The sequence below is a fragment of the Perissodus microlepis genome, chromosome 18, assembly GCF_051167445.1.
Source record: "Perissodus microlepis isolate ML-2025 ecotype Zambia chromosome 18, ASM5116744v1, whole genome shotgun sequence".
NCBI classification, from domain to species: Eukaryota; Metazoa; Chordata; class Actinopteri; order Cichliformes; family Cichlidae; genus Perissodus; species Perissodus microlepis.
This window is the reverse complement of record NC_140478.1, coordinates 3,102,173-3,174,261: the sequence shown is the minus strand read 5'-3', so window position 1 is coordinate 3,174,261 and position 72,089 is coordinate 3,102,173. Positions and strand designations below refer to the sequence as shown.

The window sequence follows — 72,089 nt, the reverse complement described above, 5'->3', positions numbered from 1 at the left end:
GATGTTCACATCCTGGACAGGGAGGAACGCTGGTTTGAGTGCGGAGTCAAGGAGGCCTTTTACGTGAAGAGGGAAAGACCATCTCTGAATCGAGGAGGGGGCCTAAGGGTACATCTTTCGCCATCTTACAATGCTGTGATTGCAGCCATTCCCCAACTCTCTGTGAATGGTACTCATGGCCAATGTTCCCTCTAAGCTGCGCGCGTGCGCAATTGCGCACTGCTGGCACGGTCTCTGCGCACAGAAAATTTGCGCTGCGCACAAAAAAAAATCTAACCTGAATTGAAATTAAAATGAAAGCTTTAACAATTCTGTTTTGCAGTGTTAGTCAGTAAGTGACTGGCTGCTATGGGATTCGAACGATGCCACCTTATCCCATAGTCCAGCCAATGATGCGATTCACATTCGTATATACGCAGCTAATCAACGTCGTTGACAGGTTATGACAGCGTCCTTATGTGCCAACACCGGTGTTTTAGCGAGCAAAGCGGCGTGGCTGATGTGGAGTGAAGCCACGTTAATGACAACGTGTACAACCATTGGAGATGTGAGCAGGACAGACGGAACAACTGATGGAAAAACGTGTGGACTTTATACCAGTTTTTAAATTGTGTTGATCGGCCACGTAAAACCAGAGTTATGATAAAAATATCTGCACTGTTTGGTTTTCATCCTGAATGCTATCGTTGTTTATATTTACTGCGGGAAGAAACGGTAAAAATGGGTTTTTTATAAGGAAAATGCTCGAAAGCACTCTCCGCCTGTGAGCAAACCCCTGCCCCCAGCCTTTTCCTATTGGTGGAAAAATTTACCATGTGGACCAATCAAAAAATGATATGGCAACATGGCATTTAGTTGTTTAGGAAGGGGGAAGTTTTAGGTGACGGCGGTGTTTTGAGATGTGAGAGATTTGCACGTTTAGTGCAAATCTTGTGTAGTTAGTGTGTAGTGTAGTCAATAGTTTTGTTGTGTGTGTCAGAACAATGAGGAGACTGCTGAATGTGACAGGTGATACAGCAGTGATACATCTCCTGTTGTCAGGCCTGCAGGTATCAGGCTGTTGTTCTCCTTTATCTCATAGTGGACAGAAAAACATTTTAAGGATTGTACATTAACATAAAACTGTTGTCGGAACAATACACCAGAGAAACACACACACACATGAAGAGAGAGAGAGTATGCATAGTATGCAAACAGCTACCAAACAGCCATCATAATTTGTCATACTATGAGAACAGGACAAATCAACAATTGACACTGACTAATTAATATTAAAATCTGTAACATAATGTATTGTTTGGAGTTTAGTCTGTTACTGTTACTATTTTTACCATTTCTTTTTGGAGCAACTGTAACCCACATTATTTCCTTAAGGATTAATAAAGTATTCTGATTCTGATAGTTTCAGGATGAGCTGCCATTATCCAATGACACATCTGCTTACCTGTATCTTTTGCTCGTTTCTCCTCCTCTTCTTTTCTCTTTTTATCTAAGCTGAGCACCTGATGGCTTTGAACTTTTTGTGTCCATCTTCCATTGGTTTTAATTTTGCACTCCAGTATGAACACCCATTCCCCAACACGAGGATCACCACAACATAACCTAATAGACCAACACCTTAGTTCACAGATTCACTTTGTCTAAGGTGTATTTCTGGGATTTCACACAACCCAGGATTCAAATCATGAATACATGATGGACTTGGATTTACATCATTATGAATGAAATGTGCTCTATTTGGAAGCAGCCGGCCCCTCCCCTTTCGACGGGTTGTGTGTGAGACTTTAAATCATCAAACTGTAATTTATAAATTTTAAATTGTCTGAGTCCTAAAGTGTATATTTATTTTCTTACTCTTCTTATATTTATTGTTTGTTTACTTGCACTGCTGTAACTGGAGCCTCCTCGTCTCGTCTCTCTATATACTGGACTGTATGTAGCGGAGATGACAATAAAGTTTACTTTGACTTCAGCAGCGAGCAAGCGCACCGAGGGCTCTCGTATAGAATTTCGAGAAAACATTGGTGCAAATTATAAGTCTGCACCATGATGTCTGGTGTTTTCGTGTTTGTTGGTTTGTTTTTGTTTGCGAGTTGGTTATTGGATGCTGCTCCATCCGGTCAGAGAATCCCCCGCCGCCCCGCCCTCTCCTCCCTGTGCCGCAAGCAGCAGGCGCACCTCGCAAACGGAGGGCGCCCTTACTCCCAGCAAATGGGCGATAGAAAACCGATCGGTGCCTGTGCCATTCCCACTATGTGCTGGCATGATGTCGGGGCAGCATGAGTACGAGCAAAATTTTTTTTTTTGCCCATGCCCGTGATACCGCCCCCACCACGATGCACGATGCGTATCAAAAACCGCCACTGGCTAAAGCAGTTAATTAAAAGTAGTCTAACATAAATGTAAATGCTGTAATTTGATTATTTTAATAAACCATGTAACTTGGATGGATTCGATGCCGGCGTGACCACAGTGCACACGTCTGCTGTCGCTCACAGTGGTCCAAGGGACCGCTCAGGTAGTTTGTGTGTTCGCTCAGACACATGAAAAATTTGAGGGAACATTGCTCATGGCCCATGATCAGTGGTTGTTGACCAATGGTCATGAGAATTTGCATAGTCATGATGAAGGAACTGACCTCCCAGCCCATTGTTCCTTCAGTGGGCTGGTTTCAGTCATTATGCAAATGTACTGTTTATAAGATTGGGGAAACCTGCAGTCAGCTGAGACTGAAGAAGTCACTTGGGTGAGTGACGAAACGTTTCTCCCACTGAAAATGTCCAGATGAACAGAATCAACTTTTGGAGAGTTAGCAAATTTAGCATATTTAAATTTAAAAACTGACATTCTCTTCCTCGCTGTGTGTGCTTAAAGGCTTATACACCGGGGAACAGGGAGACAGACGTGAGGCACATTCAAAAGGTCACGTGATTAACCGTGGACATGGCTTCCATGTAAAACATGGCTTCCTTGTAAACGTTATGGATCCTGTAAACCTATGTAATACATCGGAAGAGCCGTTTTGTCGGCTATCCAAACGTTCAGCAGTAGTACACCCTCAGCAGCTGCAGTCTCCACTTCACAATCGCCGCAGCACTTGGTGAGTTTATTGTATAGCATGTTGGACGGCTTGATAGCAGTGTTAGCTAAACTAGCATAACTAAATTACTTAGCTAGTCCTCACTTGTTCTTTTTAAATTTGGTAGGCAGCAGACAGACATCGAACAAAATACAACTTAATTTATTTATTTGGTAGGCAACAGTCATTCTTGATGTAAATATTTCCTTAGGAATCCAGCAATGCATCTGGACCAACAACACCTGCCGTCTCCACTGGGATATCATACCGCTTGGTAGGCTTTCTTACACATGTAATTTCACTGACTGTTTTTTGTAAATTGTAACTGACAAATAAAGGCTTCATACATCAGAAAGGCTTTGTACATTAACCCACTGATGTGGGTTGTACAAAATGATTGCATAAAAATGTGACAAAATAAAGTATTTTTAGCGCATTCCCTTCATCTCAGAGGCTCAAAAAATCCAAAACTGAAGTAACTGAAAATAAAATGATCATTTCTATGACTTTATTCAAAACCCTTTGCAATGGCAGCCTCAAGTCTTGAACTGACGGCCATTATCAGATGCTGGGTTTCCTCCTTTAAATGCTGTGCCAGGCCTTTATTGCACTGGCTTTCTGTTGCTGTTTGTCTGTGGACCTCAGAGGTTGTCTAAGGGAATATTGGGAGCAACAACACCATGAAGTCCAAAGAACACACCAGACAGGTCAGGGATAAAGTTATTGAGAAATTTAAAGCAGGCTTAGGCTACAAAAAGATTTCCCAAGCCTTGAACATCCCACGGAGCACTGTTCAAGCCATCATTCAGAAATGGAAGGAGTATGGCACAACTGTAAACCTACCAAGACAAGGCCGTCCACCTAAACTCACAGGCCGAACAAGGAGAGCGCTGATCAGAAATGCAGCCAAGAGGCCCATGGTGACTCTGGACGAGCTGCAGAGATCTACAGCTCAGGTGGGGGAATCTGTCCATAGGACAACTATTAGTCGTGCACTGCACAAAGTTGGCCTTTATGGAAGAGTGGCAAGAAGAAAGCCATTGTTAACAGAAAACCATAAGAAGTCCCGTTTGCAGTTTGCCACAAGCCATGTGGGGACACAGCAAACATGTGGAAGAAGCTGCTCTGGTCAGATGAGACCAAAATGGAACTTTTTGGCCAAAATGCAAAACGCTATGTGTGGTGGAAAACTAACACTGCACATCACTCTGAACACACCATCCCCACTGTCAAATATGGTGGTGGCAGCATCATGCTCTGGGGATGCTTCTCTTCAGCAGGGACAGGGAAGCTGGTCAGAGTTGATGGGAAGATGGATGGAGCCAAATACAGGGCAGTCTTGGAAGAAAACCTCTTGGAGTCTGCAAAAGACTTGAGACTGGGGCGGAGGTTCACCTTCCAGCAGGACAACAACCCTGAACATAAAGCCAGGGCAACAATGGAACGGTTTAAAACAAAACATATCCATGTGTTAGAATGGCCCAGTCAAAGTCCAGATCTAAATCCAATCGAGAATCTGTGGCAAGATCTGAAAACTGCTGTTCACAAACGCTGCCCATCTAATCTGACTGAGCTGGAGCTGTTTCAAAGAAGAATGGGCAAAGATTTCAGTCTGTAGATGTGCAAAGCTGGTAGAGACAGACCCTAAAAGACTGGCAGCTGGAACTGCAGCAAAAGGTGGTTCTACAAAGTACTGACTCAGGGGGCTGAATAATTACGCACACCCCACTTTTCAGTTATTTATTTGTAACAAATGTTTGGAATCATGTATGATTTTCGTTCCACTTCTCACGTGTACATCACTTTGTTTTGGTCTTTCACGTGGAATTCCAATAAAATTGATTCATGTTTGTGGCTGTAATGTGACAAAATGTGGAAAAGTTCAAGGGGGGCAAATACCTTTGCAAGCCACTGTGTATATATATATATATATATATATATATACAATATATATACAATATATGAATTCAGCTAACTGCAATAATTTCATGAGTAAAGCTGCTGAGATGATTTAATTGCACTTTTAGTAAGTGTTGAACTTTCTTTGCAATTTCTGTTTTTAGAATCAATAGCCCACATTCAGATTTATTTTTGCAAGTTGCTGATTTCACACAGATCCACTGCTGAAATGTGCCTTTGAGTTTTTCATCATTTAACAAGAATAGTCTCAGGCAATAATTAGGCTTAATGTATGCGACAGTACATAAATGCAAGCGACAGCACAAAATTACTTTCATGTATCTAAATCCAACCCGTTCTCACTCCCGACGCGTAAAATACTGACGATTTGTCACATCCCTTAACTTCCCATGCTGACGGTAAAGGTACCCTTCCAAGTTTTTATGAGACGCTGTGGGTTGTCAATTCATTCCAATATGAACTCGCTCGCGGCGATAGGAGACGCTTCGAGCAGAGGCTCCAGCCATCCATTTACTCCAATAATAACCCCGTCAACGTGAAACATGATGCTGTGAAGTACAATCTAACTGGAGAACCGGGGACCCTCTCCCCCGACGTGTTTTTCTCCCTAATTTAAAGCTTTCTTTTAATGACATCGTTAACATTTCTCAACAAAAACACATGAAAGTATCACTGATAATTCAACAATAAAATCGCTTCATGTTGTGGCCATCACACAGTGTTTTCCAAAGTGATTCATGATCTGAAAGTGCGCAGATTTAACGTACATAATCCTTTGTTAGGTTTATTATTTTTATTTCACACGCAAAACACATTTATAGTTTTATTCACCACTCCTGTTAGTTTTGGATGCGCTCAGCTCTAACCAGTGTTGCCAACTCCTCAGTAAGGAAAATCGCTATTGGTTGTCCTAAAAGTCGCTAGAAGTTGCTACATGACGTCATCACCTAATTTGCATAATTGGTCATGCTAATCTAATTGTAACCTATGTTGTTGGAGAGAGAAATAACATCGTGGAAGAGACATAAAGTGAGTAAAAAACGTCCTAAATGCATTTAGAGTTTATTTAGAACTACAAATTAAATTTCTTTTAGCAATTATTGTTTTTTTTAATGTCACAATTCCAACCCTGCTCCTCCTTTTTAGCGACTTTTTTTAGAAAAAAAAGTCTGAAAACTCGCTAAATATAGCGACAAAGTCGCTAAGTTGGCAACACTGGCTCTAACCAATCAGACGCAACATGTGTAAGCAAAGGATGATGGGAGAACGGAGAGACCCGTTTATATGTCGTGTCCAAATTCATGGGCTGCATCCTCCTGAGGCCGCATTTGTAGACCGATTACGTCACAGCGACGCGCCGAAGGCTGTCTCCTCCGAATGCAGCCGACAAATGCGTCTTCCTTTTCCCCGAATTTGAAGGATGGGTCGGGTGTGTCCTTCGTGGCCTACTATATCCCAGAATTCATAGCGCGGCCCAGCCAGATGTCGTGTCCAAATTCATGGGCTGTATCCTCCTGAGGACCCAGCCTTCGCGGTCAGCAGAAGCAGCGGTACTTGCAGAAATAGCGTGCATTGGAAATGTGGACCCGTATGACATACGGCCGTGGAGTAGAAACCCCGAACACCTAGCGCTATTGACGTAGCCTGATATATTTTCGTACCTTGTCTGTGGAGTCAGCGCGTACAAGTCGTCATTCAAACAAAGGTAAGTCAGCTCGAGTACTGCATGAGAAATGCGTTTGATTTCCCTCCAAACATTCAGATTAGTGCAGCATAAATTCATTCATGAGGGGAAATTACAGTGAGAACATGTGAAGGCTGTTAGAGGGATAACAGTGAGTTCAGTGCATTGATGTGACATTGCCTGAAGGATTTAGTTATTCTTTATGGTTAAAGAAATTGCAATAATTTATTCAGATTTATTATAAATAATTCTAATTATACATCTTGCTTCAATATTTGTATCTTGTGTCACTAAAAATACATTTTATTTTAATTGTATATGTAACCCAACCAGTGCAGGGGCCTCCCTACACCCCGGACTCTGCGTTGTGTAAGTTTGTGTTGGATTTGGGTCATCCTTGAAATGCTCCCTAGATAGGCAGTTGGCAGGATTGAATGATGCTCTGCCTCTGTGGTCAAGTACAGACATAGGCCTTAAGCAACCATGAGCCACTGATGAGCGTGACAGATTAGGAAGCATGCATAAAGTTAGACACCTATGAGCCAGTAATAGGAGAAAATGAGCACGCAATAAAGTGGACTTGTTAGGCAGATTTTGTGAATGTAATTAAAACACTCAACTCAATTTTTGATGATAGACACAACTAAAATAATTCTGATCAGATACAGACACATGTACACAATACACACTACTGCTCAAAAGTTTGTGGTCAGATTGAAACATTCTTGATTTAATTATAAATTTACATTTGCTTTAATGTAATATTAGATGAAGTTTGCCAGTAATGTTTTCACAGATGTGTTTTTAATGAATCAAACATGTATAATCACTCATGATGTGTTAGGAAATGTCTTCACAGTTATACATGGGCCCATTTTTAGTATCAATCACTCCTGTATGGACAGATCACATGGTTATAAACCAGGTGCAAATTTGATTTAAGGCGATTATAAAGCAAAAATGGGATGATCCATTACAAACCTCGCAAATTTACTGTTGTTAATCTACACAATGATTTTGGTTTGTGCTGATGTCTTTGGAAAAAGGTTTTGGTCACTAATAAGTTGAGATTTAACAGGATAAACTGAGGCTGGGTAATATAATGTACACAGTAGCTATAATGACTATAAATGGGCATCTGTACACCTGTAGATATTTTATCCAACATCAATCACAATTTGTGATCAATGTGAGTTTTAAACATTGAAATTTCTTCATATTTCTGACTAATTTACAAAAAATGAAAAAGAATTGAGTATTTTTTCAAAATAAGATGTTTTTAATGGACTTCAAACTTCTGAGCTGTAGTGTAGATTACAATGATAGTTATCTATTATAGAAGATGATATAGAAGTATGAGGACAGGGAGACACTGTTAAAACGTTATGAGCTGTCTTGCTGCAGAGAAAGTGGAGTCTGTCATCCTTGAAATGCTCCCTAGATAGGCAGTTGGCAGGATTGAATGATGCTCTGCCTCTGTGGTCAAGTACAGACATGGGCCTTAAGCAACCATGAGCCACTGATGAGCGTGACAGATTAGGAAGCATGCATAAAGTTAGACACCTATGAGCCAGTAGTAGGAGAAAATGAGCACGCAATAAAGTGGACTTGTTAGGCAGATTTTGTGAATGTAATTAAAACACTCAACTCAATTTTTGATGATAGACACAACTAAAACAATCCTGATCAGATACAGACACATGTACACAATACACGCTACTGCTCAAAAGTTTGTGGTCAGATTGAAACATTCTTGTTTTAATTATAAATTTACATTTGCTTTAATGTAATATTAGATGAAGTTTGCCAGTAATGTTTTCACGGATGTGTTTTTAATGAATCAAACATGTATAATCACTCATGATGTGTTAGGAAATGTCTTCACAGTTATACATGGGCCCATTTTTAGTATCAATCACTCCTGTATGGACAGATCACATGGTTATAAACCAGGTGCAAATTTGATTTAAGGCGATTATAAAGCAAAAATGGGATGATCCATTACAAACCGTGCAAATTTACTGTTGTTAATCTGCACAATGATTTTGGTTTGTGCTGATGTCTTTGGAAAAAGGTTTTGGTCACTAATAAGTTGAGATTTAACAGGATAAACTGAGGCTGGGTAATATAATGTACACAGTAGCTATAATGACTATAAATGGGCATCTGTACACCTGTAGATATTTTATCCAACATCAATCACAATTTGTGATCAATGTGAGTTTTAAACATTGAAATTTCTTTATATTTCTGACTAATTTACAAAAAATGAAAAAGAATTTGAGTATTTTTTCAAAATAAGATGTTTCTAATTGACTTCAAACTTCTGAGCTGTAGTGTAGATTACAATGATAGTTATCTATTATAGAAGATGATATAGAAGTATGAGGACAGGGAGACACTGTTAAAACGTTATGAGCTGTCTTGCTGCAGCAGAGACCAGTCGGACACAGGCGTTCAATTTGTGGCTCGGACTGCGCCGTTTATTCAGATGCTGGGGCAAACACCACTCCAACTCTGCTGCTGGCCCTTTGCAAATCACAGTAAACACTGAACCAAGATGGCGCCCGCGCGAACGAGAAATCTGAACTACGGTGTCCTGCAGAGGACAAATAGTCAAAATTGCTTAGATCTACCATACATATGCAGCTCAACAGCGACACCTTGTGACTTATTCCAGTCACTGCCTTACATATACATTGATTAATGACCTGCAGAATCTCCTTATCATATTAAGTGATTCATAATGGTCACTTTATGCTTTCTCCATTTTGAAAGTGAAGACATCCTTGCATTACATACTTTAGGTTTATTTTCTGCAGGCAGGTTTCTGAGAGAGAACAGGCAGATTTACACTATAACATGCAGCGTTCTATAGATGGATGCATAATAAAATGAAAAATTACATGTGCTAACTGTCTAAACACTTTGTTACATTTATGATAAAGTAGATAAAACACATTTATGTCGGCCTTGGCTCATAGTTCTTGTCTTTAAATGAAGTTTGTGTGCGTTTCAGGTACTGCACTCTCAAAGACTGAATGAACCAGCATTGCAGCCATGGGTCACTGTGAGCATCACAGGGAAGGTTGAAGCCGCCCACTGCACCTGTATGGCCGGAGTCACGGAGACCTGCACCCATGTCCCTGCTCTTCTGTTTAATGTAGAAGCAACAGTGTTGATCTGTGGCACAAGGACTGTTACAGATGAACCTGCATACTGGGTTTTGCTGGGTAATATGACCAAGATACAGCCAGAGGTTGGCCATAAGATAGACTTCTACTCTGCAGCTGCCCAAAAAAAGGCTCTTGATCAAAACATAAACAGACCATCCGTATTGAAAGGTAAAAGGAGCCGTCCTCAAAAAAGAAAAATCCCACCTGCTACTATGGAGGAGTTGTCACTGCTATAATGCCATAATGTTTTATCTAGGGGTCTAGATTTATGCCTGTAGTGCACTGCCATGTAAATAATTTGCATTTACTGAATATGTACTGACTGAGTACCACTGTTCAAAAGTTGAATAAAGAAACAAACTCATTTTTGCCTCTTTTTTTTATTTCATTAAAACCACTTTATAGAACACCACATCAGTAACAGTGTAGAATCCATGTCATTTATAGTTTACAAATGACAAAATGTTTACACCAAATCATGACAGTGTTTACATGATATCACCCACTACTAACATTACTTTATTTACTGTATCTTTTGAAAAAAAAAAAATACCGCTATTTATACAGCAAAAGACTTAAGAATATTTAACAGGAGCAAGTTTAATTTTTCCCTGGTGTTACTACTACAAACAAACGCAGCAAACCTTCACCATCTTATCCAGAAGGGTCACCTCTTCACCCTCACATGGAAGAAGTAATCTGATTGGCATGGTGGTATGTTTGAAGCAGGTCCCTTGTGTAGCGCTGGAACCCAGTCATGATGTTTCATCCATTTCATAGGCTGGTTTGCTGCAATAATGCCAAATAATTAGCAACTCTAGAAATAGAAGGTAGTTCTGCAAAATCACTCAGTAGGATGTTTGTTCTAATTTGCTATGACCTCGGAGTGCATCGAAAATGAAACTAATAGGCTATAAAGAGTGATATGAACTAGAACAGGGCGATATGGCCAAAAATATTTATCACGATATATATTTGAAAATTTGCGATAACGATATAACTGACGATATAATTGATGCGAGACAAAATACAACTCCACAACTTTACTAGCGCAAAAAAACACCATCCATTTATTTTCACTTAAGCAAGAAGCTGGTTTTATGGGGGAGGCTAGTGGATGAACAGAGGTTGGCGAGTCTAATGGCTGAGCTAAGGCTGGCGGAGCTACGGGCAGAGCTAAAGATGGTGACAACGCTGCAGCCTGGGCTAGTAAAGCTGGTGCCTGAGCAGGGGACAGGTCAGCTAGCCTAACTAGGGATAGTCCTAGTGCATGAAAGGCAGGATCAGGAGGTGGATGAAGTGGTGGAGTGACAGGTGGAGAGGCTAGCTCTTCCGAGCCTCTAGCGAGGTCAGGCTGGGTTCTGGCTGCCCTCAGCCTGGGCGCTGGGACAGGCACGGGAGGTGGCTGGACACCAGTCACCCCCACCCGAGAAACAGGAACGGGTGTGGAGACAGACTGGGTCACAGCTGCTCTCGTCCTGGGAGCTGGCACAGGTGGGGGTGCTACAGGGACAGGCTGAGCCTTAGCTGCCTTCACCTGAGAAGGTGAAACAGGTGAAGGGGAAGGCCGAATCTGGGCCACCGTGCTGGCAGGAAGTGGCTGAGTGATGGGTGAGGAAATAATGAGGGAATGGGAGAAACTATCAGGTTTAGCGGGGATAATGCCTTTAGCAGTGGCTTGTGATGGTGGAATAGTCTCTTTGGAGGCAGGATGGTGAGTATTAATTGGGTAGTCCAGAATATAATCATAGTACACAGTCTTTGGCTTAGGTGGGTGGTGAACAGTCTCTGGATTATGGCGAGGTGAAAGAAAAAAGTCAGTTTCGCTCACCACCGGATGCTGCTGCTCCGAACAGGAAACGCGGTGGCGGCGTGAACCTCGCCTACGCTTAGATGTAGTAGCAGGCGCGGCGAGCGACGGAGCCTCCATCGAGGCGAGATGGGAGGCAGAGTTGCGGCGCCCTGGCGAGGTGGAAGGTGCGATGAATGAGGCGGGCGGTGGGTGAGCGAGGAGCGGAGCGGCGAGAGAGGGAGCGGCCGAAGCGCGGCGAGAGACGCCCACTCTCTGAGGCGAATACTCCGGTGCAGGTGAGGCAGCAGATGGGAAAACGCGGCGTCTCCGAGGCCCGCCCAGAGCCAAGCGAGTCCCCTCGAAGACGTGCTCTCTTTCGGCGAAGAGCTGCTGTTTCCCCCTGAGTTCCTCCGCCCAGCAGGAGAGCGCTGCCTCCTGCCGCTCGAACAGGTCCGAGTCCGCTGAGTCCCAAGCGCGTCTTTGTAACACGGGTCGTGTCATTCTGTCAGGAGTCGTGGTGTGGAGCGAGGGAAAAAAGGACTCAAACGCAGGACTCGTTGAGGAGTGACAAACTGAAAGCCGTGTTTATTATAAAAAGTGGACAAACCCAACATGAGATGAAGGGCTGGCTGGCTGAATGACTGGCACAGGAATGACGGCAAGACAACATCACATCAATGACACGACAAAGACCTGGTGAAACCGAGGAACTTAAATACACAGGTTGAATGATGACAATGATTGGAAACAGGTGAGTACAGGGCTGAACATAATCTGACTAAGTCTGTGAAGGTTCTCAGTCATCCAGGTCATCGTAGTCAAAGGAGCTTGCAAAGAAAAGCGTCTGGACTTCTTTAAGTTACTTGAAGACGTTTCACCTCTCATCCGAGAAGCTTCTTCAGTTCTAAGGTCAAATGGTGGAGAGTCCCAGATTTAAACCTAGTGGGAGTATCCCCCACAGAGGGACAAAAGGACCCCCCTGATGATACTCAAATGGTGGGGAGTCCCAGATTTAATGTCCACTGTGAGCGACCATCTTTGAACAGAGGCGGGGGTTTACGACACCAACTGTCTGCCATCTATAATCCAGTTTTGAGTTCCCTCCCCAGATGCCTTAACGCCCACTCACATCCTGGGCCATCTGACCTCAGGAATTCGCATGATAAGGTGTGGCCAGGTTTCACAATGAGCTCACCCGAAACGCAGGGTGATTGGGACCCACACCCAGTTTCACACCTTGGCTCAGGTGATTAGAGGATCATCAGGGGGTCCTTTTGTCCCTCTGTGGGGGGAAACTCCCACTAGGTTTAAATCTGGGACTCTCGGCCTCCTTTAGCAGTAATGATATCTGTAACAAATGTAGCATATTTGCAGCTCTGGAGGCCAGGATTACGGAATTGGAGACTCGGCTTCGCACCCTTCATTCACCCGTAGCTAGCCAGGCCCCTGTAGCTGGTGCAGCCAAAGATAGCGTAGGCCCCGCTAGCTGTTCCCCGGCAGACCCCAAGCAGCTGGGGAAAAAGGGCGGCTGGGTCACGGTGAGGAGGAAGCATAGTCCTAAACAGAAGCCCCAGGTACACCACCAACCCGTTCATGTGTCTAACCGTTTTTCCCCACTCGGTGACACACCCGCCGGGGGTCAAACTCTGGTAATTGGTGATTCTGTTCTCAGACATGTGAAGCTAGAGACACCGGCAACCATAGTCAATTGTCTTCCAGGGGCCAGAGCAGGCGACATTGAAGGAAATTTAAAACTGCTGGCTAAGGGTAAACGTAAATTCAGTAAAATCATAATTCACGTCGGCAGTAATGACACCCGGTTACGCCAATCGGAGGTCACTAAAATCAATATTGAATCGATGTGCAACTTTGCTAAAACAATGTCGGACTCTGTAGTTTTCTCTGGTCCCCTCCCCAATCAGACCAGGAGTGACATGTTTAGCCGCATGTTCTCCTTAAATTGCTGGCTGTCTGAGTGGTGTCCCAGAAACGATGTGGGCTTCATAGATAATTGGCAAACCTTCTGGAGGAAACCTGGTCTTGTTAGGAGAGACGGCATCCATCCCACTTTGGATGGAGCAGCTCTCATTTCTAGAAATATGGACAAATTTATTAAACCCCCCAAAATATGACTATCCAGAGTTGGGACCAGGAAGCAGAGTTGCAGTCTTACACGCCTCTCTGCAGCTTCTCTCCTCCTGCTACCCCCCCAAAAACCCATCTCCATAGAGACTGTGTCAGCTTCCAAAAAGACAAAAAACAAACTAAAAACCAGCAACAAACAACTTAAACATAAACAATTACAAAGAAAGAACAATACAGTATCCACATCTGAACCAAAGAGTAAAACAGTGAAATGTGGATTATTAAATATTAGGTCTCTCTCCTCCAAGTCTCTGTTAGTACATGACTTAATAATTGATCAACAAATTGATTTACTCTGCCTTACAGAAACCTGGTTGCAGCAGGATGATTATGTTAGTTTAAATGAATCAACACCCCCGAGTCATTCTAACTACCAGAAACCTCGAAGCACAGGCCGAGGGGGCGGTGTGGCAGCAATTTTTCACACCAGCCTATTAATTAATGAAAGACCAAGACAGACTTTTAATTCATTTGAAAGCCTGATGCTTAACATTGTCCACCCCAGCTGTGAAACTCAGAAACCAGTCTTACTTGTTATCATCTATCGTCCACCTGGGCCTTACACAGAGTTTCTGTCTGATTTCTCAGACTTTATATCTAATTTAGTTCTGAGCTCAAATAAAATAATTATTGTGGGTGATTTTAACATCCATGTAGATGCTAAAAATGACAGCCTCAACATGGCATTTAATCTGTTATTAGACTCAATTGGCTTCTCTCAAGATGTAAAAGAACCCACCCACCACTTTAATCACACTCTAGATCTTGTTTTAACATATGGCATAGAAACTGAACATTTAACAGTGTTTCCTGAAAACCCTCTCCTGTCTGATCATTTCCTGATAACATTTACATTCACAATAATTGATTACACAGCAGTGGAGAGTAGATTTTATCACAGTAGATGTCTTCCTGAAACCACTGTAACTAAGTTTAAGAATATAATCCACCCACTGTTATCATCTTCAATGCCCTGTACCAACATAGAGCAGAGCAGCTACCTGAACACTACACCAACAGAGGTCGATCATCTTGTTAATAATTTTACCTCCTCACTACGTACGACTCTGGATGCTGTAGCTCCAGTGAAAACTAAGGCCTTAAATCAGAAGTACCTGACTCTGTGGTATAATTCTCAAACGCATAGCCTAAAGCAGATAACTCGTAAGCTGGAGAGGAAATGGCGTGTCACAAATTTAGAGGATCATCATTTAGCCTGGAGAAATAGTTTGCTGCTTTATAAGAAAGCCCTCCGCGAAGCAAGAACATCTTACTATTCGTCACTGATTGCAGAAAATAAGAACAACCCCAGGTTTCTCTTCAGCACTGTAGCCAGGCTGACAAACAGTCAGAGCTCTGTTGAGCCAACCATCCCTTTAACGTTAACTAGTAATGACTTCATGAACTTCTTCACAAATAAAATTTTTATCATTAGAGAAAAAATTACCAATAATCATCCCACAGATGTAATATTATCTACAGCTACTCTTAGTACCATTGATGTTAAGTTAGACTCTTTTTCTCCAATTGATCTTTCTGAGTTAACTTCAATAATTATAGTGTATATGGCCTCAACCAGCAGCACAGGCGCTACTGTGCTTTAAATGGCCGAAACCAGAAGCAGAGGCCCTGATAAGGCTCAGTTTTCTTTTTACTAGCAGCATGGGCACTGGTGTAATGTAGGTGGCGTCAGCAGGTAACACAGCCCCTTGTGTGGTATAGAAGAAGGACAGGCCTGGTGTGATGTAGATTGCCTCATCCAGCAACAGTCCCTGGTGTAATGAAGATGGACTCAGCCAGCAGCAGAGGCCCTGATGAGGCTCAGTTTACCTTTTGCTGGCGGCACACGCCCTGTTGTGCTGTAGATGGCTTCAGCAAGCAGTACAGATGCTGGTGAGGTGAAGAGGGCCTAAGCCAGCAGCACAGGCCATGGTGTACTATAGATGTCCTCATCCAGTAGCACAGGCCATGGTGTAATGTAGGTGGCCTCTGTCAGCAAGACAGGCCATGGTGTCGTGAAGATGGTATCAGCCAGCATCACAGGCCCTGGTGTAATGTAGATGGCGTCAACCAGCAGCACAGGCCCTTGTATGGTGAAGCTGGACTCAGTCAGCAGCTCAGCCCCTGGTGTATTGTAAATGACCTCAGCAAGCAGCAAAGGCCCTGGTGTGGTGTAGATGGCCTAAGCACGCAGCACAAGTACCTGTGTAATGTAGATGGCCTAAACCAGCAGCACAGACCCTGATGTTGTCAAGATTGGCTCAGACAGCAGCACAGGCCTGGGGGTGGTGTAGATGGCCTCAGACAGCAGCACAGGCCCTTGTGTGCTTCACATGGGCTCAGCCAGAAGCACAGGCCCTGGTGAAATATAGATGGACTAAGCTGGCAGCACAGGCCCTGGTGAAATGCTGATGTCCTCAGCATCAAGCAGCATAGGCACTGGTGTGGCGAAGTTGGTGTAATTTACATGGCCTCAGCCATCAGCACAGGCCATGGTGTACTATAGGTGGCCTCATCCAGTAGCACAGGCCCTGGTGTAATGCAGATAGCCTAAACCAGCAGCACAGACCCTGGTGTAATGTACATGGCCTCAGGCAGTAGCACAGGGCCAGGTGTGGTGCCCATTGCCTCATCCAGCAGCACAGGCCCTTGTGTGGTGAAGATGGCCACAGTCACCAGCAAAGGCGCTGGTGTGCTTTAGTTGGCCTCAGCCAGCAGCACAAGCACTAGAGTGCTTTAGATGCCCACATTCAGTACCACAGGCCATGGTATGATGTAGGTGGCCCCTGTCAGCAGAACAGGCCCTGGTGTAATGTAGATGGCCTCAGTAACCAGCAGCATAGGCCCTGGTGTGGTGAAGATGGCCTCAGTTTGCAGCTCAGCCCCTGGTGTAATGTAGATGGCTGAAGCACGTAGCACAAGCACCTGTGTAATGTAAATGGCCTCAACCAGCTGCACAGACAATGTTGAGGGGTAAATGGCATCAGGCAGCAGCCCATGCCATGGTGTAATGTAGATGGCCTCAGCCAGCAACACAGGGCGAGGTGTGGTGTCCATGCCCTCAGCCAGAAGCGCAGAGCCAGGTGTGATGCCCATGGCCTCATCCAACAGCACAGACCCTTGTGAGGTGTAGATGGCCTCAGCCAGCAGCACAGGTCCTGGTGTAATGAAGATGGCCTCAGCCACAGCAGCAAAGGCTCTGGTATACTGTAGATGGCCTCATCCAGCAGCACAGGCCCCGGTGTGGTGAAGATGGCCACAGTCAGCAGCACAGGCCCTGGTGTGGTGAAGATGGCCACAGTCAGCAGCACAGGCCCTGGTGTGGTGAAGATGGCCACAGTCAGCAGCACAGGCCCTGGTGTGCTTTAGATGGCTCAGTCAGAAGCACAGGCCTTGGTGAAATGTACATGGCCTCATCCGGCAGCACGGGCCCTGGTGTAACGTTGGTGGCCTCTGTCAGCAGGACAGACCCTGGTGTCGTGAAGATGGCCTCACCCAGCAGCACAGACCCTGGTGAGGGGTAGATGGCTCAGCCAGCAGTACAGGTCCTGATGAGGCTCTGTTTACTATTCGCTGGAAGCCCAGGTCCTGGTGTAATTAAAATGGCCTCAGCAAGCAGCAAAGTCCCTGGTGTGAAGTAAATTGCTTCAGCCAGAGGCACAGGCTCTGATGTTTTGAAGATTGGCTCAGCCAGCAGCACAGCCCTTATTGTAATGTAGATTGCCTCAGCAAGAAGCAGAGGCCATAGAGTGCTATAGATGGCCTTAGCCAGCAGCAAAGGACCTGGTGTGGTGTAGATGGCCACAGTCAAGATCACATTCCCTGGTGTAATGTAGATGGCCTCAGCAGGCAGCACAGTCCCTGGTGTGGTGTATATGGCCTCAGTCAGCAGCCCATGCCTGGTGTAATGTAGATAACCTCAACCAGGAGCACAGACAGTGGTTAGCTTTAGATGACCTCATCCAGCAGCACAGGAACTGGTGTATACAGATGGCCTGAGTAAGCAGCACAGGCCCTGGTTAAATGTGGATGGCCTCATCCAGCGTGCAGTAAAGGCTCTGGTGTGGTGTAGATGGCCTCAGGCAGTAGCACAGGGCCACGTGTTGTACCCATGGCCTCATCCAGCAGCACGGCCCTTGGTGAGGTGTAGATTACCTCAGCCAGCAGCCCAGGTCCTGGTGTACTGAAGATGGCCTCATCCAGCAGCACAGGAAACTGGTGAAATGTGGATGGCCTCAGCCAGGAGGCAGCAAAGGCCCTGGTGTAGTATAGATGGCCTAAGCATGCAGCACAAGCCCCCTTGTAAAGTAGCCCCCATCACTGTGTAGTGTAGAGGAGAGTATTGCGGATTGCTGACATAATCAGACAGGGCAGCGGTGTGCAGCTTGCTTACATCACCATTAAGGGCACAGGAGATCGGCTTGCTGGCATCATCATTAAGGTCAGAACTGAAAACACCATAAAGGGCAGTGGATAGCGGCTAGCTGATCCCACCAGCGAGAGCAGAGGACAGCAGCTTGCTGACATCACCAGCCAGGGCACATGAGAGCAGCTTGCTGAAATCACCAGCCAGTGGAGTGCAGCGCTTCTTGACATCACTAAGCAGGGCGGAGGAGAGGAGGCCTGTTGACATCACCAGCCAGAGTAGAGGACAGGGGCTTGCTGACATCACTAAGCAGGGCAGAGGAGAGGAGGCTTGACGACATCACCAGCCAGGGCAGAGGAGAGTGGTTTCCTGACATCAGGGTAAAGGAAATTCGCTTGCTGAACTCATCAGCCAGGCCAGAACCGAAATCACCAGCCAGGGCAGAGGAGAGTGAATTACTGACATCACAAGCCACGACAGGGTAGAGTTGCTTGCTTACATCTCTAACCAGGGCAGAGAGGAGGAGGCTTGCTGACATCACCACCCACGGCAGAGGAGAGTGGATTGCTGACATCACCAGTCAGGGCAGAGAAGAGGAGGCTTTCTAACATAACCAGCCAGAGTAAACGAGAGTGGCTTGCTGACATCACCAGTCAGGGCAGAGGAGAGGAGACTTGCTGACGTCACCAGCCAGGGCACAGAAGAGCGGTTTGCTGACATCTCTAACCAGGGCAGAGGAGAGGCGGCTTGCTGACATCACCAGACAGGCCAGAACTGAAATCACCAGAAAGGGCAGAGGAGAGTTGCTTGCTTAAATCTCCAACCAGGGCAGAGGAGAGCGGCTTTCTAACATCACCAGCCAGGGCAGAGGAGAGCGGCTTTCTAACATCACCAGCCAGGGCAGAGGAGAGGAGGCTTGCTGACATCACCAGTGAGGGCAGAGGAGAGGAGGCTTGCTGACATCACCAGTGAGGGCAGAGGAGAGGAGGCTTGCTGACATCACCAGTGAGGGCAGAGGAGAGGAGGCTTGCTGACATCATCAGTGAGGGCAGAGGAGAGGAGGCTTGCTGACATCACCAGTGAGGGCAGAGGAGAGGAGGCTTGCTGACATCCCCATCCATAGCAGAGGAGAGGCGGCTTGCTGACATCACCAAACAGGGCAGAAGAGAGTGGCTTGCTGACATCACCAGCCAGGGAAGAGGAGAGTGGCTTGCTGACCAGTCAGGAGGAACTGAAAACATCAGAAAGGGCAGAGGAAAGTGGCTTGCTTACATTACCTGTCAGGCTAGCGCTGAAATCACCGGCTAAACATGCCTCTACTGCTCTGATTGCGTAGGGGCTCAGAGAAAACTATAGATGGTAACAGATGACTAATATGTGACATCGTCTACCAGCATCACTTTGCAGTCATGCTATAGACTACCATCTTAGTAGCTTAGAGACATTCCCTCGTACCACCATTCTGCAATTCAATTCAGTTTAATTCAGTTCAGTTTAGTTCAGTTCAATTTTATTTCTATTTCTCCATATCACTACCACAGTTGCCTCAAGATTCTTTATTTTGTAAGGTAAAGACTCTACAACAATCTGCAGGCTCCTCTTTACTTCACATTCCACCTCTATAGGACTACGAACGTGTGTAAATGTTGGATAGATAGCACTTACTTAGAAAAAACATTTTTAAAAAGTGCTTGGGCAGATTGTATAAAGTGCTTTGTGAAGAGAAAAGGGTTTACAAGAGCCAGTACATTAATCACCTGAGTGCACAGTGAATCTACCTCCGGTGCTCCTGGCCTTACTTCTCTTCAACCTGGTTTCATCCACATACATTATATCTACCTTCCTTCTCTCCTTCATATCAACCAGCTCTCATAGTCTCCACTTTTAAAATCCCTAGTCTCACCTCCAAAGTCCATGTCTCACTGCTTCTGAACCACCTTTCCCTTCTTTGTTTTATTTTGGCCAGCAGTAGCACAGTTTCCTCCAGGACATTTTTGGCCAGCAGCACTGGAGGGCAGCCATTGTTAACCCATGCCCTGAACTATCTGCTATGGACATGTCATTCTAGATAATTCATGTTTAATATAGCAAAGATTTTATGCCAGATACTCTTCCTGATGCAACACCCGTGGCTTGGTTAAATGTGAATCAGAAATTGCATACACCTAATGATAATCAAATGTGCATCACAAATACTAAAAATCTGCTCATTCAAGTTTCAAGCAAATATTTATCCAAGCCTTTTTATGTTTTATAATCAAAACCACACGCAGGTGTGCTTGTTTGAAACTATTTACTCACACTCATAGTAGCATTGTGTGGGCCACACCTTATTTTGCCTGCAGCCCTTTAAATGCAGTACACTGACTAGCACAGTGTTTGTATGTCTTAGGTTGTATGAACTTAGAACTAAGTAACCGTATTGTTTGTTTATCCAGTTTATATTCTCGCTAAGAAAAAGTGAAGCTGGAAATATGTTTCTGAGGATGTCTCATCTGACTGCTTTTTAATTTATAGTGGGATGCAACAAAGTTACTTTGAAACATATTTCAGCAGTTGACTCTGATTTGTATGGATATGAATTTCCTAAAGCTGTCAGGTAAGAGAAATTGCTTTCCAAATACATGTTTATTAGATATGTTGGACTTTAAGATTTTTGTTTTTGAAATATGCCGTTTCACTTGAAGAGTTTGTCATGTTAGCTGCAGAGATATACACTGTGTTCAGAAAGTATTTTTAGTGAAAATACCATGTGTAGCTGTCATATACATACATATACATGTCTCTCTCTCTCTCACTCTCTCTCTCTCTCTCTCTCTCTCTATATATATATATATATATATATATATATTAGGGGTGCAACGATATTCGTATCGATATTGAACCGTTCGATACAGTGCTTTCGGTTCGGTACGCATATGTATCGAACAATACAAAATTTGTAATTTATTTTATCAACTTTCCTTCTGACGATGCTGTCTGTGTTGAGCGCTCAGTGAATCTGCGTTCGACTACTCCGCCTAGACTGCACTGTCGAGCGCAGATCCACTGAGCGCTCAACACAGACAGCATCGTCAGAAGGAAGAGCGCAGGGCAAGCTAGCGAGACAGAAGTTAAGCTCTCCTTGCAACATGGCAAATTGAACCTCCCCCACCCTCATTCAGATCTGGCGTTTGGAATTATTTTGGTTTTCATGTGACGTATGACCCTGAAGGTAAGCGCGTCACGGACTAAAGTAAAACAGTATGTTGGATGTGCCACGCAATGCTCAATTACATGGGTGGGAACTAGTGTGTTAGCGCAGTTAGCTCGTTAACGTGTTGGCCGTCTAGCCCCATGCACGGGCGATCAGGGGTAGCTCGTTAACGGAGATTTGCCGTGTTGTGGCGTTAAGGTCATTTCAACGAGATTAACCTGAAAGCACTAGTGGGAACACAACGAATATGACTGCACATTTACGCCGACATCATCCTAGTGCAAAGACAAGTGGAAGCAGACAAAAACAACAAGCATGCATGCTACAAACTTTACCCGAGTCATTTAGACAGCCGTTAGCACAGGATTCTCCTTATGGGGACCTGATATGTTTAATATGCTGCTGAGAATATAGCCCAGAAGAAGCGTATAGTATAGCTTTTATTTTGGAAAGAGCCATTTCTCTGTAATAAACTCTCTTTTCCAAAGATGAGTGATTCCTCAATCAGATACAGGGCTCGCAATATCGCTAGCCCGACGTCCCGGGGCTAGCGATTTTTCCAGTCGGGCTACCAAAATCTATCTCTGCCCTGCCCGTCGGGCTATTGTAGGAAGGAAAAATATATGTCAATGCTTTTGCATTCTTTCGGAAATGTAGCTGGGTAATTATGTCATTGGCATCGGTGAGCCACTGTCAATATGTGACATATTTAAATCGCGTTTGAATTTGCGCTTGTTTTTTTGCTTTCACTTTGCAATCGCGCAAACTGTGTATAGAGAGCGACAGTACTGATTGGTGAGTGACGATAATTTGTGCACCAATTCCTCTGACATCCCTAATATATATATATATTAGGGGTGCAACGATACACAAAATTCACGGTTCGGTTCGGTTCGATACTTTGGTGTCACGGTTCGATATTTTTTCGATACAAAAAAAAATGTTCATGCCTTTTTAATTTGTCATTTGTTAAAATTATAAATATATATTTTAACTCAAAAGTACAGTTTTTAAATTTAATGTTGCTGAAACAACAAAATAATAAATCTAAGATCGAGAAATCACTCATCTTTGGAAAAGAGAGTTTATTACAGAGAAATGGCTCTTTCCAAAATAAAAGCTATACTATACGCTTCTTCTGGGCTATATTCTCAGCAGCATATTAAACATATCAGGTCCCATAAGGAGAATCATGTGCTAACGGCTGTCTAAATGACTCGGGTAAAGTTTGTAGCATGCGTGCTTGTTGTTTTTGTCTGCTTCCACTTGTCTTTGCACTAGGATGCTGTCGGAGTAAATGTGCAGTCATATTCGTTGTGTTCCCACTAGTTCTGTCAGCGTTAATCTCGTTAAAATGACATTAACGCCATAACGCGGCAAATCTCCGTTAACGAGTTGCCGCGGATCGCCCCGTGCGTGGGGCTGGACGGCGTCAACACGTTAACAAGCTAACTGCGCTAACGCACTAGTTCCCACCAATTGAGCATTGCGTGGCACATCCGACATACTGTTTTACTTTAGTCCATGACGCGCTTACCTTCAGGGTCATACTTCACATGAACACCAAGATAGTTCCAAACGCCAGATCTGAATGAGGGTGGGGGAGGTTCAATTTCGGGTAGCGTTGAGGCAGTAGCCATGTTGGTTGCAACGAGCTTAGCTTCTGTCTTGCTAGCTTGCGCTGCACTCAGTGGATCTGCGCTCGACAGTGCAGCCTAGGCGGAGTAGTCGAACGCAGATCCACTGAGCGCTCAACACAAAATTTTGTATTGTTCGATACATATGTGTACCGAACCGAAAGCACTGTATCGAACGGTTCAATATCGATACGAGTATTGTTGCACCCCTAATGTATATATATATATATATATATATATATATATATACATACATACACAGTTTCAGTCAGTTATATGTACAATCTTTACTTGTTTTAAAGTTTAAAGTTGAAGCTTTGTGGAGGGAATGGAGAAAGGAAAGCCCTCCAGGGATCATCTTCCATATTGTGATTTCAGACAGGGACTTTGGTGAAACAGCTAGCACGGACAAACCAAAGCGGAGCTCAGAATTTAGTGAAAGAAAACTGGCACCAGCTGACTTCAGTGGCATCTACAGCAATGGTGAGAACACAGATTCGTACAGGTCTGGTCTTTATCATCACAGGAAGAGCAAGTGAAGATTCCAGTTAGCAACATTTTAATAAATAAATGATGGGTGGTGCTGTCACTTGGTGTTGGCTCTCTCTGCTGTACAGTCTCACTTACTCTTTCTGTTACATCTCACAGTGGTGTATTGTGCAGCCCATTTAATAAAAAATGTTTAGATAATGTCCTATTACACAAATCTGGCCAAATTTATTAAATCCCCTGCAAAATAATTGTCCAGGGTTGAGACCAGAAGGCAGAGTTGCAGTCTTACACGCCTCTCTGCAGCTTCTCTCCTCCTGTTATACTTCCTAAACCCCATTCCTATAAAGACTGTGTTTGACCACTTAAAAACAAACCAAATATCATCAAACGTTTATTTCAACATTAAAGAAATAACAAAGAAAGTAGAATATGATTTAATAATTCATCAATATATTGATTTATTCTGCATTACAGAAACCTGGTTACAGCAGAATGATTATATTATTTGACATGAATCAACACCCCAAGTCATACTAATTGCTGGACTCCTCGAAGTGCAGGCAGAGGAGGAAAAGTGTAAACAACTTTATTAATCAATCGTAAAGACCCAGACATATGGAGAGAAATTTACCTCAAAAGTGTTATGAATTCATACAATATGACCATAAACAAAGATTTATCAATCTGTACTGTGATTTGTGTGTAATTTTTGAGGACTTGCATATGGATGCTCAAATCCACGCACAAATACACAGATATGTGACAACATGTTTGACCACAACTATAATAAATAGTGATCATTTACACACAAATGATTAAGTTCTGCTTTACTTCAGGAGGTCCAGATACCCCAGGTTTACATTGGGACAGGAACACGGCTTACATTTGTGGATCTGTGTGAAGTTGACAGTGTGATATTTCTCTCAAAACCCCACATGGACATTCGATGTGATCTGTGTGTTCTGTGAAGTTTTTATTTATCATTCACCTGGTCCTTATACAGAGTTTCTGTCTAATTTCTCAAACTTATATTGTACTGATGTAGTGCATTCAGTGATTTAGTACATCTATGTAGATACTGAAAATGACATCCTCAACATGGCATTTAATCTATTACTACTCAACTGGCTCTCTTAAAATGTTAAAGAACCCACTTACTACTTTAATCATACTCTGGATCTTATTCTCACATATGGCATAGAAAGTGAACATTTCTAAGCATTTACTGCTTTGTCTGATGATTTCTTTGGTTTTCATTGGAAGGTTGGTGGTTTGATCTTTGGCTGGTGCAGTCATCATGCCAAATATCCTTGGGCAAGATAGTAACCCAAGTTGCATCCACCAAAGTGTGAATGTGTGTTAATGTTAGATAGAAAGCACTTAAAAGCACTGAAAAAAGTGTTTGAATGAATAGGTGAGTGAGGCCAGTTATGTAAAGCGAATTGTGTAAAGTAGGTAAAATACTCCATTTAACACAGTGCAGAGCAGCTACTTGAACCCTGCTCGGACAGAGGCCAATTATCTTTTTTTAACAGTATTACATCTTCACATCATACAACTCTGGATACTGTGGCTCCTCTGATAAAGAAAGCATCAATTCAGATGCTTTCTTCCCTGGTAAAACTCTCAAATGCACATGCAGTCTTGTTAGTAAGATGGCACCAGTGGAATGGCTGCCATCACTCGGTGTTCTCCTCAGTTTTGCATTTTTCTCGTGTAGCGCTATTTTTTTAGCATGCAATGCACTGGTCACCTATGACAGATAGTCTTTTAGATGTCCTCAAATATTCACAATCAGGAACCACACCAATTGACTGTACCTGGGTATGGAAAAACCGCCGGAGGAAAGGGTTGAAAAGACCTCGAGTCCTGTTCAAACTGAGGAACAGACAACACCGTTCCCCACTTCCCAGCATTCTTCTAGCTAACACCAAGCTAGACGAACTACGTCCTGTTAAGGACTGTAATGTCTTTCATTTTACAGAGACATGGGTGGATTCCACAGTCTCTGACTTGACCATTGTTCCAATGGACCTTTCTGTTCTTTCAATAACCGTTAGGACTGTACAAAGAAGTTGGGTAAGTGCAGGGGAATTGATGTGTGCATAAAACAGTGGTGTGTGGATGTACAAGCAGTTTCATAAGGGTTCTCTCCTGATCGTGAACACCTCATCTCGCCATTTTATCTGCCCAGAGAGTTTACAGCGGTGTTCTGCACCACTGCTTGCATTGCCCCTCCACACCATGATACCATGCTGCTGACGTAGTGGCAGATGTCTTCACAGACATCTTTAACCTCTCCCTGCTGGTGTCTGTAGTCCCCTCATGATTCAAGAATAACACTATCATTCCTGTTCTGAAGAAACCCAGTGTGAGCTCCCTCAATGATGATTGCCCAGTAGCACTCACCTCCATGGTTATAAGCATACAGTCAAAGCTCATATCACATATTCACTGCCTGCTACACTTGACCCTTTTTAGGTTGCCTACAGGCCAGATAGATCCACAGATTATACAACAGTGCTGGCTCTGCACACCATTTCCTACCTGGACCATAAGAACAGTGGACTCATCTCTGTGCTTGTCCTGCTAGACCTCAGCGCAGCGTTCGATACTGTCGACCATAATATCCGATTAGAGCGATTAGAACATGCTGTAGGTATTACAGGTACTGTGCTGCAGTGGTTTGTATCATATCTATCTAATAGACTCCAATTTGTTAATGTAAATGGAGAATCCTCTTCACACACTAAGATTAATGGTTGGACCAGTTCTGTTTAATGCTCGTTTTGCACTAGAGGTGTCAAACTAATTTTACATCACAGGCCACATACTGCCCACTTTGATCTTTAGTGGCCTGAACCAGGGAAACTCCTCTTTCTGTCAGTGTAAAGAAGTTACATTTGAACTGTTTTTCCTGCATAATAAAAAAAAGTTGCTGTGACAAAGAAGAAATCTGTCAGCAAGACTTTGAACTTCAATAAATAAATCTGTAAAATTACAGAAAAGGTTCTGGTAGCTCATTGCCCAGACTGCCCTTTTCTTAACTGTAGTCATAAAAAAAGGAAATTTCTATAATAGAAAGTGAAACATTTCTGCCATTTCATTGTTTATGGCTTAGTTACTTAGTGTTTTATGAACGGCCATAAGGGAGGTTTTTATCATTAGGAAAAGCTGTAAAACTTGTAAAAATACAGTCAAAAGTCCAAAGTTTCTGTTGGTGCTTATTTGTGGTGAGCAGCAGATCAAACAAGTTAACAATTATAAATGGCTTCAAACACACATTCAGGCCTGTGAGACTCATTTAGACACTCAGACAATGAGCCATGGCTCAGTCTGAAACCTGAAACCTTTTGTCCTCCACGGTGGAAAATGGCTGAAGATAAAAATGGGTATCACTTTAGCCAGCTCCTAATTTTATAAATTCTGCACTTAGGTTTGCAGTCTCCAACGTCATTGAAATTCAGCCAGATGTTGCTCATTTTACATTTTTCCTTGTTTCTTTACTTTTTCCCAACACGCTTGCATTTAAATCTGACTCCCTCGTCTCTCTGTGTAGCTGTCTTCAAAATGTCTGCCCCCCTTTCTTTTACATAATGGTATGATCCCATCTATATTTGTATTGGCCACATGGTGTGCCCATCAAAATAAAGTCCGGCTCCTGTCTGCATGAATATGGCTCCCAAATACCAATAAAAATCATATTTTGCATGGTTGGTTACAAGTATAGAGCTTCAACATGCAACAAGTAGAAATGGGAGTGAGACAAAATATTTTCTGAGCATGCAATTTATTGAAAACAACATTTATACTTAAACTACAGCTTTTTGTTTATGATTTGTTGTTCAGTTATTAACTCATGTGCTGTAACAGTCTACGCTACCTTCGACTGCACCGGCTACAGGGCCTGTCTAGCTACAGATATTTCAAGGGTACAAAGCTGGGTCTCCAATTCAGTGATCCTGGCCTCCAGAGCTGCCATCTTGTCTCAGAGTGATGCTAAAAAAAATATGTTGTGCATTTATTATGTCTAAGCTGGAAGATTGTAATTCATTATCAGCATGTCCTAGTAACTCCCTGAAAAAAGCCTTCAATTTAACCAAACTGCTTCAGCGAGAGTACTGACAGGGACTAGAAGGAGGAAGCATATATTATTTCCATATTAACTTTACAAGGTATTGAATAATCAAACCCCTTCTTATCTTAAAGGCCTCACAGTACCATATCACCCTAATAGAGCACTTGCTTTTTAGACTGCTGGTTTACTTGTTGTTTCTAGGATATTTGAAAGTGTAATGGGAGGCAGATCCTTCGGCTTTCAAGCCCCACTTCTGTGGAATCAGTTCCTAATTTGGATTCGTGAGACAGACACCCTCTCTACTTTAAGATTAGGATTAAATTATTAGGTTTTCCCTTTTCAGGCAGCCCTGGGCCAGCGCTTAGTTATGCTGGGATAGGCCTAATTTCCTGGGGGCTTCCCACAACTTGTCCACAAAGATGGACTGTTGTTGTGATTGGGAGTTATATAAATAAAATTGAATTAAACTGAATTTAATTGATGTCTGACTATTTTCTATAGAATATTTAATCAATTTCTTTTTCTAATGACCCACATTCCATTAACCAATACTTTTCATACCTATAGTGGTGCTTTTAAGGCATCAAATTGTTTGATTGGAAACACTGGCTTTGGTGCATGCTTCATCTTACAAGTAACAAATAGTATTTAGGCACCTGACATTTATGAAAGGATTGTGTGTGTGTGTGTGTGTGTGTGTGTGTGTGTGTGTGTGTGTGTGTGTGTGTGTGTGTCTGTGCGCAGACCTGCTCCCAGCTTCAGGTGGTGAGGAGATGACCAGAGGATTTCTGCAGGAACTGGTCGGCATCTTGTTGGGTTTTATCTGCAAGTCTAATCAGAGGAGCTCTAAGGTACTGTTTCTATTATTACTTTAAACAGTTGTACTTTGATCAAAGTAGCTTTCTCTGTACATGATTCAGAATACAGCAGTACCCCTATTCACAAGTGCTTGCCAGATCAGGCACATGGTTAATTTGCCAAACTTTTTTTTTGTTTCTTTTGTCAAATACTCTTCCTGGTGCAACCCTAAAGGGATTGTGTCTTCTCCTGGAATACAACTAGTGATCTTTCCCTTGATAGACTAATATGTAAACTAGGGCTGAACAATTTTAGAAATGATCTAATTATGATTTCAATTCAATTCATGATATACTTCAAATTAAGCTTCAGCACAAAATTCACAATGTACAGTAAGATTTACAAACATCACAGAAGATGACATCATACCATCAGAGCATTAAAAGCTATTAATATGACGTAAGGATGAAAACTAAAGGTAAGAAGTGCTTTCAAATGTATTTATTAACAAGAAACATGCATGTGCATTCTTACTCTAAATTTTTCAGTTCTGTTACCACTTTTTCTTTACACTCTGCATATAGCTGTGGGATGGCAACCTGGCTGAAGTAGATGTGGGAGGGTATCACATATCTTCTGTCCAGCATGCAAAGGAGGTTTTTAAATCTGTATTTAGTGACCGTGTTAACAAACACCATGTCCCTGGCAATGTAATATGTTATGGCATTTGTTATCACCTGATATCTTTTGCTGCTCTCATCAAACAGAGTTCAGCTATCAAAAGATGCAGTAATTATAGACTGTTTGCTACAATGAACCTGAGCGCCACTTTCACTAGACTTTTCAGCAGACTTTTTTGTCATGCACTCCTCATGCAAATGCCTGTGGTGATTTTTCAAGTGTCAGTATAAGTTGGTTATGTTTCCGCTACATGTTGCAACTTTAATGCGACAGGTGTTGCACAGTACCTGTTTCTGGTGCACGTCTGCAGCCTCAAACCCGCAATACTCCCAAATGACCAACGTGCTGGTTTTTGAGAGGCCAAACGGACTGCAACTTAAGAAAACACCAGCAATAAGAAAAACGCTGAAAAAGCACACAGAACACAATGGAAATGGGAAAAATTACAACAGAAATAAGAAAAAACAAAACAAAAATGGGAAAAACAAAAACAGAAATAGGAAAAAACTGATTTCCAAAAGCACAAGGGAAGTGTTTCTGGGAGACAATAACCTGATGGACCTGTTCCAGGAACCCAAAACATGATAGGTGTGTTTTATCATGATTCATATAATACTGATGACCAAAATATGCTAAGAATTGCGCTGGGAGACACTTAAGAGAAGTGGAGGATCTATCGGTTTTGTGAGGAAAGAAAAGATGAGAGGTAAGTGTGTTAGCCTAACTATTAGCCTAAAAATCTGTCATCAGTATTATATGAATCATTATAAAGCACACCTACCATGTTTTGGGTTCCTGCAACTGGTCCGCCGGGTTATTGTCTCCCAGAAACACTTCCCTTGTGCTTTTGTAAATCTGCTTGTTCCTATTCCTATTTCCGTTGTTGTTTTTCCTATTTCCATTGTGTTCTGTGTGCTTTTGCAGCGTTTTTCTTATTGCTGGTGTTTTCTTAAGTTGCAGTCCATTTGGCCTCTCAGGGCCACCGTAGAAATCTCCTAACTGCGCTTCTGGTTCGGCTGAAGCCATCATGACATGCCACTTCTGATTGGTGAGCTTGGCAGGATGGTAGAGAGATGACATGTGTGTGTTAAAAAAAAACCCAAAACACATCAAAAAACTACAGATCCTGGGTCAGTTAGGAGTGCTACAAAAAACACAGCTTTGGCGATCACGTGATCACTTTGTCTGAAATCGCAATTTTGATCAGAAAACGATAAATCGTTCAGCCTTAGTGTAAACCATTAGTGTCCTAATATTCTTCTTAGTAGTGTAATGCCAGTCTGGAGTCCACTGTGACAACTTTCCAGCAGTGTGTTTGACTGTAAAACATGGACTTTCTGTTTTGCACACTCCTGTTGTCACCAAGTCTGTGAGGAGGTGGAGTCAGGAAACCAGCAAGGCTCTGCATAACTCCTGACTGGGACACGCTCTGTGATCCAAATGGTGAATATGTCAACAGCATCACAGACTGCATAATTAACCTATATGCATTTCTGTGGGGATCTTCCCAACTAGAACTGTACACTGTTTTCCCAGTAACAAGCACTAGATCAACATTACTTAATTGCCTTTTTCTCACCATTTTTGTAGCAACACACTACAACTACACTACACACTACAACAAACCTGTAGGAATTAGTAGAACCAGCTTTCAAGGCTTAATCAACCTCCACTACTGCAGAACAGCTTTAAATTGTTGACTCATGTTGTGTTCACTGAAAAAGGCTTTTTTGTATAATTCTGAAATGTACATTCTTTTTCGGTTTTGGGTAACCTTACCTTTTCTTTTAAACCTCTGGCAGTTCATCACTTACCTTTGTACCATTTCAAGCTATTCATTGGACTTGAACGACTTGAATTGCAATAAATAACTCGAAAAATTGGGGTGTTCTAAAAACCTTTGGACAGTAGTGTATATACAGTAATTTTACAGATTATTCTGTGTTTATAGAATTACTTTAATATCTAAAAAACTAAAATAATAGTCATTCATTTCAAATCACTTTGTCTATTTGTAATATATGTAAAGCACATGTATGATGTTAATCCTGTTTTTCACTTTTCACTTCTACCTACTGGCAAAAAATGTAATTCTTAATAAAATGATAGAGGAATGAGTCCCCATATTAAATCCCAGCGAAACTGACATGATTGAAAATGTTTTTATGTATGTGTAGGATTTAAAATGTGTATGATTTTAAAATGTAAAAAATAGTATCTACCATGTAGGTGCTGGACTTCCATCATCCTCATCAGCTAAAGGAGGGACTGGAGGGCTTCAGTCTTGACCTGCCAGTACAACCAGAAACTCTGGAGCAGTTACTAGTGGACTGTAGAGACACCCTCAAATATGGTGTTAGTACAGGTATGGGAAGTACTAAAATATGTTTATCGTGTCAGGTCTGAGTTCTTACCTACAGATGTGTGTTTCTTTTGCAACTTAAAAAACAAAGAAGTTCTGTTCCACTCAACAATGGAGGATTTGTCTCTATGCAAATTACGTTACCTGGATCACTTGAGATTCAGATGTGCTCAGTGTGCCATGCAATCTGCTGAAGTGCTTTTGCAGGTCCTTGTTATTAATACTTAATTATTTATGTATTTATTTTGAAAAATATAATTGGTTTTTAGCACACTAAACAGCAATGAATAAGCCTAGTTTTGTCCAAGTGCTCCTGAACTTTAGTTCAGTATTAGAACTCATATACAGTACATTTACTGAAAGAGAAAAAATAGTATTTCCACCCCCAAGGCACCAACCACCCTGTTTGGAACAAGCTGGGAGGTCTCCCATGGCTCAGAAGTCAAGAAACACCCAATTGACATCACTGTCAGATTGGTTTCTCTCCATATTATATAGCATGCAAATATATGCTTTGTTTCTATACAGTTGGATTCCAATGTAGAACCAAGTCATGGTTCTACATTGTGACTCAAAACCTAACTTCTTTATGCAGTCTACATTTTCCTAATGAACCTTGGCTGCAAATATTTACTTTCCCCACTGATTAGTACAAAGAACTTTTTCTAAAACATTTGATGGCAGGAAGTGCATTGGAAAATATATTACTTGTACTTTCTGACCTTGTTCTCTGTCATTTGTGGAAAATGCAAGGTACAATTTGTTTTTCAGTGTCTTATGGAGTAGTTTGTGGCATAGCAGCATTATAAATTAACCACAAGCTAAAAAAAAAAAAAAACATTTATAAAAAAAACTTTCATATTTTCCAACACTGCCCTTACCTTTAATATCTCAGCTGCCATCACTTTATCAGTGTAAACAGAAGGAGTAATAAAATACTTGGAAAATAATATTCACCACTGATGCTGCTTCTATGGCTAAGGAAAATTTCACCATGAGATTTCCTCTTCCAATCAGCACCGTTATCCTCAGTCCTGTGCATGATAGTGACATTGAGTTTTTTAAGATCTCACCAGACTAGACTGAAAATGTTTTTGCTTGACTGAAACTCTCTTTATTAGCGAACCGTTCCTGGTCCAAGTTCTCCCGTGTTTTTCGTATACAGCAGATAAAGTAATTATTGAGCATGTCACAAGTTTTCTAAGAAAATATATTCCCACTGCCCTGAAATTCTGACCAGATGTGGGTAACGAGCCAGGGGGGCACGGTCGTCAACAACAAAGTCGTCAATCCTAAATTTGAAATCCAGGTTCAATTTTTCTTCTAATGGAGATGATATGTTTTAACTGAAGAGACTTGCAAGGAGACATGAGTGGAGAAGGTCCAGTAAAAGAAAATTGTGTCTGTAACCCTTGTGGTGTCCTTGGATCAAAAATGGTCCCTAGGTGAATGGCAAACAAGCATATGGGAATCCCGAGGACACCACTACACCACTCTAATCAACCTTATGCATTTTATCTATGCTGTCTAAAAAATTGCCACTGCATTATTCATCGGGAAACTGAATTTACTTTACCCAACCCACTCACCAAGAGCCAAACATTTAAAAGTCAGAGGCACCTTCGTGGCATGCTGGCAAGTCAGCCACTCCAAACCCAATGCACTCAAGCACACACGCACGCACGCATGCACACACCCAAGCACAGCTGCCGAAATACTGTAAAATGATGCATGCACCAAAGTTACTCTTTTTATGCCAGTGTTTCCAAACAAACAATCTGATGCCTTAAGAGCACCACTATAGGTATGAAAAGTATTGGTTAACGGAATGTGGGTTGTTAGAAAGAAATTGATTAAATATTCTTTAGACAATAGTCAGACATCAAATAAATTCAGTTTCATTCAGTTTTTTTTATATAGCCCCAAACAAGGGCGTAGATTTGGCATGGACGGAAGGGACATGTCCCCACCAATATCCAGCGATTATTGAATTGTCCCCACCAACAATTTGATCTCTTCGAGTAAAGAAAAACAAAACCGATAGAAATTAAAAAAAAACAACAACAACCCAATCTGTCAACGTCTCATTCACCCAGCGGTGCAGAAAGAGTTAAATTACGTTCTCTACTGGAGCCCTATATCATGTGACAAATATGGCCAATGTGATTGGCTGTGCCTTTCAGGGAGCTCTGTTTAGTTTTAGCAGCGGCAAGCCTGCGCTGCCAGGACCTGCAAGGAGGAGAGGAGGATGGTAGCAAAAAGAACCTGGATGTAAGAAAGTATTTTTCAAAGAAACCTGTAAGTCACTTAAAGTCAAGTTCACTCATAAAATCTGTCCATCATAATAACGTTACAGGCTATGCAAGGCAATACATGCCAACCCTCCCGTTTTTCTCGGACAATCCCGAATTTCAGTGCCCCTCTTATTACTCTTTCTGGGTTGCAAAATAAACTTTTAAAAATTTTTCAGGCGAGAATGTAGTCGTGCAAACTTCAAATATCTGAACCGGGGAGAACAGCAAACTCCCGGCACATCGTTTTAGGCTTTGGCCCACATCAGTCTAAAATTGTATGTAACATGAATAACCATGTCCACCAGGAGAGACTGAACAGTATAGATGTAAAACAAGTATGCCAGCAGTTTATCTCAGTTAATGAGAGGAGAAGGCATGTGTTTGGCTCCTTCACATAGTGGACATTGAGTTGTTGTGTGGGACACCAGTAGTCCATGTCTGTTGCTGTAACAGTTCATGTTTAGAGTAAAACATCCCAGCTCACTGATTTGATCGGCGCAATAGTGCCTAAAATGTTGTATAATTTTGCTAAGAGATCTGTTACTTTGTGGTAATCTTAGATGAGTAGTTTTATGGACAAAACCCACCAGCTCATTCAGTGTTCCCTTAGTGCTAATGTGTCAGAGATGTTGGTGTACTATAACTGAAGTAATGTTGTTAAGTCCTTAAAGTCATATTCTTTTATTCTCATGACTGTATTTTAAGCTATTTTTATGTTTTCTATTTGTGTGCAAAACAGAAAGCCCATTTTCATTTGTTTAATAGTAACTTAACATTATATAATTCACATATAAAACTATGAATTTTAATTTTAAATGGTTTAAAAGCATGTAGAATAGCATATGTAGGCAAGTATATTTCTTCTTTTTTTTTTTTATCAAGAAGCAAAGACAAAAAGGGGAAAAAAAAGAAACAGGGCAGGGTTCGGTGGTTGAATCATCCGTCCCCACCAATGCCAAAACCAAATCTACGCCCTTGGCCCCAAATCACAACAACACTTGCCTCAAGGTGCGTTATACTGTAAGGTAAAGAGCCTAAAAGAATACAGGGAAAACCTCAACAATCATGTGACCCCTCTGACAGTGGGAAGGAAAAAAAACCTTTTAACTGGTACACAGCAAAATCTCCAGTGTTAAATTAACACTAGAGAGTGTCTATATGGGTCCACACCTCTGAGTGTTAAATACAACAGTGTTGAGTGTTAAATTAACACTTTTGACGGTGTTATATGTTTAAAAGTAACCTAGTCAGTTTTGAAGATTAACAATGGCTAACACTGAGCAGTGCTGATTTTCTAACACTGGAATATTTTTCCAGTATAACACTGTCAAAAGTGTTAATTTAACACTCAACAGTGTTGTATTTAACACTCAGAGGTGTGGACCCATATAGACACTCTCTAGTGTTAATTTAACACTGGAGATTTTGCTGTGTAGAACAAGGCTTCCCTGTTACAGGGAATAATGAAGGACATTTCTGTTACTGTACATCTTTAATCACATTCTTTGTTGTCTTTATTTTATTGGAGATGTATAAATGCACACAAGAAATGTCAAACCTTAGTAGTAAAGTATTATGTATTATTTTATAACACACACAAACACACACACACACATGCACTCATAAGCATAAAAACACATATATAAACCCCAAACAGAAAAAAACCACACTATAAAACTATATATACACTAATTCTTCTTTACTTATGTTTTTCAGGTCATCCACGTTTTTTCAATCAGCTCTCTTCAGGTTTGGATGTGATTGGTGTGGCTGGCGAGTGGTTGACCTCAACAGCCAACACGAACATGTAAGATCTCAAAAAAGTCACATTACACAAAAGTTATACATTGATTTGCATGTCATTGAGAAAAAATATTGAGGGAAATAAGTATTTGATCTCCAATCAAAACATGACTTAGTACTTGGTGGAGAAACCCTTGTTGGGAAGCACAGTAGAATACATCTCAGAAAATCCTTTAGGCTTCTTGGCTGCCTAATGGACAGATTTTCTATAGAACTAAGGTGTGTTGTGCGAGTGTTTTAGTGTGAGTGGGTTTATCTATTGCTTTGTTCTTGTACAACGCTTTGGGAAAACTTTTTAAAGTTTTTAAATGTGCTATATAAATAAATTGGATTTGGATTTGGAACTTGTTAAATGTAGAAAGCTGTCTATAAAATCAGTTTGTTCCATTCCAACCTGGGCAATTCTACAAAATTGTGAAGGAACATCAGTGACAAGCTTAAAAACCTGCACAAGGCTGGAATTTGTTATAAGACCATCAGTGAAAAGCTTGGTGAGAAGGTGGAAATGGAGGAAATATAAAATTACCTTTGACCTTTGCTTGTTAATGATCTGAAGGCAGCTGGAACCACACTCACCAAGAACACTATTGGTGACACACTAAGCTGTAATGGATTGAAATCTTGCTGCAACTGCAAGGTCCTCCTGCTCTTGAATAATCAAGACCCTTCTTATCTTAAAGACCTCATAGTACCATATCACCCTAATAAAGCACTTGTACAATAGGAGCCAGAGCCTCCAGCTTTCAGGCCCCTCCTCTGTGATTTGAATTTTTAATTCATTAAATAAATATGGACAATCATTTCAACCAGGAAAAAGAACTGTTTAAAGAAATAATTGAAATTACCATTACACCGATGCCGATGAGTGTGTGTAAACCAGGGGTAGGCAACTTTTCTGATGACGAGTGCCATTTAGAATTTCCTCAGTCAGTGTGCCATATGACTGCATTAGCAATAAATTTTATAACGCTCTATAGTAACAGTTACACACTATATAGAACTCCTTTATAGAATTATATTTGTTCGCAGATGTTGGCAGCTATCAGCGAATAGTTATCAGCTATTTTGAAACAAAAAAAGACTTTTTATCCATAACAGCAAATGAACTGAACAACAGAAAATACAAATGCTATTTATGGTCTCCTCACAACAATAATAAGAAAAATAAACTGGGCCAATATGGCATGTTTGTTAATACAGAGACACACATGTTAATGTGATCTCTGGTTTCCCACTCAGAGACACAGGTCTCCGAGTGTCCAGCATTCAGAGGCTACCTGAGGACTCATGTGAGAGAAAATCTGCTCACACAGACATGTAGAGCCAAATACTGTCAATAAGGCCTCTGCAATCTTCTGAAGACAGTTAAACTTGTCAGGTAGTGATGTCCAGCAGGTGAAAATGCAGCTCCATGAACACGCACAGCTATGGATTCCAGCTGCTTCGATGTTATATGTATGATTTCTATACATTTTACGTCAGATAAAAACTTTGGTTGTAAGCTTCAGATAATTATTTAATAAAAGCTAGACATTTTAAATGAGAATAAGAAAGTATTTCTTTGTGCCCCCCTTTCCCTGTTAATGCCCTACCTGGCCCCCCTGGCAAAACTTTGCTACACCCGCCCCTGCACAGTTACCAGCTGTCAGCTACATAGAAAAGGATCCTGGTGTTATTTCTCAGAAACAGTTCATAACTTCCCTTCAACTCATTCATGTCACCTAAAAGGTAAACCTGTTTCTCCATCACCTGTTCAGCTCTGATGATTCAGTAAGGACATCTCCTGGTTTCATCTGCATGTTTCCCTCTCACCACATATCCAAACCGACATCATGACCACCAGCTTTACAGCTGTAGCTCCAGCAAACATCAGCTGATACTAGAAGTTAATATTAAATACATTCTAACAACAGCTGATCAAGCTTAAACGTGCTGCTGTTGTTTAGCGCGACATCTGCTGGTTTCCTCTTTCTGGTGCAAATTGGGCGATAAACCACTTGCTAATGAATCTGAATCTGAATCTGAGGAAGCACCACCATAGCCACCACCACACAACTGAGTTATGTTTACACACTGACCAGCATCTGGCCAATCCACCACCTTTCATTGTTTATACCGTTACAAAGAAAAAAAAAGTCACCGGGCCATCGAGCAAATGCCCGGTATGCCCGATGGCCAGTCCAGCTATGGTCGTGCCATCAGTTAACCCTTCGTGTGCCAACTGTGGCATGCGTGCCTAGGGTTGCCGACCCCTGGTGTAAACTTACATACTAATGTATGTATAGTCCAAAAAAATGGATGAACACTTTTAAAAATGCATACTCTTGCCACAGAAGGAATATGAGGCACTGTTGTGCACCATGAGGAACCCAGGACCCACTGCACCAGCGTAGGCTCTGACAATCCAAGGATTTCTTTCTGATACCTAATGGCAGTCAGGGTGCTGTTGTATTCGTGTATCCACCTTGAGGAATCACCAGTAAAACACTTCTTTCTTCAATTATTATTTATTAAAGCAGACATAGAATGATTAAATATTATCATGTTCAGAAAACCACAGGCTGTAAACCAGTTAGTGGAGTTCACAGAGTTTTATATGAGAATGTGCAGCTATCTAACTGGTTAAAACTGGCTGGGAGATGCTGCTTGTTTTACAGGCTTTATTTGTAATAGAATTACATTTCTATGTAATTCTAGAATGTACATTTCTTTACCAGGTTCACATATGAAGTTTCGCCTGTTTTCCTCCTCATTGAGGAGGCTCTGCTGAAAAAAATGCGAAGCATTGTGGGGTGGGCTGATGATGAGGGTGACGGACTCTTCTGTCCAGGTAAAAAAAAGATATGACAAAAATCTGCTTCAAGAAGTTAAAAGTAAACACCTTTAGATATGGATAAGTGACTAATTAAAGAAAAAACCTGAACCTTTGACCTCTATGAATGATAAAGCTATTTTTTTAATATATTATGGTCATTTTATGCACTAAGGGGAATTTTTACTGCCATGGATTTTGTCAAAATGCATGCACACCATGATTTACACTCTTTACAAATCAATGCAAAATTGATTTGACTGATTACTGTTATTGTATGATGAGACATTTCTGCTCTAATAAAGGGATGGAAATCCACAAACAGCAAAGGAAAAGTCATGGTTTGGGTAAAAATCTGGTTGAGATTATAGGACATATTCATTATGATTGCTAATTAGCACTAACCCTAAATTTGATTTAAACCTAAATAAAATGAAATTAGATTTTCTGTTATTAGAATAGTAATACACATACATTGAAGGCTATAGAATGTTAATTCAAATTAACATTTTGATTAAAAGGAAGAAATAAATGACAGGCTGTCAAAGTCCAGTGGTTTTATGTTGTTTTTTTGTTTTGTTTTTTTTTTACCACCCACCCATGTATTTGAGCCTTCTTTCTGTGCTGACTTTGTGACTCCAAAACTACATTGCCACAATGGTGGTACAATATATGCAGTTTAGAGTATCAGTAGTTAAAGAAAGGTATACAATGGACTAACTTTCTACTTGCATTCTGTTTTCTGTAGGAGGCACGATATCCAATCTGTACAGCATCCTCTTGGCCAGGTATCACTTCTACCCAGAGGTGAAGACCAGAGGGATGGGAGCTCTGCCTCGGCTGGCCATGTTCACGTCAGAACATGTAATCATAACTCGCACACTTTTTCAATCTATGGGCGTAAGCCCTGCAGGTCCACATGAAAGTGGCATTATTTTGACTTCTTGCATTGTTTCTGGTCTAACATGTCTGATGTTCATTTTTGCGTTTAATAAGACCTCCAAAAAAAGTTACAGTACTTCAGTCCACTTACAATCCAAGTTCCAAGCCACCCCCCATTTCTTTGTATTTTGCTAGGAAAGTTGGAAATAGGTTCAGTGAAGCATGTGCAAACATAAAGGGAAATATATTTGCAAAATGATATAAGAAAAACCAGAGTTTCTACAATTCTAAAAACTAAAAATGAATATCACTATTTTGTATGAGTACCTTTATTCTTCAGCACAGCCTGAACAGGAAGGCATTCTTCAGATGTCTTTAAGTAGTCTTCAGAAATCCATCTTAATGTTCTCCGTCTTTTGTTCTGTTCTCTGTCAAGATGATCCCAAACTGCTTCAAAAATAAGATCGGGTTATTGGGAAGCCTGCTCATCACTGATAGTCTTCCCATTGTGTGTTTCCAGATATGCTGTTACCATTTGAGATTATTGTTATGTTAAACATGCAGAGTGGCTGTCAAGAAGGTGGCTTCTTGGTTCATCTGCTGAACTAGGTGCCCTGTTTGGGCTTGAATGGTACATATGCCAGCATCAAGTGGTGTGATGAACTAACTAAAACTTTGAAAGACTCTCAGAAAGCTGAGCTGCTCAAGATGAGCTCTTATAAGAATTTCAGGAAAGTTTGGTTCTTTGGAAGCAAAGTGAAAATACATAACTAGACCAATGAAAAAGAAATGAAGGGTGGCCCTGGCTCAAAACCTTTGCACTGTGCTGTTTATGGTTGGCTGTTTTTGTCAGTGCAATATCCTAAAATGGCTTGTGTGCAGCACGAGTGAAACACAATTACAGAATAATAAATATAAACGAGCACCTGCAAATGCTTTAATGGAATCACTATGAGCACTTCTTTCAGTTGAATCAAAGGGTTAAGTCTTTTTCTTGATATTGTAGTGAGACAAATACAGATGAAAAGCTGTCTCTCCTTCTATTCAGAGTCATTATTCAATAAAGAAATCTGCAGCTGTGCTGGGCATAGGCACTGAGAATGTGGTTGTGGTGAAATGTGATGAAAGGTGAGTAAGGTGCATGCTAACCACACCTGACATTAACCGGCCCAATCAAACATGTTTGCTCACCTGTCCCAGTTTGTCTGTATTCATTTATATGTTTTGCTAAAATTGTTCCAATAGGAGAAGATATTTGATATTATGTTTCATAGATATTAAAAAACAAAAGACAATAAAAATATTTTTATAGTGATGTGTGTCTTACATTATATTACATAATTTCCTCTGATTCTGATACACTATATTACAATATATTGCATATATTTGGCATAAATAGATTTGATTTTCGTGTGTTATAGATTAATGAAAGGGAATAGCACATTTCTATTTACTGAACATGTATACACTTTTTGTTTAAGAGGGAAAATTATTCCTGCAGCACTTGAGACTTCCATTGCCACAGCTAAAGAAAAGGTATGAATGAAAGGTTTTTTAAAAAATACATCAGTAAAAACAATCCTTGTCAGTACAAATCCCTGCCTCTCTCTAGGGTTTGGTTCCTTTCTATGTGAACGCCACAGCAGGAACTACTGTGTATGGAGCCTTTGATCCCCTTAATGCCATTGCAGACATCTGCCACACACACACACTCTGGATGCATGTTGATGTAAGTGCTCTCTACACCTCTCCCTGCTTTCACACAGAGGACATTATTTACAGTGTAACCTTGACCTACACCAAAATGTTTTCCTAAAATCAAATGGATTACAGTGCGCATACTTGCTTTTTGTCTTCAGTATCATGGTTGGACTATGTAAATAATTTATGCACCTACTTCAGGAGTAATACAATATACACTCAAACCAGTCTCTCTTTGTGCATAATTGTATATTATTACATTTGAGTTGAGTCTTTCATGCACCAGTTTTATTTGCCATTTTGTGTGTTTGAGAAAAGACAATCTGAAATCTAAAATCAGGAAGTACAGATTGCCGAGTGTTGTGTGGACACCACTAGCATCATGCAAATAAATTTGATGTTGTGCAAGTTTTCAAATTACTGCTACTTATAACATTTAAAGTACTTTTTGAGACAGTTTAATTAAATTTTATTTACATAGCGCCAATTCACAACAACATTTATCTGATAAAGCATTCAAATGCGACTTAGAGTCACATTTGACTCATATTCATCTTGCCATAACCAATTTTGTAAGGAAGACTGAATCAATATGTTGATCATTTACTAACAAGGACCTAATATTTGGTAGTCCACAGTCCAGTAATTTACTCTTCCTGCTCCCAAATCTAAATAGTCAAGTTTTAAGGGGTGTGTAATAAATTCTAGAAACACATTTGTAGAAACATAGATGGTCTATCTAAAGTGCCTGTGTTCTTTGATTCTGTCCCTCCAGGCAGCTTGGGGTGGAGGCCTGCTGATGTCAGACAGACACAGAATGAAATTGGAGGGCATTGAACGGTAACTATCCAAATAGTCCCAGTCAGTTCACACAGCATATTTCCACTGGAACTATTAAGCACTATTAAGAGCCAAAAAGCAATTTGAGAGCCAGCTCAACAATAAAGCAAAGCAAGGTTTCAAATGACACTGAACATAATGATTAGTTGAACTGAAAAGAAAATAACATACCCACCATCCAGCTTGACCACAGGAAGCATTTATGTTATATTGCATCGTGTTAGTACAGAACGTTTGAAGTGCATCATTTTTTTTATTATCTAGCACACAATGAAACCCCTCCTTTATTAAATGTCCTGCCATCTGTGTTTATCACTGAGCCTCTCTTTGAGGCCCTCCCAAAATTTCATTGAAGGTAAACTCAGTGTGTGTGCATTGCACAAACTGAGAAAAGAAATTTACTGGTAAAGGTAATGTTGTGTATCTAATGTCAAACTTCAAAATGAAAAAAAAAAAAAAATTAGCAGATTCAACAAACTTGTGACAATTTACATCCTATTGCAAGATCTTCTTCATATGTTTTTCACATGTGTCCACAAGCAAACACATCTTTTCCAATGGCTCCCGGGGCCGGGGGTGAAAGGGAGAACATCTGGTTTAACTGGCTGTACCGCCAAATCTGTTATTTAAATATAGACATGTGTGGTATCCATAGAAACGTCAAAATCTCTGTGCAGGAAGTGTACTTCGATACCAGTTTACAAAAACTCTTTATTTTCTCTCTCTATTGTAAGGTAGACCCACTATTCTATATTTTGTTTGCTTGTTACACACCAGTCTACCGTTGTGTATAGTATTTTTGCCCACTGTTTCCTCTGACAAGAAAGCCTAATTTTTGCTATTCAATACCAGATTGCTTCACCGCAGCAGCATTAATCTTTGCACAGGTAATGTCCATATGTTGATTCATTGTTTTCTTCAGTTTTTGATCTACTGTAGCATATTTTCAAGGGAGCTATTTGCTATAAAAAGACCAGGCCAAGAAAAATTCCTATATATTTTTGTGTTTTGTCCAGTGGCATCTGCTTTGTCACAAGTACCAAGATGGTTTTGGTACCAAGATGGTTTACACACAGTTTGTGTGTAGAGAACTAGTCAGTTATTTTTGGGCAGTTGCAGCTGTGGGGAAAAGATCTCAGAAGAAAAAACAACAACAAACAAACAAAAACAACATCAAATTACAGTAACAACAACCTTGAGTAGAGGCCTAAGAGACATTTGCAACACAAACTCTAAGTTGATTAACTCATAGATCGGCAACTCTGAGTTTTCTGTTCCAGAAGACCTGATCAGAACTCAGTCAACTCATTGAATTAGTTCAATGAGTTTGTCCATGCAGAGCACATGTGCGATACAGAAAGAAAGCCATCATCAGTGGAGCTCACATACCATGGGTATGGGACAAATAAGCCATTCTAAATGGATCCAGAACAGATCTGGATTGGATGATGGAATGAAATGACAGAGTTGAATTAGAGTCAGCTTAGCCTCATCCAGAATCGGTTTTAGATCTGTCCTGATGTGCAAGTGGACCCCAACATAGACCCAGTTTGCTGATCCATTATGGAGTCTGATACGTTCGGGTAGTTCTGGTCCTGAGTTACTGGTACCTGGGTAGATTCACTGAAACTGCTTTACGTTACCTCATTTACTGGTTAATTAACCATTTTTCTGGAACAGAAAACCAGTTGTTAGTTTAACCTGCTTGGAATACACCTCAGGTTGGTTGGGCCACTAAGTCCTGATCAAGAATGCACACCTCCACCTGCTGCATAGTACATGGGAACAGACATGACGGAGAGGAAAAATAAAAACTACTAATATGAACCATACACATTGCAGTATAATACTAAAAATTACTACCCTTGTGAGTTTTTTTTTTTATATCTACCACAACTATGTGCCACATATTTTTGTTTTCTTTTGTGTTTGTTTTTTGTTTCATTTTCAGAGCATGTTCAGTGACATGGAATCCACACAAGATGATGGGTGTCCCTCTGCAGTGCTCTGCCATACTGGTCAAGAAAAGAGTAAGAGATTTTCTTTAATCTGGAGTCAAGACTGCTATTGTCAGTCTGTATTTTCCTCTGTTTACCACTTTAATGAAGCAGATGTGTGGGCTTCAGTTTTTCCGAGACGGTTTGATTAATTGCTATAAAATGTTGTTAGAACATTAAGAAATAGGTATGTTTGTGGTGTTTTATACAATTTTTAGTTTTTTGTTGTAGCATATTGTAAATAATTTTTGAAACTATTTGAAAACTGTTTCAAAATAAATTATGCATCAGATTAAGTACTTTGTATTTTACAGTACTGATTTAGGAAGAAATTTAGTACACACACATGATTTATGTGTATGGTTATGTAAAATTAGGTGTCCACTTTCTGTTTTTGAGCTTTTGACGATTTTTCCCTAACCTTAAAATTTGAGGAGGTTCAGTTTTTGCTGCAACACTATACTTGTCTTGTTAATTGTCTTATAACAAGTGCGCATGACATGGGCTATAATATATTGGATTGTGACTCAAGAACAAAGAACCGCTCTGCTGTTAATATCTTTGAGCCTACAGGGGCCTATTAGATTTCTAACCCTGCCTACCTAGAATGCCGAGTATATTCCTAAACTTTGAATAACATGGCGAATTCCCTGGTCCTCCAGGCAGGTCAAAAATCTGGCCACTTGTAGACTGAAAAATTGTTTCAGTAGATGTTGGTACATTTGATAACAGGTGCAGCTCAGGTTCACAGTAAAACAGAGCTACACTAGAGCATAAACTCAGCTTCAGGACCAATATCTCTTCCTTTGTGTATAAGGAGGAATTTATTTAGTTAGATCTGCAAGCTTGGGAGAAACATTAATACCTAAATATTTTATATTTCCCAATTGCAGTGGTGTAGAAGAAGAATTATGGAAGGAGCAATTAATCGGAAGGACTGTAGATTTTGACCAGTTAATTGAGTAATCTGATATTCTTGCAAAAAAGTTTATCAATTCAATCACCCCAGAGAGATTGGTTTGTGAGTTTTGGAGAAAAAGTAACACATCATCCGCATAAAGGATGATTTTATGTTCCACGTTCTTGCATTTTATGCCCTTAATTACTGAATTCTGTCTAATTGCTGCTGCTAGTGGTTCAATAAAAATTGCAAACAGTGAGGGGGAGAGTGGGCATCCCTGCCTGGTGCCCCTCAGGAGACAGAAGCTGGAGGATGTCTGGTCATTTGTTCTGACACAAGCTGTTGGGGAATTATATAATATTTTTAACCAGTTTATGAAAGAGGATCCAAAACCAAATTTGTGTAAAGTTGCAAACAGAAATTCCCAGTTAACTCTGTCAAATGCTTTTTCTGCATCTAAAGAAAATATTGTAGTTTCTAGGTTTTTACTGTATGAGTAGTCTATCAAATTAAGTAATCTACGTGTATTTGTTGTTTGAGTGCCTACCTTTTATGAAACCAGTTTGGTCAGGATGAATTAAGAGGGGGGTTATTTTCTCCAGTCTCTTTGAGAGAGCTTTGCAGATTATTTTAAGGTCTACATTTATAAGGGATATTGGACGATAGCTTGAGGGATATACAGGGTCTTTGCCTGGTTTTAGCAGGAGATTAATGTTTTCAGAATTCATATTTGATGAAAGTCTGCCATTTTCTTTGATTTCCAACAACGTTCTGTAAAAAACTGGTGCTAGAATCGTCCAGAATTCTTTGTAGAATTCTGCAGGAAAGCCGTCTGGACCTGGAGCCTTATTATTGGGCATACTTATCAGGGCTTCCTGGAGTTCACCTGGTGTCAGTGGTGAATCCAGTGCCATTGCTTGAGTGTCTAATAATTTTGGAAGAGTTGTGTTGTCCAAAAACTGATCAATTTCATTTTTAGATGGGTTTATTTGTGGTGTATATAAAGTTTTATAGAAATCCCTGAAAATGTTGTTTATTTGTATCGGGTCATATATTGTGTTCCCAGATGAATCTTGAACAGCACATATAGTTGTTTTTTCTTTCTTTATTTTTAGCTGGTTTGCTAGAAATTGACCGGATTTATTACCATGTTCATAATTTTGTAAGCGTAGTCTTTGTACTAAGAATTTTGTTTTTTTATCAATTATCTCATTTAATTCTAGTTTTGTTTTGCGTATTTTGCTCAATGTTTCCTGATCTTGGTGGGACACGTAGGCTTCTTCTAGTGATTTGATGTTTTTTTCTAATTCCTGAATATTTTTGTTTTCTTCTTTCTTGTTATGTGATGAGAAAGAAATTATTTTACCTCTCATCACAGCTTTCGGTGCTTCCCAGAGGACAGAAGCTGATGTTTCGGGAGTGTCATTATAGTCTAAATATGAAGTCCATTCTTTTTTAAAATATTTAATAAAGTCTTCATCTTTAAGCAGTGATGTATTAAATGTCCAGTTTTTACTTGGCGTAGTATTATTCTTGTGCATTAGTGTTAAAGATACAGGAGCATGATCGCTGACAGCTATAGGGTGAATCTCAGTGTCTGAAATATCACTCAGCAGTGAGCTGCTGACCAAAAAATAATCCAGACGAGAGTAGGAGTGATGAACGTGAGAAAAAAGTATATTCCTTACTGTTGGGGTGAAGGGAGCGCCATGCATCGCAAAGACCAAAGTCGCTCATATACTGTTTGATTACATTTGTGGACTGCCAATTACGCTGAGTTCCTGCTGTGCTGAGCCTATCCATTTCTTCATTTAGTCCAAGGTTGAGGTCGCCTCCAAGAACAAGTGTGCCATCTAAGTGTTCAGAAGGTGCACTGAAAAAACCGTGAAAGAATGAGGGTTCATCAACATTTGGACCATATACACTTACAATACATAGCTTTTTATCACGTATAGATAGTTTAATGATTAAGAATCTGCCCTCTGGATCTATAACTGTATCGAGTACTGTGAAATTAATATTTTTATGTATTAAAATTGCTACTCCCCTTTGTCTAGAATTATAACAAGCTGAGAACACATTAGGAAACTCAGGTGTTTTAAGTTCATTCGAACCTCTAAGAGGTCTGTGGGTCTCTTGTAAAAGGACAACATCTGCCTGTAGTTTTTTGAGTTGGTTAAATATTTTTAACCTATTTTCTCTAGAGCCAGCTCCATTTACAGGGAGTGCAGAATTATTAGGCAAATGAGTATTTTGTCCACATCATCCTCTTCATGCATGTTGTCTTACTCCAAGCTGTATAGGCTCGAAAGCCTACTACCAATTAAGCATATTAGGTGATGTGCATCTCTGTAATGAGAAGGGGTGTGGTCTAATGACATCAACACCCTATATCAGGTGTGCATAATTATTAGGCAACGTGCTTTCCTTTGGCAAAATGGGTCAAAAGAAGGACTTGACAGGCTCAGAAAAGTCAAAAATAGTGAGATATCTTGCAGAGGGATGCAGCAGTCTCAAAATTGCAAAGCTTCTGAAGCGTGATCATCGAACAATCAAGCGTTTCATTCAAAATAGTCAACAGGGTCGCAAGAAGCGTGTGGAAAAACCAAGGCGCAAAATAACTGCCCATGAGCTGAGAAAAGTCAAGCGTGCAGCTGCCAAGATGCCACTTGCCACCAGTTTGGCCATATTTCAGAGCTGCAACATCACTGGAGTGCCCAAAAGCACAAGGTGTGCAATACTCAGAGACATGGCCAAGGTAAGAAAGGCTGAAAGACGACCACCACTGAACAAGACACACAAGCTGAAACGTCAAGGCTGGGCCAAGAAATATCTCAAGACTGGTTTTTCTAAGGTTTTATGGACTGATGAAATGAGAGTGAGTCTTGATGGGCCAGATGGATGGGCCCGTGGCTGGATTGGTAAAGGGCAGAGAGCTCCAGTCCGACTCAGACGCCAGCAAGGTGGAGGTGGAGTACTGGTTTGGGCTGGTATCATCAAAGATGAGCTTGTGGGGCCTTTTCGGGTTGAGGATGGAGTCAAGCTCAACTCCCAGTCCTACTGCCAGTTTCTGGAAGACACCTTCTTCAAGCAGTGGTACAGGAAGAAGTCTGCATCCTTCAAGAAAAACATGATTTTCATGCAGGACAATGCTCCATCACACGCGTCCAAGTACTCCACAGCGTGGCTGGCAAGAAAGGGTATAAAAGAAGAAAAACTAATGACATGGCCTCCTTGTTCACCTGATCTGAACCCCATTGAGAACCTGTGGTCCATCATCAAATGTGAGATTTACAAGGAGGGAAAACAGTACACCTCTCTGAACAGTGTCTGGGAGGCTGTGGTTGCTGCTGCATGCAATGTTGATGGTGAACAGATCAAAACACTGACAGAATCCATGGATGGCAGGCTTTTGAGTGTCCTTGCAAAGAAAGGTGGCTATATTGGTCGCTGATTTGTTTTTGTTTTGTTTTTGAATGTCAGAAATGTATATTTGTGAATGTGGAGATGTTATATTGGTTTCACTGGTAAAACTAAATAATTGAAATGGGTATATATTTGTTTTTTGTTAAGTTGCCTAATAATTATGCACAGTAATAGTCACCTGCACAAACAGATATCCCCCTAAAATAGCTAAAACTAAAAACAAATTACAAACTACTTCCAAAAACATTCAGCTTTGATATTAATGAGTTTTTTGGGTTCATTGAGAACATGGTTGTTGTTCAATAATAAAATTATTCCTCAAAAATACAACTTGCCTAATAATTCTGCACTCCCTGTATATTCCATGTAACAAACTTTAGTGTGCCCATAGATGTCTGTGTATAACTAGGGGTGTACGCTGTGTGTGTCGCTTAGACAAGTGGAGAGAATACATCACCTGTTCATAAATAAAGAGAGGGGGAGAGAGAAAGAATGTGTGGCGAGATGCTGACTATGTGTGTGCATATTTACTAATATGAGTATGCTTGACTTAAGTGTGTGTATCCTATATGTCTGTGTGCGCTCTGATTGATGTAAATGTGCTGCCGTTGAGCGCATGACTATGCGTGATCGTGCTGTGCATATGTATCGAAGTAAAGGATGTTGTTTGTGGATGAGTGTGGAAGCAGGTGATCGAAGCAGTGAAAGAAAATAAAAAGAAAGAAACCAAGAACAAAGGTGAGCAGCATAAAAAAGAGGTGGGGGGAAAGAAAAAACTAGAAGAAAAAACCCCGGAAACATTCCAATCAAACCATTGACGGAGAGTGACGGTGTTCATTCTGCTATGATATTACACTTAAGATGCGATTTGATACCGGTAAGTTAAACAGATGTTAATGCAAGTTATGCTGGGCAGACACTGTGCGATTTTTTCAGTCGCGCGATTCAGCTCCTGCTCAAACTGTACGGTTGACTCGCAGGGGTTAGAAGTTCATAGGTCACGATGCAGGGTCTCACACTATAGGGCCCGATGCTCTGATGCGACCTGAGTGCTCAAACTGTGCGTCCATAAAATGAAGGTTATAACAGAAATCCTGTCGCTCGCTCTCCCTCTCTATCTTTAACTCACACAGACACACCACCACCATCAACTTTGCTAAATTGCTAATGAAAAACATTGATCAGGCAGCTGTGATTGAGCAGCAGTGTAAATCCAACTATTTTCACGGTTGTTGTGGTCGTGATAATTTTGTGAGGCCACATCGAAAAGGCTCGGATGAGCTTTCCAAAGTTCTACAAGTTGTGCCTCCATCGCTTGTGTCCAGATCACACGCTGCACTGCCGTGCTGCGCCGTCTTTTTCGCTGACATTTGTGTTTGCGCGTGCGCAGTGTGACAAACTGCGGTGACACCCTCACGACCAAGCGATTGATGATCGGGAGCTGGTCGTGAGGTGTTAATCGCTTCTCGTTACCCCACGTATACTACACGATGCACGACGCACGATGAAGGCCAAACTCGGGCCGCTCGCCAAAACGGTCGCACGACTCAAAAATCGGCTCAAAATGGGCCAAAAATCGCACAGTGTAAGCCCAGCATTAGTGTGAGTGGATAGGGAAAGGGTGTAGCGGATTCTTATCTGGTGTGAAGTTAATACAGCCATGGAGTGACGCCGGGGTCGCTGGCTCTACGTGTCCATCCACGTAGAGCCAGTCCACGGCAATGACAGCACGGGAGCCCTTCTGGATGAAGCCGCGTCGGATTGGGAAGCGTCGTTCCAGGATCTCTTCTGGGAACTGGTCGTTCACGCTGAAGTCCGTTCCTTTTTAATTCCCTGCTGCGACTTTTCACCTGCTCCTTTTGTTTGAAGTGGCCGAATTTGGCCACAATAGGACGTGGTCTCCCGGCCGCTGACCGCATGGGGCCGATGCGATGCACTCTATCAAAGGCGGTGTCCCTGGAAGCACTGATCAATGTAATCTTGGAGAGCCTCTAAACTCTCCCCGTTGTTCTCCAGGGTGTCGGAGATGATTTAGACAAATGTTGTTAGTTATAAAACAATTGATAAGTGTATTTGGTAACACTGAAGCTTAAAGGAATTTGTTCAATTCTAAGCTACCATTCGCTTTAATTTTTCCGCCAAAATCTCTGGCGTCTGATGTCAGTTACAACATGAGTCGCTTACCTTGTCCGTCACGTCCGTCACTTACCTCTCCTTCCATTACTTTTTGACCCCAAACACATCTCCATGCTGTGTAAGGGCTGTTTGACCAAGAACGAGAATGATGGAGTGCTGTGGCAGATGGCCTGGCCTCCACAGTCACCTGACCTAAGCCAATGGAGATGGCTTGGGATGAGATGGAGCGCAGAGTGAAGGCAAAAGGGCCAACAAGTGCTCAGCATCTCTGGGAACTCCTTCAACACTGTTGGAAAATGATTTCAGGTGATCACCTCATGAAGCTCATCAAGAGAATGCCAAGAGTGTGCAAAACAGTAATCAAAGCAAAGAATGGCTATTTTGATGAATCTAAAATATAAAAGTTATCATTCATAGTTTTGATATCTTCAGTGAGAATCTACAATGTAAATAGTAATGAAAATATTGAAAAACCATTAAATGAGTAGAATGTGAATGTGTGCCCAAACCTTTGACTAGTAGTCAAAAAGCTCAAAAAGCCATCTCTAGACCCAGCAGTCTTAGCTAATTATAGGCCAATCTCCAACCTTCCTTTCATATCAAAAATCCTTGAAAGAGTAGTTGTCAAACAGCTAACAGATCATCTGCAGAGGAATGGTTTATTTGAAGAGTTTCAGTCAGGTTTCAGAGCTCATCACAGCACAGAAACAGCTTTAGTGAAGGTTACAAATGATCTTCTTATGGCCTCTGACAGTGGACTCATCTCTGTGCTTGTCCTGCTAGACCTCAGTGCAGCGTTCGATACTGTTGACCATAATATCCTATTAGAGCGATTAGAACATGCTGTAGGTATTACAGGTACTGCACTGCAGTGGTTTGTATCATATCTATCTAATAGACTCCAATTTGTGCATGTAAATGGAGAGTCCTCTTCACACACTGAGGTTAATTATGGAGTTCCACAGGGTTCAGTGCTAGGACCAATTCTGTTTACATTATACATGCTTCCCTTAGGCAGCATCATTAGAAGACATAGCATACATTTTCACTGCTATGCAGATGACACCCAGCTCTATCTGTCCATGAAGCCAGATAACACACACCAATTAGTTAAACTGCAGGAATGTCTTAAAGACATAAAGACCTGGATGGCCGCTAACTTTCTGCTTCTTAATTCAGATAAAACTGAGGTTATTGTACTCGGCCCTGAAAATCTTAGAAATATGGTATCTAACCAGATTCTTCCTCTGGATGGCATTACCTTGGCCTCCAGTAACGCTGTGAGGAACGTTGGAGTCATTTTTGACCAGGACATGTCCTTCAAAGCACATATTAAACAAATATGTAAGACTGCTTTCTTCCATTTGCGCAACATCTCTAAAATTAGAAATATCCTGTCTCAGAGTGACGCTGAAAAACTAGTTCATGCATTTATTACTTCCAGGCTGGACTACTGTAATTCATTATTATCAGGATGTCCAAAAAACTCACTGAAAAGCCTTCAGCTAATCCAAAATGCTGCAGCAAGAGTACTGACAGGGACTAGAAGGAGAGAGCATATTTCTCCTGTTTTGGCTTCCTGTTAAGTCCAGAATTGAATTCAAAATCCTGCTCCTCACATACAAGGTCTTAAATAATCAGGCCCCATCTTATCTTAATGACCTTGTAGTACCATATCACCCTATTAGAGCACTTTGCTCTCGCTCTGCAGGCCTACTTGTTGTTCCTAGAGTATTTAAAAGTAGAATGGGAGGCAGAGCCTTCAGTTTTCAGGCCCCTCTTCTGTGGAACCAGCTTCCAGTTTGGATTCGGGAGACAGAAACTATCTCTACTTTTAAGATTAGGCTTAAAACTTTCCTTTTTGCTAAAGCATATAGTTAGGGCTGGACCAGGTGACCCTGAATCCTCCCTTAGTTATGCTGCAATAGACGTAGGCTGCCGGGGGATTCCCATGATGCATTGAGTTTTTCCTTTCCAGTCACCTTTCTCACTCACTATGTATTAATAGACCTCTCTGCATTGAATCATATCTGTTATTAACCTCTGTCTCTCTTCCACAGCATGTCTTTTATCCTGTCTTCCTTCTCTCACCCCAACCGGTCGCAGCAGATGGCCGCCCCTCCCTGAGCCTGGTTCTGCCGGAGGTTTCTTCCTGTTAAAAGGGAGTTTTTCCTTCCCACTGTCGCCAAAGTGCTTGCTCATAGGGGGTCATATGATTGTTGGGTTTTTCTCTGTATCTATGAAGCGCCTTGAGGCGACTTTTGTTGTGATTTGGCGCTATATAAATAAAATTGAATTGAATTGAATAGTGTAGCTTCAGCAACTCTTTCTACATCTTTGTGGAATCGGTCATCAACTTTACCCTACAGTCTGTCACTCACCCTTTTTATTGAAAATGTTTCCATTCTTCAAGCATGCTTTCACTCTCCAGGATTCTGTAAAACAATCTGTTTAGAAAGTCCACTTTCCATCTCTACATCTCCATATATGTTATTTTAGCCAGCTAGCTAATAATGGTCAGCTCCCCAAATTATTTATTAATTAAACTGTGTTTACAAACATACCCATACCCTAAACTCTAAATAGAAAATGCAAACAAAAGCTATCACAAACTGTACTTTTTTTATTTACACAAATACAATAACCTTAAATATTTAACAGTAATAACAATATATCACACCTCAAATTGGTAGTCAAGATTCTAAATCACTGAGCAAAGGCCAGGAAATGTACCAATATATTTTGATTTCATGGCCATCTAAAGAAATTAATAAGTAAATTCAAGCAAGCAATAACACCTCTGAAAAACAGGTAGCCAGTGATAATTAGTGTTACTAGCCTCCTGGACAAATGACTAGTGTCCAAGACAAAGCTGGCACTAGTGCTAAAAATGGTAAAGGGCCTGCATTTGTATAGCGCTTTACTAGCCCCTAAGGACCAAAGCACTTTACACATCCAGTCATCCACACACTGGTGATGGCAGCTACATTGTAGCCACAGCGACCCTGGGGCACACTGACAGAGGCGAGGCTGCCGAACACTGGTGCCACCTGGCCCTCTGACCACCACCAGTAAGCAACAGGTGAAGTGTCTTGCCTAAGGACACAACGACCGAGACTGTCCCAGCCGGGGCTCGAACCGGCAACCTTCCGATTACAAGGCGAACTTCCAACTCTTGAGCCATGATCGCCCCGTAAACCAGACAAAGGCCTAGTGCAGGCTAATGCCAGTTGCCTATTCAAACAAAAAATGTGATGAATGCAGTCTAACTGTATGCAAATGCAATTTATAGGAAACATAACTCAGAGCTGAGACCTTAGCAAGCTTCTGGTAGGCAGGCAGGTAGTCAGAATGTAGTGGCCCATCTGTGTAATTTCCGCTTTAGTTTGTATGAATGATTTCTGCCTCTTTCATCTTCAGGGTCTCTTACAGGAGTGTAATAAGTTGGGGGCCCAGTACCTTTTTCAGACGGACAAACCATACGATGTGAGCTATGACACTGGAGATAAAAGCATCCAGTGTGGCCGACACGTTGATGTGTTTAAACTCTGGCTGATGTGGAAGGCAAAGGTATATTTTAAAGTACAACTAAAACCGCAATGTTGGTGTGGGTGTGTGTGCGATAGTGTCAGTAACATAACCTCTGTATAAATGACGTTCTAACCTTTACCTAAGCCTAACCTTTAAGTATAAGCATATCAAACATTTAGTAAACAAGAGTAAAATTATTGAAATATAATGGAATATCATGAATTATTTTTTGTAGTAATTTGTTTTTTGCAAATGGTTTCAATTTCCTCCCTAAACAAAACCAGGTTATAAGATGTCTTTATGCCATTTTAACAATAACTATTTGTCTCTCACACTATGTCCACTATTTAATATGTGAGGGCTCAGACGGCTTTGGATCTCAAGTCAACAAATGTCTGGAGAATGCTGAGTATCTCTATGATCAGCTGCAGAAAAGGACAGAATTTGAACTAGTCTTCAAAAACAAAGTGAGTGTGCTCTTTACAGATATTTTTCCAGAAATATTGATTCTTTGATAGTACTATATGCCAAACCAATTTTCTGTTCAGTTTGCACTGCAACATGACCTTATGTTGGAGACTGGGTGTACATGGTACATGGCCATTTAAAATGATGAATGTTTCTTCTATGTAAGTTGAGTTCAGATATTATATTAGAGGTGACACAGAAGGTTGGACTAAACCTCCACTTTATAACAGTATCTACTGTTACTTTAGCAAAATACCAAAAATACTTTTCCTGTCCAGAACGCATCATACCAAAAGGCTGGAATGATCGCGAATTCAACATCAAATTTAAAATAATCCTAATATTGTGTTTGCACAGTATCATGGTCGCCAAACCACTCCATGTCTACAGGTGAAAGATTAATTTCACATCACTCAGAGATCAGAGATACCACACACCAGGTACCAGATGGTCCTGGAAAAGTTTGTGGAGGGGCTCTCCGGGGGGACAGCATGGTGGGTTTGATGCCACCAGCCAGCAAGCTTGGAGGCAGCCATTACACTGATGGAGGACAACCTCGCCGGGCGGCCAGAGAAGGCGGATGCGATGCCACACCTCCCTTGTGTCGTGGTTCTTGTGTCGCGGTTCCTCACCCCACGGACAAAAGGAGGGACGCGAGAAAACTCAGAGATCCGCGTACAATTATGCTTCTATACCACCTACTTTTTGAGTTACACGACGTTTTGTAACACCAAAAAAAGGCGTTTTTCACCTCTCACCGCGATCTAATTCTGACTGCTCATCACTCGGTTTTCCAGGCCCCCCCCCCATTCCAGGTGGCGCAATTGGTAATGTCACGGGTCTGCAGCCCAAAGGTCGTGGGTTCAATTCCACCTTGTTCCACTTTTTTTTTCACTACAAATTAATACACTATCACAGTCCTGTAATTACAAGTACACAGCCTGATGAAGCAGACAGAAGCCTCTTCTGCTCTTTCAGAAGAATTTTAGCTTTTTCACCTCTTTTAAGCACAATTTTAGCTTTTTAATTTGTTTCTAGCATACAGTTCTGCTTCTTCACCTCTTTTTACAACAATTCAGCTTCTTGGGCCCCCTGCATATTTTTTCTGTCATCATATCTTTCGTTGGGACAAGAACTGCTTTGGCTCAGTGAGATGAGCAGCTGCTGTGAGATCTTTTGGTGCAGGTTTGAATCCAACATGTGACATTTGCTGCACATCTTCCGTACTTGCATGTACTCTACTTTGACACTGCACAGTGTACCCTTTCACATACAGCCATTTTCAGCAAGCACTTCAGCTTCTAAATTTCATTTCAGCAGATAATTCTGTTTTATCAGTTGTTTTGCTGAATAGGACCACATTATCAGTGTGATCAATAGTTTTGCTTGCCAGGCTGAACCATGTTTTAGCTCAGTGAGATGAGCAGCCGTTCTCGGAGCAGGAGGCTCGGGTTCGAATCCCGCTTATGACAAAAATAATTTCAGTTAACAGTTCAACCGTTTACACTCTTTTCCACTCACATTTCAGCTTTATCACCTCTTTTTAGCAGAATTTTCACTTTTTCACTACTTTTCAGCACAAATTCCAGCTTCTTCAGCTGTTTTTAGCACAAACTTCAGCTTCTTTACCTCTTTTCAGCAGAAATTCTGCCGATTCCCATCTTTTCAGCAGAATTTTTAGCTTGTTGGCCTGTTTTCAGCGGAATTTTCAGTTTCTTCATCTATTTTCAGCAGAACATTCAGCTTTTTCACCTGTTTTCACCACAAAACTCAGCCTCTTCTGCTCTTTTCAGCAGAATTTTCAGTTTCTTTACCTCTTTTCTGCACAATTTTCTGTTTCTTCATCTATTTTCATCAGAAAGTTAAAAAATTTCACCTCTTTTCAGCGGAATTTTCAGCTTTTTCACCTGTTATCAGCACAAATCTCAACCTCTTCTGTCCTTTTCAATAGAATTTTCAGCATCTTCACCTCTTTCCAGGACAATTTTTAGTTTCATCTCTTTTCAGTCACCTGAGAACCAATTTGGCTCAGTGAGATGAGCAGCCGCCTTTAGACCAGATAGCGCAGGTTGAAATCCTACCTGTGGCTCTGGCTGCACATCTTCCCTGCTTTCTTGACACTCTTCAGTGTAGTCTTTCAAATAAAGGAGTTTTCAGCAGAGTTCAGCTTCTACACAGTGTTTTTAGCAGATAGTTCTCCTTCTGCTGTTTTCAGATTCCACTACACGGCATTCACACTGCATTTTTGCAGGAAATGCAACTTTTTCTAGCTTTTGTTTGTTTGTTTTTACAGTGCATCATGTTCTGCGTCCTGATTGGCTATAGACCATTGTCAATCAATCTCGTGCCGTGTATCCTGTACAATACAGAATGCGTTCAGCTTGTCAAATTTACATAAATCTTCGATCGCTAGCAGTGTCACTCTGAAGTGCTGTATGTTTGTAGGTTTTCGCCACAACAAACACAACAATGTCGATGAAACGTTTTGCACCGTCAAAGGCAGCCGCGGGTGCCTTTGGCTTCATTCTATAATACTGGACTTATTTTTCTACGAAGGTTTGGACTGTGAGAGTGTTTAAACATGAAAACAAAAGTGTGAAAACGTTCATGCCTGTCTGAGAAAAGTTTATAAAGTTTGTAGTGAGGACTTTTACAGCCTTAAAACATATATAATAATTGTAAAAAAAAAACAAACCATAAAATAAAGTTGATTTCACCTATCGCGGGTTATTTTTAGAACGTAACTCCCGCGATAAACGGGGGACCACTGTATTGCTTAATGTTCAAGATGTGTTAAAAAGAAAAAACAAACAAAAAAGACTCATATCAACAAGTGTGAGTGTGTGCATTAGGATTCTAGCAATTATAACAAAATACAGACATTTAAACCTGTCAACAAAATGTTGCTCAGTGTGCCGTAAACATGTAACTGCAAACATTACCACCGGATGGGGGGATGGATAATTGACCAACCAGAAACAGCTCTTTAATATTGCTTTTGCTAATCACCTTATGAAAACTAGTGCAGTGTGCTTTAATTTTGTACCGTAAATAAAGAAATGTATCAAACTAAAATTAAAAAGAATTTAAAGAAAATTGTGCAAGAAATATTTCAGCAGTGACAAATTGTTGGCTCGTTAGCTGAACGGTGATAACAACAAAACATAAAAATTAAGCACACCTAGCACGCAGCAGCACAGATTGTTAGATCAAATGTGTGATATGGACAGAATTCCACAGTGCTCTGTAATGTGGCAGTAATAAGCAAAGTGACAACCCATCTGAACCTGAACCAGGTCTGACTTACATGTAACCAGGAACTGTTGTAGGACATACATGTTTTGGTTTGTTTGTTTTACCTTTAACTAGGTTAACTAGTATCTAACTAGTTAGAAATTATTTGTTTGTTTTTTTCTTCTCTTTTTCTCTTTACTTTATTTAGCTCTTTTGTTTCTCATCTATTGAAATGAACAAACATGGTCTGTCCCTTTTCCTCCTTCAAACAGCCAGAGCACAGTAATGTGTGTTTCTGGTACATCCCTCCCAGTCTGAGAAGCTTGCCACCTGGACCTGACAGAGATAGAAGACTCCATCAGGTCAGTGCACATCATTACAGTGGTAAAGTTCTGGTTAAGCTTTGTGTTATTGTTGTAGTAGATATTTCTTGGTTTATTTCTTTGATTATTTTCTTATTTTTATCCTTAGGTTTCTTAGTTAGCTTTGGTACCTTTTAAAAGTAAGGCTATTATTATTAGTGACTGTTATGATTAGGCGGTTGTCGTCTTTGTGTTAGATATTTGTGTCATGTTACTTCCTGTGTTATTTTGATAACGATTTGTCTTTTTAGTCTGCATCTGGGACCTCTTCTGTCTCAGTTTCTTCATGTGTTCATACTACCAATGATGATCTTTAATATATTCCTCTGCAGGTTGCTCCTCGGATCAAAGGCAGGATGATGGAAAAGGGCTCTGTTCTGATTGGCTATCAGCCGTTGGGAACCAAAGTCAATTTCTTCAGGTGTGTGTTTTCCAATCCTGCTACTCAACAAGAGGACATCGACTTTCTGCTGGATGAGATTTGCCAGCTGGGTGCTGACCTTTAAAATGTTTAAGTTAACAGGTTTTTGATATTTATGCAAGCATAAAGTAATTTTAGTTTTCCATTAGCCTACATAATATGCATTGAAGTAAAGCCTGACAATAGTGTAGAAGCTTAAGGAAACTTTCTTGATTTATATTCCAACTTTCCACAGATTTAATAATTCAGTATTGACTGTAATTGTCATTTTCTACTATGGATTTTTTTGTCTAATCAACAGGCCCTTTAACTTTCAGAAACCATCTTAAATAACCAAATGATCAAATGATCTTCATTGTTCTCAACATTTTTTATGTATTGTTATGATGTGTAAGAAATTATTGTGGAAGATGTGTTCTGTCGAGAGAGGAAGTCCCCTGGCTTACCTCTCATTACATCTGAGACAGCGTAAAAGGACAACATTCAGGACTTGACATTTATATTAAAAAATTATACGGAGTGCATAAGAATAGTCTATCGACATGTGGTTTTGTTATCTTAAATAAATCATCTTTATTCTTAATCAAAGACATTAAAATATAAGTCTGGGGTGGCTGTAACTCAGGTGGCAGAGCAGGTCAGCCACTAACCAGAAGGTCGGTGGTTCGATCCCAGGTTCCAGTTTGCATGCCAAATATCCTTGGGCAAGATACTAACCCCTTGTTGTTTTCTGATGCATCCATTGGAGTGTGAATGCGTATGAATGTTAGATAGAGCACTTAAGAGCTTAGAAGAAGTGCTTGTGTGATTAGTTGTATGAAGCGTGTAGAAAAGCGTTATATAAGAACCAGTCCATTTACCATTAATGAGAAATGAGTTGAGTAATGAAAACGTTTCTAATTTGTGGATTTTGTATGCATAGATGTGATCCGGATTCAACATACAGATTAGTCTCTGTGTTGCCAACCCATCATTATACATAATTCTGAAAAAGAGAAAGGGTATTAAGTGTTGTAACTGTGTGTGTGTGTGGACAAGAAGGATGGGAGGAGTGAGTAAGTGAGAAGTACTGAGCAGCAAAAGAACGTCTGGCTATGAACGCCATGTCTTATTAAAAGAAATTGCATTATTTTGTGATTGACAAACAGCGTTTGAAGAGAAAATGTTTTCCTATATATGTGAATTAAAAGCAGTTATGTTTAAATGAATGTTCATGTGAGAATGAGCTAACGATAAATTAAGTGAGATTGCATAATTAATGTAAGCGTATTCATATGTGACTGAGTGTTCATATGTAGTGCAGCTTTCTATGTTAAGAATAACACAGAAAATAAGAAAATGTAATAAATTGATTTTAAAGTTAAAGATTTCAAACTTTAACTGTGTTAAATCAAGTATGTGTTAACGTTAGAGAGAGGATGATAAGGTGTGGCTGGACGTTGGGTGATTAAATGTTAACAACGTTGATTGGATGTCACCGTGGGTGAGACCAGATGTCATCTCATAAGATGTAACATACAGTAAGAAAGGGAGGAGAAAGGATGACCGGGTATAAAAGTGTTGTGCAGAAGAGATAAGTTGTTCTTCCCTGTGAGATGAGCGGTACAGAAGATTGGATCTCAGAAATTCACAGTTGGATAACCCAACAGAGATACGAGAGGGTTGGACCACTGCCCCAACTTTTAAATTGGTTTTGTATTGCTCCGCTTTTTCTATGCTTACTTTTGTTTTGTTAGATTATAAAATCAAGAGGATTTCCACTAAACATGGAACACTAGATAAGCACATCCTCAGGCTTCTCTCTCCAACCTTTCTCCTCACAAAGATCAGAACAAAGCGAGCATTAGCTCAGAGTAGGTTAATTGAATAAACATAAGTGATTTGGTTCTCTTTTTATCATTATTTGATTCTGCTTTCCTTTGCTCCTGCTAAATTCATTTAATAAAACATACAATTAAAAAGTCTCAATTGTGGACATTCCCTTTTTCGCCCTTTGTGAAAAAGGAAAGGTAGAAATCTGAGTATTAATCTACATTAGTACAAATAGCTCTTACACATTACCCCAGCCTTTAAAAGTAACAGACCCTTGGGGCTTAGTTTTGAAAGCCACTAAGCCCAGTTATAGTTCAAGAGCACTGACCTACTAGTTGGGGACCTGCTGTTAACGAGTGTGGGTGGTAGGACCAGGCCTGCAAGTCTAATGAAAGTTCCTGTGTTGTTGTTTTTTTATATAAATATATATATATTAATATATACCAGGGAAGGCAGGGTGGACACCTGGGGGCTTTGAGGCAGTTAGTACTGGGTGAATCCCTTCACCCATCAGCTCCATCTAAGCCCTGTATTGGCTATTGGTAAGACCCACATGATCAAAGATTCAGATTAGTTAGACAAAGAGCTGATCCACACTTCCTGTGCAGGGGTGCTGGGGTCCCCCAGATCAATACTTCACTGGTTTAAATAGCATGACTACTGATGCATAAAATACATGTCCTAGGTAACACACCTCCTGCACACTTGGCCTGCTTTACCTTGAGACCCTCTTTATGCAGCCTCCCCAGCACTACCTCCAACCTTTCCGTGTGCTGCTTATCATGGATGTTTTAAAATAACCAGCACACACACCTCGTGAGCAAAGTGAAGTGAATTTAATAAACACATTGCAACGTGGAGAGAAACACTGTAGCCAAACTCCAGGGTGATCTCTGACGATGGCCGTCTCCCTCACATCTTCTATACACACACAGACACTTTCAAACAAAGAAAATTCCACAACACATCACGTGAGTCTATACCTTCAGCTCAGCTCATCCTGGAAACCTTGTCTTCAGAGACAGAGAACTATGACCTTGTTGTCTGCTTAGCTGTCACCTAGAGATTTACATCCCTGATAAGCAGAAGGAGCCCCACTACCTGCTTAACATCTCCCATGAACTTATGGCCCCACTGTGTATGTGTATGTGTATGTGTATGTGTATGTGAGTGATAGAGTGTAAGACCAATTTGCGGTGCTATCCTACATGCATACAACTGGTGACAATATGAGTCTACAATTACTAAAGTGATATGGTTAAAATATGTGATCAATATATCAGAAAAGAAATCTTCCACCACATGCTCAACAGTAGAAGAGAAGACCACAATGTCATCCAGATATAGGAGCAGTGACTGACACAGAAAGGTCTGCTGCATCAGGAGCATCACTAAGGCCAAAAGGCATGCGTGTCCATTCAAAGAGACAAAACAGTGCACAAAAAACAGTTTTTGGATGATCTACCTCAGCAACTGGAACCTGGTTGTAACCACTAGCCAAATCCAATGTGGAAAACCAACACGCGCCTGTAAGAATATCTAAAGACCCCTCAATACGGGGACCAGGAAAGGCATCTTTCCTGGTCTTACAATAGGGCTTTGGAGCGCGATGTCACGCCCCCTCCCGCCATGATAGTAGGCCAAACAAAGCACACAGAAGCGTCAGCTATGGTTCGTACGTGCTGTGTTGTCGGTTGCAACGTTAGATCACACGATAGGGAAGGCAAGAAGCTGGAAAATGGGCTCTCTTTTCATTGTTTCCCCTCCTGGAGGCAACGGGAGGGATCTCATGTATCCGATATTACTAAACGAAGACATCAGGCTTGGATCGCAGCAGTCAGACGAGCGGATATCGAGTTCTCTGCCATCCCCAATTTTTTGTTGGTTTGCTCGCAGCATTTTCTTTCCGGTGAGTTCTAAATAAATTCATATCTCGCTTAATAGGCTTTTAGTGTTATTTTGAATGCACTGAGGTCATAGATAATTAGATAAAACATCCTAATGTGTGATGCTGCAGAACCACGTCATGTTGACAGAGTAGCTTATGATTTGGCATTATTGCAGGCAAACCAGCATATGAAATATGAAACAGAAAAGAAAAGTATGTTTATCTTTTTTTATTCAAGATCTATTCACATGTACTTAGCAAGTGCATACACATGAAATGCAAACTATTTACATGGCAACGCACAGCTGGCAACCTCTGGCTGTATCTTGGTCATATGGTCAACATACTCACAATGTGGAGGCTTAAAAACGGCCAAATCTTGTACCCAACCGTTTATGAATTAGATGTGCGCCTCCAGGAATTTATAATTCCGAAAATGATTCGCCGTGTATGCGCTGACTCCACAGACAAGGTACATGAAGATATCGGGATAGGACAACTACCGCCGTCTGGGTTCCCACTCCACTGCCTTTTTTCATATGGGTCCACATTACCGATGCACGCTATTTTTTTTCCAAGTACCGTCTCTTGGCGTCTGGGCGCAATCTGATTTTAAGTAGAGATGGACCGATCCGATATTACCTATCAGTCCGATACTGACGTAAATTATTGGATCGGATATCGGAGAAAATTTAAAAAATGTAATCCGATCCATTAAATATCAAAAAAGAACCTCACAAAACTTGCGACATGGCGTAACTCGGCTCATAACCGTAGCACGTCGCAGCAGTAGGCGTCACGTGATAGAGCGGCTGTGTGTATTTGTAGCTTCGCTACCAATCCGGCATTTCATCTCCAAGGAAGTGATCCCAGAGAGAAGTAAAGCAAGTGTGTAAGTTCATCTCTGAATGTTTGTAAAGCATTCCCACGTTAAGCTTAACAACTGATATATGGAGCGACTGCCTCTTCTCTCTCTCTCCTGCTGCTACTTCAATCATGAAACTGATCAATGATCAGCTGATCGGCTTTTCTGTCACGAGTCCGTCTCTCTTGTTTGTTTATTGCTCACTTCCCGCCAGAAAGAGGAAACCAGCGGCTGAACAACAGCAGCACGTTTAAGCTTGATCAGCTGTTGTTAGAATTTATTTAATATTAATTTCTAGTATCAGCTGATGTTTGCTGGACCACAGCTGTAAAACCTGCTGGTCATGATATCAGTTTGGTTATCTGGTGAGAGGGAAACATGAAGATGGAACCAGGAGATGTCCTTACTGAATCATCAGAGCTGAACAGGTGATGGAGAAACAGGTTTACCTTTTAGGTGACATGAATGAGTTGAAGGGAAGTTATGAACTGTTTCTGAGAGACAAATAACACCAGGATCCTTTTCTACGTAACTGACAGCTGGTAACTGTGCAGGGGCGGGTCTAGCAAAGTTTTGCCAGGGAGAGGGGGCACAAAGAAATACTTTCTTATTCTCATTTAAAATGTCTGGCTGTTATTAAATAATTATCTGAAGCTTACAACCAAAGTTTTTATCTGACATAAAATGTATAGAAATCATACATATACCAACAAGATTGTACATCACTGTAACAACAGCGTTTGTTTTCATTCAAAGGCTTTATGGCTTTAATACCTGGGGGGCCGGTCTCTAGTCAAAATGCCCGGGCTGTTTTTTTGTCCCAGTCCAGCCCTGGGCACAACACGCAGTGGATCAATCTGAGAAGGTGCATTAAAAAATAAATGGCCGCGCCAGCGGTGCACATCGCAAATCAGCTCGCATAGACACATTAGTTGTGCCGCTTCTTAAAGACGGTATCTTAGCAACCCCAACTACCAGATTCAACTTGTAATTGGCTAAAAATAACTTAGCCTACTGGTGAGAGGGACATTGCTAGCTTTCCATATTCCGACACTTCAAAAGCTTCAGGAGCTGTCCGCTCAGCACAGCATCAGCACCATGGAAATACACGTAGACTCGAGACACAATGCATTTTCGCGGCTTTCAGGTGTTTGGACCAATGTTTTATTTTCTGAACAAACCAGAAATCTTTAATGAGCAGCTGGATTTGTCTCGCATTAACTGGCTGAGTTAATGCCAGTTAATGCAACATCGAAGCAGCTGGAATCCACAGCTGTGCGTGTTCATGGAGCTGCATTTTCTCCTGCTGGACATCACTACCTGACAAGTCTAACTGTCTTCAGAACATTGCAGAGGCCTTATTGACAGTATTTGGGTCTACATATCTGTGTGAGGAGATTTTCTCTCACATGAGTGTCTTCAGGTAGCCTCTGAATGCTGGACACTCGGAGACCTGTGTCTCTGAGTGGGAGACCAGAGATCACATTAACATGTGTGTCTCTGTATTAACAGACATGCCATATTGGCTTAGTTTATTTTTCTTATTATTGTTGTGAGAAGACTGTAAATAGCATTTGTATTTTCTGTTGTACAGTTCATTTGCTGTTATGGATAAAAAGTCTTTTTTTTTGTTTCAAAATAGCTGATAACTATTCGCTGATAGCTGCAAACATCTGCAAACAAATATAATTCTATAAAGTGGTTTTATATATTGTGTAACTGTTAATATAGAGCATTATTAAATTTATTGCTAATGCTAATTGCTAATTTATTGCTAAATATGGCACACTGACTTCTGAGGAAATTTTAAATGGCACTCGCCATCAGAAAGGTTGCCGACCCCTGCCATAGAGCTTGTTCTCAAGAAGGTGTAGGAGTTGCCTGACATGGGACTCATTTTCATGGACAGACTTGGAGAAAATCAGGATGTCATCTAAATAAACAAAGACAAAATTATTAAGAAAGGCCCAGAGGAAGATCTAAAGACATAGAGGGAGAGTCCAAGTTAACAGAAGGGGAGGCTGATTTCAAACAATGGTGATGACACCAGATAATCCAGCCAAGGATACGGTTTTTGCTTAAGTCTGTGTTTGGGTTATGGAGGTTTAACCAAGAACCAGAGGAGTGCAAGGTGTCTTTAACGAGTATCAAAAAAATCTACTTAAAAGTCTGCTACACTCCGGTTACCTTGTTTCTAGATTTGTAGATTTGGGTCAGTCTTTAACCTTGACACCATATCAGCTCCAGAGCAACTCCACAAAGTAATTTTTGGACTGTCTAATTCATAGATTTTAGTTTACTGCCAGAACACTTGGAAACTTTTAGACAAACACTGCATTTCTTTCTCAAATCCCCTGTGAAGACTTATGTTGTCAAAGGCTTCTCTAGAGGCCTTGATGGTTGTGGTTTAAAAGGCTGCTGTGGTTATAGTCGGGGGGGGACCTTTTGGTTCTGATCCAGATGACTTTATCATACCTTTTAATTCCACAAGCCAATGAATGATTGTGTTTGAACTGGATTAAGATTTAATACATGTATTAAACACAACTATAGATATGATGGATCTTGAATAAAACACTGTATAAAGGAGATCTTTATACAAAGGTCTCTATAGTTTGGTTTTCTGTATTGACTGTTTAAATACCTTATCTCTTTTCATCTTACTGTTGCTAGTGGCTCCATGAACAAAGTAAAAAGGAGGAGGACATTCTTGCCTGGCCCCACTGAGAAGTGGGAAAATTTGTGAAATCAAATGAGGGTAACTAGGTTTTGGTTAAGTTTAAAGTGCCAATTAATAAATTAGTGTTAAAAGTAATTTCCAATTAACCCTAACATTTAATTATTGCATCAAGTGTGAATTCCAATTCTGGGGGGGAAAAAGAAAAAGTTCTCACCTTTCTAAGCACCCAATTTCACCGCTGTGAAATTATCACTGACTTGGGGTGAATGTTGTTAAGTAACCATTGTCATTTACCTGAAGAACTGGTGAAGTTTGCTATACTAGTCAGAAACCTGTGCATCCAAAGCAATGTCTGACAAGCAAGATGGCGTAAAAAACAAAAAACAAAACACTTAAATCATGTTTAATACAATGCTTTTATTGAAAAGTAAGAAACTTTTTAATAACTCAATTTAAATTAAAAAACAAAAACCAAGTGTTGACTTGTGTTGAAGTGTGGTCACTGTCAGTACCGTGGGTACCTTCCACTCCCACCTGAAGGAGGAATAACCAATGCAAACTTCAATAAGATGTGAAATTGTGGCAAACTGACACAACACACTTCTACCTCGCACTCAGGCAGTTTCTTATGCAAAGATGCTTTGTTTTCATTCAAGCACCGTTTTCTTTTTCTAAACACTTAACCTTCACAATTTCATACAGTACTTTTATCTATGCCTAAATACTTTCCAACATTCACAACCACGCTAAGGATACTTGGACATGCAGACCAGAGGATCTGGGGATCAACCCATCGACTTCCTGACCTGGTCTACTAACCAGGTCCAACCTTTGTTAGCTTCCAAGATCAGATGCCATCAGCCCACCATTAAGGATATCAAGTTAATGATGTTATGATATAGAACTGTAGTGAAATGTTCTTTTATACACAATATTTACCTCAGTTTGAGTTGTGAAGTTACTGCATAATTGTTGATAATGTTACATGATCAGCTACACAAACCAAAATGACCAATTGGTATTCAATTTTAAAATCAGATCTGCCCCATGTGAGCACAATTTTCCATCCAAAGACCAGGATCATTTAGTGACTCACCTTTCAACTTCCCAGGTCTGCTTCCGTATCCATTGCAGTCTTCCTGCTGGCCGTTATGCTTTTCTGTCAACAAAGAAGTAGTGTTGTCTCTAACTTAATACGAATGACTGGTCCTACATGGCCACTCTTTCATTAGATGGCCCAGATGCATTCCGCTGCAATTTTTCATCAGGTTATTAAAGTACAGTGCGTCAGTTCTAGGTACAGTATACAACAGTGCATTCCCAAATTAAGGAGTCTCATCTGGCACGCCAAGATTTTTGGTCAGACTGTCAAAGACTTGAAGCTAAGGCCATCTGAGAATAAAGTTTGCCTTGCACGTGTGCAGCAAACTTGCTCACCATGGGCATGAAGCTACTTAAGTCACACTGTAGGACTGAACAAGTTTACACTAGAAAAACGTGACAGCAAAGATACAGCGAGTCTTTTTTGGGCAGGCCTTCAGATGACTCATGATTATTTTAATGTAACGCTTGCATCTCATTACCTGGACCTCTGTTTCGCCACTGACCATTCCTCTTTGAATTTTTCTGATTGCAGAATACTTCAGCTTTTCCATCATTTGCCTTTTTCAAGTCTATGGAGATAAATTACAATTAGAGCACTATACCGGCATGAAAGGAAAAACAATTAAAAAAACTAAATAAATCAGACCACCTGGATATTTATGAGGTTTTCTGTTTGATCCCACGCCTCCCTTTAACTCCTCACATAAACACTTTAGACCCTGTAGTTCAGTACACTGGATTGCACAGTCTACTAAATTTCCCTTTGATGGTGTCACTTGAGCCATCTTCTGGTCAGTTGTTGGCACGCCCAGTTCCACATTTCTCATTTGACCATCTACTTTTTGTGCGCCAGTCGCCACCTCCATTTGTGTGTCATTTTGGAGAGTCATTTGGGAAGTGGATGAGACTTTGTCCTCTGCTGCAGAGTTAATGAGGCAGGTTTCCTTTCTCTCAACTGAGCTTTTCTCCTCTTGCTCATATATAAGAGTTCCCTGGTTTGGGCTTTGGTTAGCCTCAGGATTTGAAGACCCATGGTCATTCATCTCTTCATCAGTGGAGGCAGTTAAAATTATACCCTGCAGGGTAGTAAGTGAAGTTAAAGGATACTTTTCTGAAGGAACTGTGCTTTGGCTTTCTTCAGTTCCTTTTGTTTCAGAGACTTCAGTTTCACACACCATGTCTGGGTTCGTTGGAGGACTTTGCTTCTTAGCTGGGGTACTAAAAGTAAGAACACTTTCTGACACCAGAACAGAGTCAGAAGAAGAAAATCTTGAAGATTGTCTTCTTTCTTTAGCAAATGTACCAATTAGGTCATCTTTTTTGGTTGACCATTTACCATTGTCAGCCCTCTCCATCTCTACAATGACTTCAGGTTCAAATACGCTATTCTGCTGTAGCCACTCCTTAGTAGGAATGAAAGGAGCTAGAGACTCCACAGACCAAACTGACTCATTAATATGACTATTCATCTGACATCTACTTAAAAATGTGTGCTTTGGAGTGGTCTCTGTAGGCTCTTCATGCGTCTTACTGCCATTTTCTGTCCCATCGCGGAGTGCATTTAGTGCCTGCAGAATTTCATCTCCATTAGATAGGCAAGGTCTAACAAGTAGTTCCACAGAATCTGCATCTCTTGTTGACAGTGAAAAGGGTTCTAAAAGAGAAGGAAGTTTGAGGATCTTAAAGATCATTTCACTGTCCTTAGAACTTGAAATAACTTCGGTATCTACATTATCAGCACTGCTAACCACCGCATAATTCTTTGGCTTACTTGGACTTTGATAAAAAGCCTTTTCATGCTCCACTTCATTTTCATAACATGGAATCTCAAGATTATTTTGAAGGAGTGTCTCAGCTGCCATTGTCATCGTTTTCTGTGATGCATCACCTCCCCAGCTTAGAATGTCAGGAACAGAGACGCGCCTCTCTTTGACTTCATCCTCTTTTTGAGAAAAGCTACATACTGGCCCCATGCTATCCTGAGAACTCACTGACCACATGTTGCAATGTGCATTTCTGCAAGGAGGGATAAGAGAGGACTCCTGAACAGCAGCATCCTTACATCCCTGCATTTCTTGAGTTGCCCTTCTAGATGACTGAACAGTCATCCCTGTAGGATGCACCATGTGACAGTCATGTTTGACTCTGTTTGTGCCAGCCCCTTTGACCTGTTCTTTTGCCTCAGTACTGGCCATAATATAGGTCTCGACCTCAGCTGAGCCTTGTTTTTGGGAACCAGAGCTTAAGGATGAAGGAGAATTGGAGGCAGTTGCACGTCCAGAGTCTGAGCTGAGAATTGGGCATCCCTCATCATAGCCACCTCCACCTCTGTGTATGGGTTCTGTCTGGACCTCAGAATTCACCGTTTCTCTAACAGGGGCAGTATGAGGCAGGCGAATTCTGCGAGTCTGGTTTAAATTTTGAAACGATCCACAAGGAGCATGACTGTGGACTTGGGGATGAAGCAGGCGTCTATAGTCGACTGGTTGTACCTGAGGGTGTGGTACAATGTAAGCTGGAGACTCCAGGTAAGGGGGAGGGGGAAGTGGGGGCATGACCATACCATATCCTTAAAGAGAAAAGAAAAAAAAAAAAATGAGTGAAGGTGATCATTTTGGAATAATATACAGACAGTGCCACCTTACAGTTTAATTACTCTACAAGATATAAACATGTTACTGCTCTGTATGTGATGATAGGAGTTGCAGAGCCATTTCACACATGTTAGAAAGACTGAATCTTGCATGCATACATGTAGAGAGCGCGCAAGGGGTACAGTATGGGCTCAAATTGTGGTCATAAATAATTTGTACTCGTAAATCAAATGCACATTTGTGAACTGAGTTTTGTAACCTTGTAAACCAAAATATCTGAAAATTTTATGTTTGTGCATCTGTAGATGAGAATATTGGTGTGTGTAAAAATATTTACATAAGTTACAAATTTTTTCGTTAAGGTCTAGTTGCACACACAAAGCAAAAAGAAAAATACATGTAAAACTCTGCGCTCAGATTCCCTGGCTGTTTGTTACTCAACTTACACGTACAAAACTTGACCAGATTCATTTTCCTTTCAGCTGATTGTGATTGACATGACATTGATCAAATTTAACAATCCAATCAGAGAACAGATGGGTTTGGCTGTTGGAGGGGTGCTTTACTGAGCTTCAGGTCCTGGTAGAATAAATGCCCTTTTACTACTAATGTGCGATACCACTGATTTCCTTTCTGATCCCAAGTACAATTCAGGGTGGTATCGATGATACTGATCCGATACACTGTACAAAAACTTAATGTTTCATGGTATTTCATGATACAATATGTAATTGTATTACGAAATTGTAATAATATAGCTTCATAATGATTACAGGACATCAGACTACTTGTTCGTATTGCTTAATAATGCAGAATTATCATATAGAAATAAAAAACCTGAACTTGTGCGCTATTTGAGCATGTTGCCTGCCTGCAGCACTAAAGGACTCCGCAAGAGACGTCTGTCTCTAGTAGCACCTGTCCCGCTCCTCCTCAACATAATCATATTCTGTGATATGATTTACTGTGAGGTGTTTGACGAGGTTAGTGGTGTTGTCACAACACCTCACTGTCTTGCCGCATGTATCGCAAACCGTGTCTTGGCTGAGGTAAAATACGTCCACATATGACTCCGTTTATGCTCAGCCATTGTTGTGAGTGTGCACGCCAGGTAGTGATGTGTGAATCATGACCCAATCGTTCAATACAGCCCCTGGCTCACAGCTCAGTGGACATTTAGATGAAAAAATATATATATTTGACACATTTGAGGAAAATACTAATAAAATAAAAAATAAAATAAATGTTCCCTTTAGAAATCTTTATTTTTTGCTCTATAAAAATAGTTGTTTTTCACTCACTCATCTTAGCAGTAGGATTTACATGAAAAGAGAAACATTAAGTTTGAGTGAAAATATACATTTTTTGCACTCTCTGGGCAACTGACTCAAAAAACCCGATTCATTTTGGTGAGTGACTCATTCAAACTCGATTCAGTAATAAGAATCCAATTTACTATACTTGGCCACTAAGGCCAGGGGCTGCGACACATTTATACAGCCGTATTTCGCATATGACTATGAAAGGAGGAAAAGGAAGTAGTTCCTTCCAATTTAGACGATCCGAATGATAGTTTCTTTCCACTGTGTTCCCGTTAATGAAAAACTGCAAATTTATCCCAAAGTACTAAAATATCGATATTTTAATATGAGAATCGATTCTAGAACATAAACTACTGGTATCGGAAGAATCCATGTTTCAATATCGATCCGCACATCACTACCTTTTACATGCCAACCCAGCATTTTCAGTGTTGTGGAAATGACAGTCTTCACTAGTGGGGATAGTTACAAAGCTTTCTTCGTTATGAATTAGCGATAAACAAATTCTGGATACTTGGCGCTTAGTTAGCATTAGCAGGACATGCTGCATCCGCTGTGAAAGGGCCTTCATGCTGCGCGCACTGCGACTCACAGCAGTGGTCCCGGGTCAGCCCTGACTTTGTGTTAGACTAATCCTAAAGTAAAAATGGTATTTCTAGCCACTGATATAACAAAACTTTACCCTTTCAACAGCTACCGAAAGGCTTGTATGACCCCTATGGGATATTTATAAAGACATCCTCCAGGTTCAAAATGAAGAACAAGATTTGTTCTTGTAACTTTAAACTAGCACGCATGTGAAGGGACTTGAGCGCACAGTTTTACACGTAGTTTTTTGCTTTGCATGTGCAACCAGACCCCACACACAAATTCTCATCTACAGATACGCAAACATAAAATGCAGATATTTTGGTTTACAAGGTTACAAAACCCAGTTCACAAATACGCATTTGATTTACAAGTACAAATTATTTATGACCACAATTTGAGCCCATAGGCACAGCACCAATTTAAAATATTGATAAACTAATGAAAATTCTCAACTTACCCATGCCTAGGAAGCCTGGAAAGGGATTATAAGGCAAGGGCATGGGCCACTGGTATTGGAGGAACGGGGGTAGAGGTGGAGCATGAACATAAAAGAGAGGTCTAGGAAAGACAGGGTGTTGAGGATGAGATGAAGGTCCAGGATCTTGGCTGGTGCTGTGTAGTCCTGGATCCTGCTGTGCAGAGTTTGCAACGTCAGCATTAACTTGAACGTGTGGGTTTGCTCCACTTGGCCCTTCAGGAGCCAGAGGAGGCGTGTTAACCGCCGCTGCCATGTTCAGTCAACCTACATGGAAGGGGTGTCAGTTATGAATCCATATTGTATTAATAGGAACAGTTTTTTTAAACAAAAAAAAAAAAAAAAAAAAAAAAACACATTTACTACCTGTAGGACAAATCTTAGACACATTACACACTGGGAATGAAGGTCATTATTCTTCATTCAGCATATGCCATACAGAAACATGACCACATACAAGGAGAGAGTAAATGACCTGGTTTGGAAAGAGAGAAACCTGCGCTGTGGTCTTCAGCCATCATCTCCCAACCCAGTGGGATCTATG

The 72,089-nt window shown here is 41.0% G+C and overlaps 2 protein-coding genes across 3 annotated transcripts in view; one reads left to right on the top strand and one right to left on the bottom strand.

The window, feature by feature from the left end:
• Window positions 1-20,566: 20,566 nt before the first annotated feature.
• gad3 (glutamate decarboxylase 3) lies at window positions 20,567-60,275 on the top strand. Its single transcript, XM_084912863.1, has 16 exons — window positions 20,567-20,761; window positions 23,374-23,478; window positions 28,310-28,416; window positions 31,274-31,409; window positions 35,417-35,507; window positions 38,221-38,333; window positions 39,064-39,179; window positions 40,246-40,325; window positions 40,679-40,733; window positions 40,810-40,926; window positions 41,674-41,738; window positions 43,690-43,768; window positions 53,619-53,768; window positions 54,089-54,196; window positions 57,704-57,793; window positions 58,126-60,275. The coding sequence occupies exons 1-16, from the start codon at window positions 20,734-20,736 to the stop codon at window positions 58,297-58,299; spliced, it is 1,614 nt and encodes a 537-aa protein (XP_084768989.1). The 5' UTR covers window positions 20,567-20,733; the 3' UTR covers window positions 58,300-60,275.
• A 5,587-nt stretch (window positions 60,276-65,862) lies between these two features.
• Window positions 65,863-72,089, bottom strand: part of LOC146367040 (uncharacterized) — a 6,843-nt gene continuing 616 nt past the window's right edge. The window contains exons 2-7 of one of the 2 annotated variants that reach the window (XM_084913745.1): window positions 71,528-71,812; window positions 68,335-69,132; window positions 67,213-68,217; window positions 67,043-67,132; window positions 66,556-66,618; window positions 65,863-65,993 (exon numbers count right to left, since the gene is read on the bottom strand). In XM_084913745.1, the coding sequence (XP_084769871.1) occupies window positions 65,965-65,993; window positions 66,556-66,618; window positions 67,043-67,132; window positions 67,213-68,217; window positions 68,335-69,132; window positions 71,528-71,801 (2,259 nt within the window). In that variant the 5' untranslated portion in view covers window positions 71,802-71,812 and the 3' untranslated portion in view covers window positions 65,863-65,964. Of the gene's footprint in view, window positions 65,994-66,555; window positions 66,619-67,042; window positions 67,133-67,212; window positions 69,133-71,527; window positions 71,813-72,089 lie in introns of both variants that reach the window. The other variant, XM_084913744.1, reaches the window with a different exon arrangement.

Coding starts and splice junctions, on each gene's coding strand:
- gad3 (XM_084912863.1), top strand. CDS start 20,734: ATGGATATGAATTTCCTAAAGCTGTCAG. Junction 28,417..31,273: donor CTAATCAGAGGAGCTCTAAG/GTACTGTTTCTA, acceptor TCTACCATGTAG/GTGCTGGACTTCCATCATCC. Junction 40,927..41,673: donor CACTCTGGATGCATGTTGAT/GTAAGTGCTCTC, acceptor CTGTCCCTCCAG/GCAGCTTGGGGTGGAGGCCT.